The following is a 72,089-nucleotide window of genomic DNA, read 5'->3' on the forward strand; positions in this document are numbered from 1 at the left end:
GAGGGCCCTGCTTTATGGTGTTTCGTTAATACAGACATTTCAAATTACGTCTACCTATAAATTCGTTTATACGGCTCCTGATTCGCTGTTATGGTGTCTGCGCACCACTCTTTCTCTCAGTTTGTTTACATGCTCCGTGAGCTCTAAATCTCTCGATTCTGTCTGGAAGCTTTTCAAAGTTTCAAGTGTTTTAACCCTTTGAGAGTCCAAGCCATAGTTCTATGCCTTGTCCACAGGGTCCAAGCTGTAGTTTTACTGTATGAGCTCAGCTCACTCAGATACGAGAGAATGGATCTATGTGGTAAGTGTGCACCATGTAAAACAAATACTGCAGCACACAGTGCATAATGAGGAAAAAAAACTGCGACTATGTTTTTTGATTAAAACAGTGACCTTGCGGTGTACTTTTGTATGGTTTTACAGTTGTATTCTCGGTTTCTTTGTCTCATTTGATAGAATACAAGACATATAATAGGAATAGAGATGATTTTGATTAGTTTTAACCCTTTGACTGTTGCAAGCCCCTTTCTGAAACTGTCATTCTGTCGCAAAAGTTTTTGAAAAAAACAAATTTCTTATGAAATGATAGAGAATCTTTTCCCAATGGTAATGACACTAAAAGTAAGAAATTTGGTCGAAAACTCACGGAATTACGGTCTCGTGAAGTTAGTGGTCTCGGCGACACATACACATCGGCAATTTCCCCGACTTTGAGCCCTGTTTTTGGCCAATTCCCTTGTTCCAGTTGACCAAACTCATAGCTATTTCTTTAGAACTCCATTTTTTCTATCAGTTGAGTACAAGAAACCACTCATTTACCAATTTGAACTACCCAATTAAATAGTCAGAAATTGGCAATTTGGCCAACTTCACGCAAATTAAAAAAGATGCCAATTTCAAAATAATGTCCAGAATAAACAATGTAGACATTCTTGGCACTAAAATAACATATCCTCTGTTCATTAGTCACGTCTCTAGGCCCCTCTTATATTACTATTGCTTTGTATTTTGATTTTTTTATTCATACAAAAAAATACAAAATTTTCTGTTATGTAGACTAATGCTTTATTGTAAAAATGATATAAATGATATCAGTGCACTAGTGAAAGAATATTAGACTCCCCAGTTGATGTGTATTGGACATGTGGTGTGATTTGCTTACTCCTGAACATTGGTAAAAATCGAACATTTCCGCTATTTTGAGCTCAATTTCAAGGTCGTTTTCATCGTGAAAGTAATGAAAATCATCTCTATTTCTGTAATATGTTTTCCATTTTATCACCTGAGACCATGAAAACGAAAATACAACGATAAATGCTATATGAAAATACATCTCAAAGTCGGCATTTTAATCCAAAAAAAACGGTCAGTTTTTTTTTCTCATTACGCACTGCGTGCTGCAGGATTTTTTTGTGGTGCACACTGACCACACAGACCCATTCTCTCACATTTGGGCCTACCAGCTTTCTCCTGCTTGATTTGAAGCCCCTAGAATTTAAGCGTATTAATACATCAGAAACAGTGGCACGTAAGACGTACATATACGACGTAAACAGTCAAAGGGTTAATAATGAAAGTAGCTTGAAATTGAGCTCAAAGTAGCGGAAATGTTCGATTTTTGTCGATGTTCAAGAGTAAACAAATGATGTCACACGTCTAACACACATCAACGGTGGGTCTAATATATGTTCACAAATGCACTGATATTATTTATACAGTTATTACAATATTGCATAACAGCAAATTTTCTATTTTTTGGTGTGAATAAAGATTCTCTGTGTGAACAAAAAAACATTATGGAATTCATTTGTAAAGCCTGGAAAATTAACTAATAAATAGAGGAAATGTACTGTAGTGTCAGGAATGCCTGCATTGTTTATTCTGAACCCTACATTGAAATTGGAATATTTTGAACTTTATGTGAAATTGGCCAAATTACTAATTTCCGATCACTTTATTGGATAGTTGAAATAGTTAATGGGGCAGTTTCTTGTGCTTAGTTGATAAAATGGAAGTAATACTAGCAAAATAGCTAAGAATTTGGTTAACTGGAATAATGTTATTGCCTAAAATAGTTGTTAAAGTGGGCAAAATTGCTGATGCGTAAATATATTGCTGACACAGTAAAATTAGTGATAGTGTAATTTCATCAGTTTTCTATCAAATCTTGTACTTTTTGTTTTATTACCTTCAGAAAAAGAAAAAGGTTACTATTTCGTAAGAAAAAAAAAATTTTTTTTTTTAAATTCTTGGACGCTGTGGACATGGCATAAAACTTTGGCTTGGACCCTCAAAGGGTTAAATTTATTATGTATATTATACTATTTTTGTGTTACAATGGCATCTAAGGTTAGTTGTAATAAAAAGAGGAGTTGCAGTTGCCAAGTTTCAAAGTAGGAGTTAAGCCAGGCAAGGGAGTAACTAAGAGAGTGTCTCACTTGTGTTGAAGATGCAATAACACAGGAAGAATGTCTCTCTAGGGCACTTAAAATGTCATATATTTATGCTGTCATAGACATTTTCAATAATATTTTTGCAGATTATGTAAAAAACACACACTACACATCATGTAATAGACGGTCAGACGGACACACAGTAAATGGCCAGTTGGACATGTATTAGACCATTTAGATGATCGACTGGGAGTGATTGGGTGTTTTGCTGTGAGCCAGGGTGTGTTGCCGTGAGCCAGGGTGTGTTGCCATCGGCCAGGGTGTGTTGCCAGGAGCCAGGATGTGTTGCCATGAGATTGGGTGTGTTGCTGTCAGCCAGGGTGTGTTGCCATGAGACTGGGTGTGTTGCTGTGAGCCTGGGTGCATTGCCTGGATGTTTTGCTGTTATGCAGGCTACTGCATTAATGCGAAGAGAATTTGTTTAGTGTCACTAGTCACCCCAAGTTGGACATCTGATACGTGTCCTTCTCACTCTTTAACCCGTAAACAGTCCAAATGTATATATACACTCACTACCGTACTGCCCCAACTTTTTTGAGAAAAAAAACATTGTTGTTTTTAATAGGAAAAAAGAGCATATGGTACTCAGGCATCCCCAATTATTTTAATATGGTGCACAGTGAGTGCGCACACCCATTCTCTCATGTCTAGGTGACTCAGGCTTATGGTGGCAATGATAAATGTATGACACATAAAACGTATATATACGTTTGGGGCACTAGCAGTAAAAACGTATATATACGTTTGGACCGTTTATGGGTTAATACGTGTCTATCTGACCATCATCTGACTGTCTATTATGTGTCCACCCAAAACTTTGACATTATATATACGTATGTGGAGCATTATTCCGACAATACACCTTACATTATATGCAAATTATCTTCACATTGATGCAGTAACCTGCATAACAGTTGCCGTGAGCGATGGTGTGTTGTCATTGATTGTGTGTTTACAGAATTTGTGTGCTCTGTCTCTGTGTTCTGGCAATTTTTCAAAGTTTCAAATTCAACACTCACTACAACTTACAAAATCGTAATGAAACGATTGCAAACAAACCATACCACAGGTGGGGTTTGAACCCGTGATCAGAGAGTCTCAAAACTCCAGACCGTCGCGTTAGCCACTGGACACAGTGGTGCCTATGCTAACTTTCCTATGGTGTAGAAATATGCCTAGTTGGACGAATCTTATTGAAGCTAGCTGGTCTAGTGGCTAACGTGACGATCTGGAGTATTGAGACTCTCTGACTGCAGGTTCAAACCCCATCCGTGGTATGGTTTGTTTGCAATCATGTCATTACGATTTTGTGAGTCATGTTGACGGCTTTGAGGGGACTTGAGCTAGAGTTCGTCATGGCAATCCTAGTGGGAGATTCGTCTGTAAAACTTGCATTTGTGGACACAGTGGTGTCTATGCTAACCTTCCTATGGTGTACAAATATACCTAGTTGGATGAATCTTATTGAAGCTAGCTGCTCCAGTGCCTAACGCGACGGTCTGGAGTTTTGAGACTCTGAGCACGGATTCAAACCCCACCCGTTGTATGGTTTGTTTCACCACTTACTATGTATAAGCTAAGGATGAAAATATTTTAAGGTAAGTAATGTGTATACTGTGCAGTTATTTTACTTTCATATAATTTTTATAGGCCTAGCTCTATTGCACACTTAATATATGATAGTGTAAACATGATGTCAGGCCTTATATGTATTAAAAAGTGAAAAAAAAGGTGATTCACTTTATGGTAATTGTCACCTTATGGTGGTAAAATGGAACCTAACCTGCCATATAATTGGGGTCCTCCTGTATATGAATAAGCAGTTGCCTAATATTTTGGTGTTTATGCATTTTTTTTCTTTAATACATCAGCCGTCTCCCACTGAGGCAGGGTGACCCAAACAAGAAAGAAACACTTTCACCATCTTTCAATATTTTCACCATCATTCACACAATATCACTGTCTTTTCAGAGGCACCCAGATACGACAGTTTAGTTGTCACTCCAAACAGCCAATATCTCATACCACTCCTTTAAAGTGCAGGCATTGTACTTCCCACCTTCAGGACTCAAGTCCAGCTAAGCAGTTTCCCTGAATCCCTTCTCAAAATATTACCCTTCTCACACTCCAGCAGCTAGTCAGGTCCCAAAAACCATTCGTCTCCATTTACTCCTATCTAACATGCCACACATACCTGCTGCATGTCCATGCCCCTTGCATACAAAACTTCTTTTACCCCCTCCCTCCATCCTTTCCTAGGACGATCCCTACTCCTCCTCCCTTCCACTACAGATTTATACACCCTCCATGTCATCCTATTTTGCTCTGCCCTCTCTAAATGACCGAACCACCTCAACAATCCCTCTTCAGCCCTCTGAATAATACTTTTAGTAACTCCAAACCTCCTAATTTCCACACTGCGAATTCTCTGCATAATATTTATTCCACACTTTGCCCTTAGACACGATATCTCCACTGCCTCCAGCCAGCAGCCTCCTCCTTGCTGCAGCATTTACAACCCATGCTTCACACCCATACCACTATACTCTCATATATTCCCTTCTTTGCCTCCATGGATAATATTTTTTTTTTTTGTCTCCACAGATACCTCAATGCACCACTCACCTTTTTTCTTTCATTAATTCTGTGGTTAATCTCGTCCTGCATGAACCGTTCTGCTGACAAGTCTACTCCCAAATATCTGAACACATTCACTTCTTCCATACTCACTCCTTCCAATGTGATATCCAATTTTTCATTACCTAACTTGTTTGATACCCTCATCACCTTAATCTTATCTATGTTCACTTTCAACTTTCCTTCTTTGCATACCCTCCCAAACTTGTCCACTAACTTTTGCAACTTCTCTTTAGAATCTCCCAAAAGCACAGTATCATCAGCAAAAAGTAACTGTGTCAAGTCCCATTTTGTATCTGATTCCAAATAATTTAATTCCACCGCTCTCCCAAATACCCTAGCATTTACTTTTGTTTAACCCTTTCAGGGTCGGTGCCATACTTGTATGGCTTGAGAGTCAGGGCCGGTGCCATACTTGTGCGTGTAAATTTTAGCATGGAAATTCTTTGAGCGGAAGAAAGCTGGTAGGCCTACATGAAAGAATGGGTCTGTGTGGTCGGTGTATGCAGTATAAAAAATCCTACAGCACGCAGTGCATTATGAGAAAAAAAATACTCGATCCATGTTTTTGGGTTAAAAACAGCGACTTTACAGTGTATTTTTGTATGGTATTTATTGTTTTATACTCGTTTTCTTGGTCTCATTTGATAGAATGGAAGATATATTACAGAAATAGAGATTTTTTGATTGGTTTCACAATGAAAAGTACCTTTAAATTGAGCTCAAAGTAGTGGAAATGTTCAATTTTTGCCGATGTTCAAGAGTAAACAAATCACGCCACACGTCCAGTACACGTCAACATGTGAATCTAATATTCTTCTAATTTTTTGTGAGAATAAAAATTCAAAATGGAAAGCAAGAGTAATATAAGAGGGGCCTGGAGACATGGCTAATGAACAGAGAAAATGTTATTTTAGTGCCAGGAATGTCTGTCTTGTTTATTCTGGACCCTATTTTGAAATTGGCATCTTTTGAAATTTGTGTGACATTGGCCAAATTGCCAATTTTTGACCTCTTCATTGGGTAGTTGAAATGGGTAAATGGGCATTTTTTGTACTCATTTGATAGAATAAATGGAGTTGTAGCGAAATAGCTATGATTTTAGTTGACTGTAACATTGGAATTGGCCGAAAATAGGTCTCAGAGTGGGTGAAATCGCCAGTGCGTAAATATCGTCGAGACCGCTAACTTCGCAAGAGCATAATTCCACAAGTTTTCCATCAAATTCCATACTTTTGGTATCATTACCATCGGGAAAGGATTCTCTATCATTTCATAAGAAAAAATATTTTTTTTTAATATTTTCGACCAGGGTGTACACGTTTATAGATTGGCAACTGACATATCGGATCATTATTTATTTGTAGCTACAGTTAGGGTAAGAGGTAGATGGGAAAAGAGGAAAATGGCAACAAGAAGTAAGAGGGAGGTGAGAGTGTATAAACTAAGGCAGGAGGAAATTCAGGTGAGATATAAGCAACTATTGGCAGAAAGGTGGACTGGTGCAAGTATGAGCAGTGGGGGGTTGAAGAGGGTTGGAATAGTTTTAAAAATGCAGTATTAGAATGTGGGGCAGAAGTTTGTGGAGGGTGGGTGCAGGAGGAAAGAGGAGTGATAGGTGGAATGATGAAGTAAAGGTTGTGATAAAAGAGAAAAAGTTAGCTTATGAGAGGTTTTTACAAAGCAGCAGTGTTATAAGAAGAGTAGAGTATATGGAGATTAAAAGAAATGTGAAGAGAGTGGTGAGAGAGTGCAAAAGGAGAGCAGATGATAGAGTGGGAGAGGCACTATCAAGAAATTTTAATGCAAATAAGAAAAAAATTTGGAGTGAGTTAAACAAGTTAAGAAAGCCCAGGGAACAAATGGATTTGTCAGTTAAAAACAGAGTAGGGGAGTTAGTAGATGGGGAGAGGGAGGTTTTGGGTAGATGGCGAGAATATTTTGAGGAAATTTTAAATGTCGACAAAGAAAGGGAGGCGGTAATTTCATGCACTGGACAGGAGGTATAGAATCTTTTAGGAGTGAAGAAGAACAGGATGTGAGTGTGGGGGAGGTGCATGAGGCATTACGTAGAATGAAAGGGATAAAGCAGCTGGAACTGACGGGGTCATGACAGAAATGCTAAAAGCAGGGGGGGATATAGTGTTGGAGTTGTTGGTATTTTTGTTTAATAAATATATGAAAGAGGGGAAGGTACCTAAGGATTGGCAGAGAGCATGTATAGTCCCTTTATATAAAGGGAAGGGGGACAAAAGAGATTGTAAAAATTATAGAGGAATAAGTTTATTGAGTATACCAGGAAAAGTGTAGGGTAGGGTTATAATTGAAAGAATTAGAGGTAAGACAGAATGTAGGATTGAGGATGAGCAAGGAGGTTTTAGAGTAGGTAGGGGATGTGTAGATCAAGTGTTTACATTGAAGCAAATATGTGAACAGTATTTAGATAAAGGTAGGGAAGATTTTATTGCATTTATGGATTTAGAAAAGGCATATGATAGAGTGGATTGGGGAGCAATGTGGCAGATGTTGCAAGTGTATATGGAATAGGTGGTAAGTTACTAAATGCTGTAAAGAGTTTTTATGAGGATAGTGAGGCTCAGGTTAGGGTGTGTAGAAGAGAGGGAGACTACTTCCTGGTAAAAGTAGGTCTTAGACAGGGATGTGTAATGTCACCATGGTTGTTTAATATATTTATAGATAGGGTTCAATTGAAAGTTTATTCTCTATAAGGATTACAATGCTGAGTTTACAGAATTTGGTTATTGTGTGGTTTACATGTAGTAAAATAATAATTAGAGAGTGTACCACTAGAACACCTAGCATGGCTAGGCATTTCGGGCAGACTTAGATTAAATCTTAAGTTTAAAATATTACTAAATTATGAGGTAAGTTGGTATTATGGCTAAGTGACTAAATACTAGTTTGTGAGTTTAGCAATGTGAATGCTTTTGTTTTGGCACTATACATAGTTTCAGTATTGGAGTATCACAGGCCAACTTATGACTGGTTAAGATTCATTATTTTGAGATTGAGAATGATATTTCTGTTTATGGTCAGATGGGTGAGTGAGTGTAAGTGTGAACCACCAGGTGGTATTCGTATAATTAGTTGACAGGGTGTATCAGGGAGATAAGATGTTTTCTGATGGTAGTTTTGAAGGTGATGAATGTGTCTGCAGTTCTAGAATTTTCAGGTAGGGTGTTCCAGATTTTAGGGCCTTTGACATACATTGAATTTTTGTAAAGGTTTAGTCGGACACGGGGAATGTCAGAGATGTTTGTGTCTGGTGTTGTGCCTGTGGGTTCTGTCACAACTATCAAGAAAGCATTTTAGGTCAAGGTTAATATTGGAATTTAAGGTCCTGTAGATGTAGATTGCACAGTAGTAAGTGTGGATGTACTGAACAGGGAGTAAGTTTAGATCTATGAAGAGTGGGGGGGTGTGTTGCCAGGGATGTGATTTAGTGATTATTCTTACTGTGGCTTTTTGTTGGGTTATTATTGGCTTTAGGTGTGTTGCTGCAGTTGAACCCCAAGCACAGATAGCATAGGTGAGGTATGGATATATAAGTGAATGGTATAGTGTGAGAAGGGCAGTTTGCGGCACGTAGTATCGTATCTTGGAGAGGATCCTAACCGTTTTTGATACTTTTTTGGTTATGTGTTGGATATGGGTGCTGAAGTTCAGGTTGTTGTCGAGGTATAGGCCAATTAATTTGCCCTCATTATGCCTGGCAATTAGGGTGTTGTCGATCTTAATGTTAATTTGCACATCTCCTGCTCTGCTACCAAACATAATGTAGTAGGTTTTGTCAGCTTTAAGCGTAAGTTTGTTGGCTGTCATCCAAGTCGATATTTTGATCAGCTCCTCATTAACAATGGTGTTGAGGGTGGCAAGATTAGGGTGAGAGATGACACAAGTCGTGTCGTCAGCAAAGAGAATGGGGTTCAGGTGTTGAGATATGTTTGGAAGATCATTGATGTATATGAGGAAGAGCAGGGGACCAAGGACACTTCCCTGCGGAACTCCAGTATCAAGTGGCTGTGTTGTTGATGCTGTGCCTTTAATGGTGACATACTGATACCTATTAGTAAGGTAAGATTTGAAATATACAAGCGCATGGCCTCTTATACCATAATGGTCAAGTTTGTGGAGTAGGATGCTGTGGTCTACTGTGTCAAAAGCTTTTCTTAGGTCAATAAAAATTCCTAGTGGATATTCCTTATTTTCCAATGCTGTGTAAAGCAGATCTGGCATTTTTATGATTGCATCGTTAGTGCTTTTATTTTTCCTGAATCCAAATTGGCAGGGGTTGAGTATGTTTTGTGCCATTTTAAATGAATATAGTCTCCTGTGCACGAGTTTCTCAAAGATTTTGGATAGCAACGGTAAGTTTGATATTGGCCTATAGTTGTTTAAATCTGTAGGGTCACCACCTTTATGTATTGGTGTAACCCTTGCCGTCTTGAGTAGTTTCGGGAAGGTACTAGTTTCTAGTGACTTGTTAAAAGTAATGAGATAGTATGTAAATGCTAGGGCGTTCGGGAGAGGGGTGGGATTAAATTATGGGGAATCAAATACAAAATGGGAATTGACACAGTTGCTTTTTGCTGATGATACTGTGCTTATTGGAGATTTTAAAGAAAAATTGCAAAGTTTAATGGACGAGTGTGGGAGTGTGTTTAAAGGTAGAAAGCTGAAAGTGAACATAGAAAAGAGTAAGGTGATGAGGGTACCAAATGATTTAGATAAAGAAAAATTGGATGTCAAATTGGGGAGGAGAGTATGGAAGAAGTGAATGTTTTCAGATACTTGGGAGTTGATGTGTTGGCGGATGGATTTATGAAGGATGATGTTAATCATAGAATTGATGAGGGAAAAATGGTGAGTGGTGCATTGAGGTATATGTGGAGACAAAAAACATTATTTATGGAGGCAAAGAAGGGAATGTATGAAAGTATAGTAGTACCAACACTCTTATATGGGTGTGAAGATTGGGTTGTGAATGCAGCAGTGAGGAGGCGGTTGGAGGCAGTGGAGATGTCCTGTCTAAGGGCAATGTGTGGTGTAAATATTATGCAGAAAATTCGGAGTGTGGAAATTAGGAAAAGGTGTGGGGTTAATAAAAGTATTAGTCAGAGGATTGTTGAGGTGGTTTGGTCATTTAGAGAGAATGGATCAAAGTAGAATGACATGGAGAGCATTTAAATCTGTAGGAGAAGGAAGGCGGGGTAGGGGTCGCCCTCGAAAAGGTTGGAAGGAAGGGGTAAGGAAGGTTTTGTGGGCGAGGGGCTTGGACTTCCAGCAGGCGTCCGTGAGCATGTTCGATAGGAGTGAATGGAGACGAATGGTATTTGGGACCTGACGATCTGTTGGAATGTGAGCAGGGTAATATTTAGTGAAGGGATTCAGGGAAACCGGTTATCTTTATATAGCCGGACTTGAATCCTGGAAATGGGAAATACAATGCCTGTACTCTAAAGGAGGGGTTTGGAATATTGGCAGTTTGGAGGGATATGTTGTGTATCTTTATATGTATATGCTTCTAAGCTGTTGTGTTCTGAGCACCTCTGCAAAAACAGTGATTGTGTGAGTGAGGTGACAGTGTTGAATGATGATGAAAGTATTTTCTTTTTGGGGATTTTCTTTTTGGGTCACCCTGCCTCAGTGGGAGACGGCCGACTTGTTAAAAAAAAAAAATTCAACCCTGTGAGCGAGTTCAGATCAAGGTTCTCGACCCTGATAGGGTCAATACTTATATCATGTACCTGTTTATGCTCAATGTCAATTGCAAAACTAACACATTTATAAATCTCTTCTTTCAATGCACTGACTGTATCCTACTAAGGGAGGGTTGCTCAAAAAGAAAGACTGAAGTTTCTCTATTAATTTTGTAATGTATACAAGAGAGGGGGTTACTGTCTCCTTGCTCCTGGCATTTTAGTTGCCTCTTATGACATTCATGGCTTATGAAGAAAAAAATCTGTTCCACTTCCCCATGGAGAACATTTATAAATATACTTTTAAAATCTTTATTATGAAATTTCTTGAGTCACCAGTTTCCAGTAGTTCCATTGTGCATTTTGTTGAAGCAACACTTTATATTTATATATGCAAAATAACACTTGCATATTTTTTTTTTTTTTAAATAGATCACCATTTCTTTATTTTTCCATGCCATAGCTGTTGTGTTTCATAAACTTCTACAACTTTCTCTTTCCTTTAATCTGTTGTTCCTTTTTCAAAAGGTGTCTGTCGAGATGTCTCTTGAATACTATCTGATATTTTTGCATCTTAGTGCACAGTGAGTGGCCCGGTGGCCTGGTGGGCTCCCTCCTGTGCTTTTCGACACGATGTGTCCTGTTCACCTTAGGTACCTGGGTGTTAGTCGACTGGTGTGAGTCGCATCCTGGGGGACAAGATTAAGGACCCCAATGGAAATAAGTTAGACAGTCCTCGATGACGCACTGTGGCTAACCCTCCGGGGTTAAAAATCCGAATGAAATCTTATCTTATCCTGTGCTTTTGATGTGGCTTTAAGTTACAAACAAAAATGCTAAAGCAGTAGAAGACCATTATTACAAATACAGCAATTGATATATTCTTGGATATCCACTATTGCACCAGTGATTGTTGGTGCCTGTATTACTGTAAAATCACCTCTGTTAATTTGTCTCTGAATTCTATATAATTCCTCTAATAGTAGAAGAAACTAGAGAGAAGGCTAAATACAGTATCCTCTTAACCCTTAAAAGGTCCAAACAAATCGACGTTCAAATTCGTAGTGCTACAAAAGTAGATCTACTTTTTTTACATATTTTCAAATATAAAAAAAAAAATGTAGATAAATTTTTTTTTTACACATTTTCACATGTAAAACAAAAAAAAAAATTACATTTTTTTACATACTTTCAGATGTTGAAAAAACGTATATATACGTTTGGACCATTTAAGGGTTAAACAACTTCCAGAATCTTTCTCTCTTGTCTGTATCCTCTCCTTGGGCAAACATTCCATTTCACATATCCTAATTTTATTCTAAACCATCATATTTTTTGAACTGAGTCCTGGTGGTGGGAAGTACAGTGCTTGCATTTTAGAGGAGGGGTCTGGGATATTGGCTGTTTGGAGTTGCATCTAAACTGTCATATCTGAGTGCTTCTGCAAAGACAGTGATTATGTGTGAAAGATAGTGAGAGTGTTGAATGATGGTGAAAGTGATTCTTTTTTGGGTCACCCTGCACCGGTGGGAGACAGCTGATTTGTTAAAAAAATAGTAATAATAATATAATCAAATTAAGCACCAAATTAGAAAAGGCCAGGTATTTTTTCCAGAATTGTTCATAAACATTACTATTACACTTTGAGCTCTCATTCTCTCAAATGTATTGAACTTGATCCTCTTTTCTTCTCCCCATTAAAACTCTTCTTTCCCATTTAAGTTTTTTTGTTGCTAGTATAGATAATGATTATTTTTTTTTTATTACAGAATAAGCCAGCACGTGCAGCAGTGTCTGCTGAAGCATTAAAAGAGGCTCAGTCAGCATGGCTACATCCTTCCCAAAACACTATTCACACAGCTCATCCTGTCCCTGTACTTCCTGTTGAAGGAGAATCAAATGTTCTTATTACTTCAGCTCTTCCATATGTCAATAATGTACCACACCTTGGAAATATTATTGGATGTGTTCTTTCAGCTGATTGTTTTGCTAGATTTTGTCGCTTGCGAGGTGACAATGTTTTGTACATTTGTGGGACAGATGAATATGGCACAGCAACAGAAACAAAAGCGCTTGCTGAGGGACTCACACCACAACAGATATGTGATGAATATCATGCCATACATTCTAACGTTTATAAATGGTTTAATATCAGCTTTGATCATTTTGGGCGTACAACAACAGAACACCAAACAAAGATTGCTCAAGATATTTTCTTTAAACTTGATGAAAATGGCAAAATCTTTAAAGAGTCTGTGGAGCAGCTTTATTGCAAGAAATGTGAACGTTTTTTAGCTGACAGATTTGTAGAGGGTACATGTCCTCATCTTGGTTGTGGGTATGAGGATGCTAGAGGTGACCAGTGTGATGGTTGCGGGAAGTTGATTAATGCCATGGAGTTAGTGAAACCTCGTTGTAAACTTTGTTCTAGTTCACCTGAGGTAAGATCCTCGAACCATCTTTTCTTGGACTTGCCATCAATTGAGCCTGACTTAAATTTATGGTTAGCAGCATGTTCCAAACAGTGGTCTAGCAATGCTAGAATTATTTGTGAATCATGGATAAGGGATGGTCTCAAAACTCGTTGCATCACTCGTGACTTGAAATGGGGTACTCCAGTTCCCAAAGATGGCTTTACTGATAAAGTATTCTATGTCTGGTTTGATGCTCCCATTGGCTATATTAGTATTACTGCCTGCTATACAAACCAGTGGGAAAAGTGGTGGAAGAACCCCAGTCTAGTGCAGTACTATGAGTTTATGGCTAAGGACAATGTTCCATTCCATGGTGTTGTGTTTCCTTCAACCCTTTTGGGTACTAGTGATAACTGGACTAAAGTCAATTATTTGATAGCCACTGAATATCTCAATTATGAGGATGGCAAGTTCTCAAAGAGTCGAGGTGTAGGTGTGTTTGGTGACCATGCCATTGAGACTGGAATTCCTAGTGATGTTTGGAGGTTTTACCTTCTATATCTTAGACCAGAGGTTCATGATACAGCCTTCTCTTGGGTTGATCTACAGACTAAAAACAACAGTGAACTTCTCAATAATTTGGGAAACTTTGTTCATCGTGCACTGTCCTTTGTGTTCAAATTCTTTGGGTCTTCTGTTCCAGCAGCCAAACCTATTGAATCTGATTTTGGAGTTATGGCTGCAATAAACCAGGAACTCCAGCTTTACACCTCAGCTTTGGCCAACAATCATCAAAGAGATGGCCTGCGGCATATTTTATCAATAACAAGGATTGGGAACCAGTACATCCAAGAGCACGAACCATACAAACTTATTAAGCCAGACCGGTCTGAAGAAGACAAGGAACGTGGAGCTACAGTGACTGCTGTTGCAGTCAACATTGTAGCTCTTGTTTCTGTCATTTTGGATCCTTATATGCCAAACACTGCAGAACACATCAAAATCTTCTTGAATAAGCCCCCACATTTACAAGGACTTCCCAGCTTATTTATGCAGTTCCTTCCTGCTGGTCATATCATTCAAGAACCTAAACCCCTTATTACTCCCATTGATGATGACATGATTAAAAAACTAAGTAAGCAATTTGCTGGTCAGGCTGCACCAGAAAAGAAACCCGCTAATCCAGCTGAAGTAGCACAACTTGAGAGCCTTATTATGGAGCAGGTAGATAAACTTCTAATTCTGGTATGTTTTTTAATACTGAGATCCTCCTCAATTTTTCTTTTTAATTTTTGTCACACTAAAAAGTAGCACTACTAGCAAGCTAATACAGTACCTGAATATGTATTGTATAAAACCACGACACCCCAGCCACTTAATTACACTAAACTAAACAAAATCAAATGCATCCAATTTATTGCTTGCATTTAAGCACTGAATAACCATGCATTTATAACACTACATTTATGTACATTCACATATATATATGCCTGCAGTTGTACAGTACATCTTCATAAATTCAAACATTAAAAGAAAGTGTACATATATGCATGCATATACAGACATGCACTCCCAAATCATGAACATCATATGTTGCTCATTTAAACTTTTAGTATGACTAGTAAAAAAATTAATTTAGATAAAATATGGTAACTGCAAAATTTTTCACAGTTAACTTGAGTTAGTACATATTCTTGTGTGATTGTTTAGTGTTATTAAAATGTGATTTTTATGTATTTCAGGGAAATAAGGTAAGAAAGCTAAAGGAAAGTGGTAATGCTGGCAAGGATGTTGTAGCTGCAGAAGTAGCAACTTTAATAAGTTTGAAGGGCCGGCTAGCAGCTGCACAGGGACTTAACACTGCTACTCCTGCTAAGGACAAAAAGAAGAAAGCAGGAGTAAATGCTGCAAAAGTGGAACACATTCCCCTTAGCACTCATGCTGGCCTCAATGGTGCACTAGATGAAAAAGATGTGAATCATCTCCAGGTTTTAGTTGCACAACAGGTAAAGTCTTCCTAATAGTGTATTATTTTCTATGTAAGTAGGGAGGAAGCATACATCAATCGTTGCTTCACAGCTAGTGAGATGGCAGTTTGATCTAAGCTTCCCTCTTCTTTATGTTAGTCACAATAGTGCAAAGATTTTGTTTGTTTGTTTGTTTGTGTGTGTGTGTGTGTGTGTGTGTGTGTGTGTGTGTGTGTGTGTGTGTGTGTATTGTAGGGGTTCTTAAATGGAGATATGGAGGGTTGAAGGTAGACACACTTGTTGGATGGTAACATATATTGTCAGACTGTGATGATGAACGTGGAGCCCAGCCTCTGCCTGTCTTAGCCTGGATGTCTACGCCGACTGAGAGGGAGGCAGAGGTACGACCGTACACATGCGCATCCCGTGACATCACACAAAGTCACAGGCCTAAAAGGGATCTCCTATCTAAAGCACATGGATGATACTAATATGCTATACAACACAGGGATCAGCAGCTATGCTGACAGCTCGGTCATGTTACGTATGTCGTCTCGACATACACTACTATCAATAGGCTGAACAGGCAGGCGGTTCTGTGCTGATTCTATACAATAACAAATTCATGTATATAACTTAGAATTAGTGGATGGTATCATAATGGGTGTTAACAAAATGAGTTTTACGTAGTGGATGTTAACGTAATCACTTTTAACATAATGAGTTTTAACGTAATGCATTACAAACTATAAGAACAAATCATTGTACAATATGGATGGAATTGATCGATCGATCTGTATTCATGCACTCTACGGATTCTGAGGAAGAATAAATATATATATACAAGGTGAAAGTAACAGCAAAGGCATCTGGTGCACTCAGACGATTACTGTCAATTCTCAGAATACGGAGGGAACGTGAATACGAAAAAAAAAAAAAATTCTGAAAAAACTAATCAGTTAATAACAAACAGTTGACAATTTACTTCATCTCGGACATCTAGTTATACAGACTATGTACATTTAAACCCAATTCTGCGAGGGTGAGGTTTACATATGCAGAATGGTTATCATCTCTGGGAGGATCGAATTCCTCTGCAATGGCTAACACATGCCTTGACTGAGGGAGATCTGAATGAGTATCTACAAAAGATACTTGTGGGTTTCTCATTACTTGTCGAGTACGCAAGGAGTAACGACATTAAGGTTGATTATGTGACTGAGTATTTGAGGTTGAGGGTACAGAGTCAAGAGGATTTTCAGCATCTGTCACATTAGTCTGGGTAGCAATATCATCAACATCGCATACTAATTTCATATGATCTAAATGCGATTCTTTGTACTTGCCAGTACTAATTTCTCTAACCTTATACTTATTACCAGAGATATGTTCTACAACTCGATAAGGTCCGACAAACTTTTTGATCGAGCTTAGGCATTGCGGATGTTTTGTTGAAATTTGTCAGCATTACTCTTGAACCTACTTTTTTACTTTTGATGGCTTAGCACGGCTATTAGTTACTCTAGTAAATTTTGCTGTTGATTTGTGAAGTGTTTCACGGTTTCTTCTAAAAACACTTTGAGCCATGCTGGTACGAGTTGCTACGAAATCATCAGGGTTGTAATTAGGTTTCGGAGTGGAATATAACAACTCATAGGGTAAACGCTTGTCTACACCATACAATACATAATGTGGAGTATCACCTATGGAAGCATTGTAAGCAGAATTTATGGCACATTGGACATCTGGTATGACTTCATCCCAAGTTTCACTATTGGGGTTGATAGTGGCTCTCAGGACATCAAGTACTTTCTTATTGGTTCTTTCGGCTAACCCATTGCTGGCAGGATGATGAGGAACAATGGTGGATTTAGAGATCTTGTATAAAGTACACAAATTTTCAAGAATCTCATTACAGAATTCACCTCCATTATCTGTTACTAAGGACTTTGGGGTGGTATGCCTGCAGATAATGCGTTCTTTAAACGCTTTAGCTACTGTCTCTGCAGTCTTATCTGCAATAGGAACTAACTCACAATATCTGGTGAAATGGTCTACCATAACACACAGATGTTTGTTGCCTTGGAGGGAACATTTAAAATTGGTTAACAAGTCAAGGGCAACTCTTTCCCACGGTTCGCTAGTGGTTGGGTACACTTGGATAGGATTAGGACCATTGACATTTCCTTTATGTTGCATACAGACACTACATTTCTTAACATACTCGGAAATGTCAGTTGCCATACGTGGCCAAAAGTATTTCATTCTGGCTTGTTTCACAGAACGATCCATACCAGGGTGTGCAACACCTGGTGCATCATGAACTAGCTGCAGAGCTACGTTCACTAGTGACTGTGGAATTACTAACTGGTACACTCTTCTACTTGGAGTACCCAACTCGGCTGTTCGATACAGTAATTCTTGGCTCATTACAAAGTCACTAATGGGTGCTGGTGGCTTCACAGTAAGAATAAGATCTTCCTGGAGCAGGAATCGAATCACACCAGACCACATGGGATCTGTTCTTTGGGCATTTTTGACATCCTCGACAGTAAATGGAGGATCTGCAGTAACTACACTAACGTGTCGCGATAAAGCATCTGTGACTACATTCGACTTGCCAGGTAAATGTTCAAAAGTGGGATTGAACTCTTGGATAGTCAAGGTCCGTCTGGCTAACCTTCCAGTAGGCTGTTTGTTCTGGAATAAACGTATCAGTGGCGCATGGTCTGTCAAGACATGAACAGGGTACTGGTAAATAATGTCTCGGAAGTGCTTTAAAGACCATACTATTGCTAAAGCTTCTTGCTCCGTTACTGTATAATTACGTTCAGCCTTCGTAAGGACTCGGCTAGCAAATGCAACTGCGTTGTACTTGCCATCAGTCTTCTGAGCTAGTACGGCACCTATGCCAATTGAACTAGCATCAGTTGTCAGATAGAAGGGCTTAGAAAAATCTGGGAATTTCAAAATTGGAGCAGCTGTTAACTTTTCTTTTAGAGTTTGGAATGCTCTTTCTTGATGGAAGGTCCAAACAAAAGGAGCATCTTTCTTAAGCAATTCAGTTAGCGGAGCAGCTATGGAAGAAAAATTGGCAATGAAAGATCTATAAAAACCTGCTAAGCCCACAAAGGATCTTATGGCATCAGCAGTTTTGGGAGTTGGAAAATTTAGTACTGCAGTTACTTTACTTTGATCAGTCGTAACCCCTCTAGGAGTGACTACGTGACCAAGAAACTTAATTTCTGATCTGAAAAATTGACATTTGGACAGTTTGATCTTTAAATTGGCTTCTTCAAGCTTGCCAAGTACTGTATCAAGTCTTTTCAGGTGTGTGTCCACGTCTTCGGACATGACGATTACGTCGTCTAAGTACACCATAAGTGCTTTACCTATAAGACCTCTAAAGATGTTGGTCATGAGTCTAGAGACCGTGATAGGAGACGATCGTAATCCAAACGCCATATGGAGGAAGTGATAATGACCTGTGGGAGTGGAGAATGCAGTTAACTCTTGGTTGTCCTCGTGAAGAGGGACTTGCCAAAACCCTTGTAACAAGTCCAGGGTTGAGAAGACTTTGTTATCCGATATTGCGTAAAAGGTCACCTAGTACAGGAAGTGGGAAGCGATCTGGAATGGTTTTCGCATTTAACTTCCTCAAGTCAATCACCGGGCGCCAAATGCTGTCCTTCTTAGGCACTAGGATCAAGGGCACATTCCAGGGTGAATTGCTATGTGCAGTAACTCCATCATTGAGCATTTGATTGATCAGTTCCTCTGCGACAGCAACTTGGGAATGGGGCATTCTGTACGCAGGTATATAAATAGGTCTAGTACCAGGTTCAAGTGGAATACGATGGGACAATAAGTTCGTTATACCCATCTTCTCACCTGGTAAGGCAATGGCTTTACGACGTTTGTTCAACAGCATCAACAAGCGCTGGACTTCGTCTGGAAAATCAGTGGGAGATAAGTCTTTCTCCTCAACTGGTGGGATAGATTGACCCAGCGGAGTGGATGAGGTCTCCACTGTTGAAATAGCACCGACCCACTGGTCAGGTGGCACGTCATCCTGTACTTGAACAGGGTAAGGATAGTGAACTAGGTCAACAAGGTTGGTATTTGCTCTGAGACGAGCACCGTGACCCGAAGTGTTAGCAAGGAGTAAATGGATCTTACTGTCTCTTACAACATGTAAGGAAGGTTCAACAAATAAACCCTTGACCTTGCAGGAATCACTGTCAACTAGGACGTTATCACCATCTGGAACATTAGGAACAACAACAGACACACTAGTGAGAACACTAGCCGCAACAGAGACGTCTTTCTGCAGACGGCATGTGACATCAACAAGAGATGGCATTACTAGTTTCGAGTAATCGTTTTCTGACAAGGCATCCCCTGTGGAGAAACTACTACTCGAACTAGCAGTCATTGCAGGGATAGGCTGTGCACTCAAGGCAGTCTGAGTGTCCTCGGACACTTGAGGCAATGGAACACTATCTTGCAAGTCTGAAGGTGTAGGCGGAACACAGATGGGAGTGACAGAGTTACTAGTGCCTGACCGCTTGGGTACGCTACTGGAGAATGCATTGGCTTGTAAGGACTTAATACGTACATCATACTCTGCAGCAGTATGACAGATTTCTGATCCAAGCTGGTAACCCCAGAATGGAACGATCAAGTCGTCAATTTGGGCATGCCATCGGTACGGGTCAAGCACAATGCGTAAGTCTCGCATGGAAGCAAATCCCAGTAGAAGGTCACCAGGGAAAGTAATCTGGTCTACAACAAGAAAAGCAGCAGTAAAGTCTCTGCCTTGGATAGTAAAGGTGAGCGAAGTCTGACCTCGGTCTCGCAGAAGGGAACCAGCTACTCCACTAAGGGAGGTTACAGTAGTTGGTTCAACGAGGAGGACACGTCGTAACTGCTTCTCTTTAAACAAGCTAGACCTAATGATATTAACTTGCGCACCAGAGTCCATGAACACATGAACGGGCGCATTATGGACAGAAGCTTGTACTAAAGGACCAATCGTTTCGTTAGGAGTTATATGCAAACAGAAAGGTGGGTTGTCATCGGAGAAGGCATTTTCTACTTCATCCCCAAATTCCTCTACGTCAGAGACGTGTGAAGCAGCATCAACAGCAGGGCTGTCAATCTCAAGGCTGGCTAAGGCTTCATAGGAATTTTGGACTGGGATGGTGTACTCGTTATCACCTACTTCTGTCACGACTGGACGAGTAGACTTGGGCGCTCGGATTCCCCCGAATTGGAAGAATGAGCCTGGTTCTGGTTAGTTTGTGAACCACGACGTATGTTTCCTCTCCTGGCTCTGCGGTTAGAACGGCCACGGAAGGATCTAAAGTACTGCATGTTGTAAAGAGCATTGCACTCAGATGTGTCATGTCCATGAATTCTATGATAAGTACAGTAGGGAAGATCTGACTGGTACTCATCATCAGTACGATGCTTCTTAGGGTGACTGTCATGACAATTAATAGCAATATGGCCATGGTAACCACAATTGTAGCAAGTTCTTTGACTGTGGGTACTGTACATACTACGGGTGCTACAGGAATGATGGCTCTTAACACTTGCTTTGGATGATGAACGCGAGTGATTAAGGTTGGGAGTTTTGGTAGTAGCACAAACTAGAGGAAGTACAGGAGTGGACAAGGTTTTTGGCATAGACTTACGATAAGGGAAGGTTCCCTCAGGACACAAATTTCGTACATGGATTAGAGCTGCAAGCGGTCTTGAATTGTATACATACATAGATGTCGGTGGCATTAGTTGTTTAATAACTCCAAATGCAGCTAATTTGGCAAACCCATCAAGGGCTGGTTTATCGTTATCTTTAAGGTACTTGGAATTTTGACCTGCTTTAACGAATGAGGACATTAGGTTATTAAGACGAAGAGCAAACTCATCTAATGACTCTTCTGGTCTCGGAGCTGTGCAAACTAATTCTTTGAGAACAACGAACGGATCGGTTTCTCGCACCAGTTCAAGATAATTGCGAATTAACTGTTCATAATCTTGCCACCTGGTTAGATCTTGAAAGTCCTTCATACAAATTAAGTTAAATACATGTGAGGCTGCTGGAGAACGGGCTAGACTCTCCTTTCCGATACTGATCAAACAACTCTCAGATGGAAGACCATCAACTGAAGCATCAGCTCTGGCTCTAACTGCGGTAAACCAACCTTCAAGGTTGTCTGGATTACCATTGAACAATGGCATAGCATCATACGAATCACGACTGAAATTACGCAGGCTAGAAGTCTGAGTATATCTATTGTTTGATAAGGAGTTACTCGAATTTTGGGCTGACACATTAATGGTTGTACTAGCAGCATGTGCTAAGGCATCGCTTGAGAAAACTTGAGACATATTTGCAAAAATGTAAAACAAGAATTTAGAGAAACAAAAGAAAATGTAGCTGAGGAACACACAACACAATGAACTTAAATGGGAAAAAAAAATGCTTAACTATTCTGCATAAGTAATTAAAAATTGACAGGTCACACAGTAAGCATAGAACTCACACAAGAAAAATATGCAACTGAACAAATAACACTTTGAAAATCAAGAGAACTTGTACTTTACTCAAATCTAATTTGCTCAACTTATACTTTAAATTGAATGAATGGCACAGTGAGTTGTCTTTACTTTCAATGCAATAGGGAAACACACAATAAAATGATAAAATGGACTCAATAAAACTTGTGCAAAAATAAAACTGAGACACAAATCAGTGAAATAAAATAAAATGGCACACAAAGAATAAAATATTATGCACAGAACAGAGCATAATAAACTGCACTGAAATAAACTGTAGCAATGTTGCAAAATAACAATGGCTAATCAACAAGTACTGCATAAAATTTCTGCAAGAAAACTTTAATGGCAACACAGTATTTGCACAAGAATTATTGCAAAATGAGTCAATGTGCAATCATAAAAAAATTATTACACACACAAGAAAAGAAATATATCAAGGAATGAACTTAGGGAACACTTTAACTCTTAACTGCACTCAAGCAACACTTAACAAGCAAAAGAACAATTTACTCTAAAAGAAGAACTTAAAAATTGCACTAAGAGTGAATTTGTTCAATGAAACATGAAAAATAATAGGTGCTAAAACACACAACAAAAAGGTTTGAACACTTACAGTGATGCAGAACACAACACATCAACATAAACACAATACTAGAATTTTCTTGCAATGAAACTTGGTGTGTGAAAAATTTTGTAAAAATGATTTCTTGCTTGCACAAAATAATGGCACTATTGTCTGTGGAAATAAGACAAATTAGACACTGGCTAAATGAAAGAATATGAACACAAGAATGTTCAACACACAGGGAACAAAACAAGAATACACAAATGCTGGGAAGAAAAAAAAAATATAACAGACAACACTAAGTTGTGATGCAGAATATATATAACTGAGACAACACTGAGTTGTGATGCAGAATAAAGCTGATAAATTACTGAAATACTTCACTGGAATACTGAGAACACAAGGTGATTCTGAAGTGGAAACAAATTCTATATTGCTCATATGTTGCACACACAACAAAGGAAAAACACTAAGGTACTTACTTCAAGTGTATAAAAAGACACACAACACAACAGACATAAGATAATGCACGAAAATTAACACTGAATTAAAGAGATAAAAAAAAAAATATTGCAAACAAACACTGAGTCTGATCGAGAGTCACTGAGTGTCACTAAGAAAAAAAAATCACTGGAAACAAAAGAAATGTCTCAACACTCGCAAATGTCTCTATGAAAAAAAAAATATTAACGCTGTAACGACTTGGTGTAGAATGAGGTAGATGGTAGTGGAGAGTAGAGGATTGTTTATGTCGTCTTGCTGCTGTCCTCTGCACACGTGATCGTAGAATTGCGCTTACATCGACGATGAACTCACACAGGAGACTTTTAACGGTGGCGCCACTGTTGAAGACACACTCTAGCTCTTGACCCCCTATGTGGTCCTTAAAATATGGTGCTATAACCCTTAGTAGTGCACCAAAACACTGGTAGAGGTTGGGTGAGTACCACAACACAGTGAGAGTGGTTGGGTTTGTGGGTTATGGCTTAGTGAGGCATCTGAGACCGCGTGGTGAGACACACGTGGTCGTGGGTGGTTGGGCCTATGGGTTGAATGGCGTAAGCCTCACTGAGAACAGCCACACTGCCGCAAAGATATTCTAAGCTGGCTACCTTAAAATACACCCATGAAATACCACAACACCACAAGGATGAAAAAGAGCACTCAGAATGGCTTGGAGCTTGAATCACAAGCGATGAAGACTACTCACGTGGCTTGCTTGAGTACTGGGGTAAGACACCTGGGTTAGTTGCTAGCTGGCTTATCTTAACCCTTCACACAGAATAGCTTGATAACTTCACACGATGAGCACAGCAGGGATGGAAGCTGGCTTGGCAGGCAACAGAACTGGATGAAGTAGACTAGGCTTGACTGGGCTCCCTCACCACAGACTGGAAGCTGGCTTATTTTGCAAACTCGGGTCAACCCCTCGGGAGTGATGCAAATAAGCAGATAAACACTAATACAAAGAGACTGACCAGTGAATGGTGTAGAAGCTGGTAGGAGCTTGGGAGAGTAGCTGACTTGAGGTAGCAGGCTGGCTAGGTCGGCCTACTGGTGACACGAAATGGCCGTCTTGCTGGTCGAAAGAAATCTCCGTACATCAGCGTAATTATCAATTTTACGCCCACACCGCTGGCACCATTTATCGTAGGGGTTCTTAAATGGAGATATCGAGGGTTGAAGGTAGACACACTTGTTGGATGGTAAGATGTATTGTCAGACTGTGATGATGAACGTGGAGCCCAGCCTCTACCTGTCTTAGCCTGGATGTCTACGCCGACTGAGAGAGAGGCAGAGGTACGACCGTACACATGCGCATCCCGTGATGTCACACAAAGTCACAGGCCTAAAAGGGATCTCCTGTCTAAAGCACATGGATGATACTAATATGCTATACAACACAGGGATCAGCAACTATGCTGACGTGTGTGTGTGTGTGTGTATTTTTTTTTTATTATCACACTGGCCGATTCCCACCAAGGCAGGGTGGCCCGAGAAAGAAAAACTTTCACAATCATTCACTCCATCACTGTCTTGCCAGAAGGGTGGTTTACACTACAGTTTTTAAACTGCAACATTAACACCCCTCCTTCAGAGTGCAGGCACTGTACTTCCCATCTCCAGGACTCAAGTCCGGCCTGCCGGTTTCCCTGAACACCTTCATAAATGTTACTTTGCTCACACTCCAACAGCACGTCAAGTATTAAAAACCATTTGTCTCCATTCACTCCTATCAAACAAGCTCACGCATGCCTGCTGGAAGTCCAAGCCCCTCGCACACAAAACCACCTTTACCCCCTCCCTCCAACCTTTCCTAGGCTGACCCCTACCCCATGGTTGGTATTTTTGTTTAATGTATGAAAGAGGGGAAGGTACCTAGGGATCGGCAGAGCATGTATAGTAACTTTATATAAAGGGAAGGGGGACAAAAGAGATTGTAAAAATTATAGAGGAATAAGTTTACTGAGTATACAAGGAAAAGTGTACGGTAGGGTTATTATTGAAAGAATTAGAGGTAAGACAGAATGTAGGATTGCGGATGAGCAAGGAGGTTTTAGAGTGGGTAGGGGATGTTTAGATCAAGTGTTTACATTGAAGCATATATGTGAACAGTATTTAGATAAAGGTAGGTAAGTTTTTGTTACATTTATGGATTTAGAATAGGCATGTGATAGAGTGGGTAGGGGAGCAATGGCACATGTTGCAAGTACAGCAGGGCCCCGCTTTACGGCGTTTCACTTTACGGCATTCTGCTAATACGGTCATTTCAAATTATGACCAAAACTCGCTATACGGCTCCCCCCACCTGACTTTCTAATACGGTCACCGTGCCCCACCCTGTTTGTTTACATTCTTCGTGAGCTCAGTAAGCACTAAGTCTCTCCATTTTGTCTGGAAACTCCAAAATTTCAAATGTTTTTAAAAGTTATTTCATATTTTATATATACTCTGATAATTATACTTATGTATACCTGTACTTAAATAAACTTACATACTGTGCTGGCGTGCAGGTACACATTAAAATCAGTAAGAGTGTCTTATGTCTCCAGATGTCATATTAGTAATGATAATAATAATCATCGAGTCTCATTTAAATGTCGTATATTACGTTAAATACACATTTTCATTAATCCATCTATGATATTTTTTCAAAATTATATAATAAACACGATACGTAACATAAAAAGATGATAAATACACTCCACAATAGAATAAATAAACATAAATATGAGATGTGGTAGCAGACGACTTGCACAAGTGACGCCATATTAGAAATGCTAATAATAATAATAATAATCACCGAGTCTCATTAAATGTTGTATATTACGTTAATATACACATTTTCATTAATCCATCCATGATATTTTTTTCAAAATTATATAATAAACACGATACATAACATAAAAAGATGATAAATACACCCTACAATAGAATAAATAAACATAAATATGAGATGTGGTAGCCAGATAACTTGTACAAGTGATGCCAAGAATAACATTTTCTCTAATCTAACATAAGAGAAAATGTGTTACTGGGGGTAACTGTAGAAAATTATTCCTTTCGTATGTATGTAAGTAAGTTTATTCAGGTATACACAAATACAGTTACATAGATTATCATACATAACAACATATGTGTAGAGAACCTAGGATAACCCAAAAAAGTCAGAGTGACTTATTTCCATTGCCTTCACTCAGAGCATCATTTCTTCTCAAAATGATGTTACATGAGAATGGGAGTGTTCTTCTTTATTTATTCTACCGTATCAATGTAGAGACAACCTGTACACAATGTAACTTGTACACAAACCAGACGTGTACACTTCGTTTACAAAACTTACCTTCGCCTGGTTTGTTTACATAACTCTGCGCCTGTCCTCTCTCATGCACTCATTCTTTCTCTCTCTCATTTATTCGTTTTATCTCATTTACTTACTCCTGACCCTACATTAAGACTACAAATATTTTAAGGTAAGTAATGAGTGAACTGTATATACATTTTATCGCTCTGGGATGCTTAAATGTAATAGAATATTATGTGTAGGTGGGTTGGCCTGGTATGGTAGCCCGGCTGACTACCATACATACCACACTTGATTTTTTACAATAAATACTACTCATCTCACCCTATATTTTAAGGTAAGTAATGAGTGAACTGTATATACATTTTATCGCTCTGGGATGCTTAAATATCATAGAATTGTATGTGTGGGTGGGGTGGTCTGGTATGGTAGCCTGGCTGACTACCATACATACCACACTTGATTTCTTACAATAAATACTACTTGTCTCACCCTAGATTAAGACTATAAATATTTTAAGGTAAGTAATGAGTGCACTATGTGTGTATTGTACTTTTTTAGTGTTTTTTGATGCCTGGTTCTATTGCTAACTTAATATATGTTAGTGTAAACTTGTTATCTAGTGTTTGTATGCATTTGTAAGTGGAAAAAAAGGGTGTTCCACTTTACGGCGGTTTCCGCTTTACGGCGGTAGCCTGGAACCTAACCAGCCATATAAGTGGGGCCTTCCTGTATATGGAATAGGTGGTAAGTTACTAAATGCTGTAAAGAGTTTTTATGAGAATAGTGAGGCTCAGGTTAGGGTGTGTAGAAGAGAGGGAGAGTACTTCCCTGTAAAAGTAGGTCTTAGACAGGGATGTGTACTGTCACCATGGTTGTTTAATATATTTATAGATGGGGTTGTAAAAGAAGTAAATGCTAGGGTGTTCGGGAGAAGGGTGGGATTAAGTTATGGGTAATCAAATTCAAAATGGGAATTGACACAGTTGCTTTTTGCTGATGATACTGTGCTTATGGGAGATTCTAAAGAAAAATTGCAAAGTTTAGTGGACGAGTTTGGGAGTGTGTGTAAAGGTAGAAAGTTGAAAGTGAACATAGAAGAGAGTAAGGTGATGAGGGTATCAAATGATTTAGATAAAGAGAAATTGGATATCAAATTGGGGAGGAGGAGTAGGTTGGTAGACAGCAACCGCCCAGGGAGGTACTACCGTCCTGCCAAGTGAGTGTAAAACGAAAACCTGTAATTGTTTTACATTATGGTAGGATTGCTGGTGTCTTTTTATTCTGTCTCATACACATGCAAGATTTCAGGTACATCTTGCTACTTCTATTTGCACTTAGGTCACACTTTACATACATGTACAAGCATATATACATGCACCCCTCTGGGTTTTCTTCTATTTTCTTTCTAGTTCTTGTTCTTGTTTATTTCCTCTTACCTCCATGGGGAAGTGGAACAGAATTCTTCCTCCGTAAGCCATGCGTGTTGTAAGAGGCAACTAAAATGCCAGGAGCAAGGGGCTAGTAACCCCTTCTCCTGTATATATTACTAAATGTAAAAGGAGAAACTTTTGTTTTTCCTTTTGGGCCACCCCGCTTTGGTGGGATACGGCCGGTGTGTTGAAAGAATGAAAAGAAAGACTATGGAAGAGGTGAATGTTTTCAGATACTTGGGAATTGACGTGTTGGCGGATGGATTTATGAAGGATGAGGTTAATCATAGAATTGATGAGGAGAAAAAGGTGAATACAGGAAAGAGTAAGGTTATGAGGATAACAAAAAGATTAGGTGATGAAAGATTGGATATCAGATTGGAGGGAGAGAGTATGGAGGAGGTGAACGTATTCAGATATTTGGGAGTGGACGTGTCAGCGGATGGGTCTATGAAAGATGAAGTGAATCATAGAATTGATGAGGGAAAAAGAGTGAGTGGTGCACTTAGGAGTCTGTGGAGACAAAGAACTTTGTCCTTGGAGGCAAAGAGGGGAATGTATGTGAGTATAGTTTCACCAATGCTCTTATATGGGTGTGAAGCGTGGGTGATGAATTATGCAGCGAGGAGAAGGCTGGAGGCAGTGGAGATGTCATGTCTGAGGACAATGTGTGGTGTGAATATAATGCAGAGAATTCGTAGTTTGGAAGTTAGGAGGAGGTGCGGGATTACCAAAACTGTTGTCCAGAGGGCTGAGGAAGGGTTGTTGAGGTGGTTCGGACATGTAGAGAGAATGGAGCGAAACAGAATGACTTCAAGAGTGTATCAGTCTGTAGTGGAAGGAAGGCGGGGTAGGGGTCGGCCTAGGAAAAGTTGGAGGGAGGGGGTAAAGGAGGTTTTGTGTGCGAGGGGCTTGGACTTCCAGCAGGCATGCGTGAGCGTGTTTGATAGGAGTGAATGGAGACAAATGGTTTTTAATACTTGATGTGCTGTTGGAGTGTGAGCAAAGTAACATTTATGAAGGGATTCAGGGAAACCGGCAGGCCGGACTTGAGTCCTGGAGATGGGAAGTACAGTGCCTGCACTCTGAAGGAGGGGTGTTAATGTTGCAGTTTAAAAACTGTAGTGTAAAGCACCCTTCTGGCAAGACAGTGATGGAGTGAATGATGGTGAAAGTTTTTCTTTTTCGGGCCACCCTGCCTTGGTGGGAATCGGACAGTGTGATAATAATAATAAAAAAAAGGTGAGTGGTGCATTGAGGTATATGTGGAGACAAAAAACGTTATCTGTCGAGGCAAAGAAGGGAATGTTTGAAAGTATAGTAGTACCAACACACTTATATGGGTGTGAAGCTTGGGTTGTGAATGCAGCAGCGAGGAGGTGGTTGGAGGCAGTGGTGATGTCCTGTCTAAGGGCAATGTGTGGTGTAAATATTATGCAGAAAATTCGGAGTGTGGAAATTAAGAGAAGGTGTTGAGTTAATAAAAGTATTAGTCAGAGGGCTGAAGAGGGGTTGTTGAGGTGGTTTGGTCATTTAGAGAGAATGGATCAAAGTAGAAGGACATGGAGAGCATTTAAATCTGTAGGGGAAAGAAAGCGGGGTAGGGGTCATCCTCGAAAAGGTTGGAAGGAAGGGGTAAGGGAGATTTTGTGGGCGAGGGGCTTGGACTTCCAGCAGGCGTGCATGAGCATGTTAGAGAGGAGTGAATGGAGACGAATGATATTTGGGACCTGACGATCTGTTGGAGTGTGAGCAGGGTAATATTTAGTGAAGGGATTCAGGAAAACCAGTTATTTTTATATAGCCGGACTTGAGTCCTGGAAATGGGAAGTACAATGCCTGCACTCTAAAGGAGGGGTTTCGGGATATTGGCAGTTTGGAGGGATGTGTTGTGTATCTTTGTACGTATATGCTTCTAAGCTTTTGTGCTCTGAGCACCTCTGCAAAAACAGTGATTATGTGTGAGTGAGGTGAAAGAGTTGAATGATGATGAAAGTATTTTCTTTTTGGGGATTTTCTTTCTTTTTGGGTCACCCTGCCTCGGTGGGAGATGGCCGACTTGTTAAAAAAAAAAGCAGTAGGGATGGGGAGATATTAAAATTTTGCCACTATTGATACATGTACTATCAAAATTAGCTGATACCCCATAGTTACCATCAGAATTCGTTGATACCCACCAATACCAACATCAGTGCTGATACTTTAGCACATCCCTAATTTTTTTTTTTTTTTAACAAGTCGGCCATCTCCCACCGAGGCAGGGTGACCCAAAAAGAAAGAAAATCCCCAAAAAGAAAATACTTTCATCATCATTCAACACTTTCACCTCACTCACACATAATCACTGTTTTTGCAGATTTGCTCGGAACACAACAGTTTAGAAGCATATACGTATGAAGATACACAACATATCCCTCCAAACTGCTAATATCCCAAAACCCCTCCTTCAGAGTGCGGGCATTGTACTACTTCCCATTTCCAGGACTCAAGTCCGGCTATATAAAAATAACCGGTTTCCCTGAATCCCTTCACTAAATATTACCCTATTCACACTCCAACAGATAGTCAGGTCCCAAATACCATTCATCTCCATTCACTCCTATCGAACACACTCATGCACGCCTGCTGGAAGTCCAAGCCCCTCGCCCACAAAACCTCCGTTACCCCTTCCTTCCAACCTTTTCGAGGACGACCCCTACCGTGCCTTCCTTCTCCTACAGATTTAAATGCTTTCCATGTCATTCTACTTTGATCCATTCTCTTTAAATGACCAAACCACCTCAACAACCCCTCTTCAGCCCTCTGACTAATACTTTTATTAACTCCACACCTTCTCCTAATTTCCACACTCCGAATTTTCTGCATAATATATACACCACACATTGCCCTTAGACAGGACATCTCCACTGCCTCCAACCGCCTCCTCATTGCTGCATTCGCAACCCAAGCTTCACACCTATATAAGAGTGTTGGTACTACTATACTTTCATACATTCCCTTCTTTGCCTCCATAGATAACGTTTTTTGACTCCACATATACCTCAATGCACCACTCACCTTTTTTCCCTCATCAATTCTATGATTAACCACATCCTTCATAAATCCATCCACCGACACGTCAACTCCCAAGTATCTGAAAACATTCACTTCTTCCATACTCCTCCTCCCCAATTTGATATCCAATTTTTCTTTATCTAAATCATTTGATGCCCTCATCACTTTACTCTTTTCTATGTTCACTTTCAACTTTCTACCTTTACACACACTCCCAAACTCATCCACTAACCTTTGTAGTTTTTCTTTAGAATCTCCCATAAGCACAGTATCATCAGCAAAAAGTAACTGTGTCAATTCCCATTTTGTATTTGATTCCCCATAATTTAATCCCACCCCTCTCCCGAACACCCTAGCATTTACTTCTTTTACAACCCCATCTATAAATATATTAAACAACCATGGTGACATTACACATCCCTGTCTAAGACCTACTTTTACTGGGAAGTAGTCTCCCTCTCTTCTACACACCCTAACCTGAGCCTCACTATCCTCATATAAACTCTTTACAGCATTTAGTAACTTACCACCTATTCCATATAGTACTTGCAACATCTGCCACATTGCTCCCCTATCCACTCTATCATATGCCATTTCTAAATCCATAAATGCAGTAAAAACTTCCCTACTTTTATCTAAATACTGTTCACATATATGCTTCAATGTAAACACTTGATCTACACATCCCCTACCCACTCTGAAACCTCCTTGCTCATCTGCAGTCCTACATTCTGTCTTACCTCTAATTCTTTCAATAATAACCCTACCGTACACTTTTCCTTGTATACTCAGTAAACTTATTCCTCTATAATTTTTACAATCTCTTTTGTCCCCCTTCCCTTTATATAAAGGGACTATACATGCTCTCTGCCAATCCCTAGGTACCTTCCCCTCTTTTGTACATTTATTAAACAAAAGTACCAACCACTCCAACACTGTATCCCCCCCTGCTTTTAACATTTCTGTCATGATCCCATCAGTTCCAGCTGCTTTACCCCCTTTCATTCTACGTAATGCCTCACGTACCTCCCCCACACTTACATTCTGCTCTTCTTCACTCCTAAAAGATGGTATACTTCCTTGGCCAGTGCATGAAATTACCGCCTCCCTTTCTTCCTCAACATTTAAAAGTTCCTCAAAATATTCTCGCCATCTACCTAATACCTCCCTCTCCCCATCTACTAACTCCCCTACTCTGTTTTTAACTGACAAATAGATTCATTCCCTAGGCTTTCTTAACTTGTTTAACTCACTCCAAAAATTTTTCTTAATTTCACTAAAATTTCTTAACAGTGCCTCTCCCACTCTATCATCTGCTCTCCTTTTGCACTCTCTCATCACTCTCTTCACCTTTCTTTTACTTTCCATATACAGTGGAACCTCAAATTTCGAACTTAATCCGTTCCAGGAGCTAGTTCTAAATTCGAAAAGTCTGAAATTCGAAGCAATATTTCCCATAAGAAATAATGGAAATACAATTAATCCGTTCCAGAAATCCAAAAATATTCACAAAAAAATACATTTTATAGAGATTAATTACAGTTTTACATACACACAACAAATGCTATAGTCTTTAATTATGTATAGTAATATAAAATAACATTTTTACTTACCTTTATTGAAGATTGGTTATGGCATCTGGAAGATAGGGAGGAGGAGAGAGGGAGTTGGGGTTATTGTTTGGAAGGAGAATCCCCCTCCATGAGGACTTCTGGTATCAAAGCCTTCTCTGGGGTTGCTTCCCTTCTCTGCATTTTAATGCCACTAGGACCAGCTTGAGAGTCATTGGACCCCAGTCTCACAAAATAACTGTCTACAGTCCTCTGTTTCTGTCTCACAAAATAACGATCCACAGTCGTCTGTTTCTGTCTCACAAAATAACTGTCCACAATCACCTGTTTGTCTCACAAAATAACTCCATGGTCGTCTGTTTCTGTCTCACAAAATAACTGTCCACAGTTTTCTGTTTCTGTCTCACAAAATAACTGTCCACAATCGTCTGTTTGTCTCGCAAAATAACTCCACAGTCGTCTGTTTCTGTCTCACAAAATAACTGTCCACAGTCGTCTGTTTCTGTCTCACAAAATAACTGACCACAGTCGTCTGTTTCTGTCTCACAAAATAACTGTCCACAGTCGTCTGTTTCTGCCTCACAAAATAACTGTCCACAGTCCTCTGTACATCCTGGCAAGCTCAACAAGTCTCATTCCAATGTCATACTTCTGTATTATTTCCATCTTCACATCTATGGTGTTTCTCACTTTCTTTACCACAGGGGTACCGCTAGCAAGTTTCTTTGGGCCCATGGCAGCTTATTTCACAGCCCCACAAGCACTAAACACAATTAAATAATCGTAAAATGTGTGAATGAGAGCGCAGGTTAGTGTTCACTCAAGCATAAACAAAGCTAGACTGCTCACGGCGCCTGTGCGGGGACGCGGACAGAGCAGGACCAGCGGACAGGTCCCGTACCCGGCGGTCCGAAAATAGGGGCGCGTTCGATAATAGGGACACAGTTTGTCCGATAAAATGGTCTTATTTTTGAAACGTTCGATATGTGATACGTTCGATTTTTGAGGTTCCACTGTACTCTGCTCTTCTTATAACATTTCTGCTTTGTAAAAACCTCTCATAAGCTAACTTTTTCTCTTTTATCACACCCTTTACTTCATCATTCCACCAATCACTCCTCTTTCCTCCTGCCCCCACCCTCCTATAACCACAAACTTCTGCCCCACATTCTAATACTGAATTTTTAGAACTCATCCAACCCCCCACTACTCATCTTTGCACTAGCCCACCTTTCTGCCAATAGTTGATTATATCTCACCCGAACTTCCTCCTCCCTTAGTTTATACACTTTCACTTTCCTCCTACTTGTTGTTGCCACCTTCCTCTTGTCCATCTACCTCTTACTCTAACTGTAGCTACAACTAAATAATGATCCGATATATCAGTTGCCCCTCTATAAACATGTACATCCTGGAGCGTACCCATTAACCTTTTATCCACCAATACATAATCTAACAAACTACATTCATTACGTGCTACATCATACCTTGTATATTTATTTATCCTCTTTTTCATAAAATATGTATTACTTATTACCAAATCTCTTTCTACACATAGCTTAATTAAAGGCTCCTCATTTACATTTACCCCTGGCACCCCAAATTTACCTACTACTCCCTCTACAACATTTTTACCCACTTTAGCATTGAAATCCCCAACCACAAGTACTCTCACACTTAGTTCAAAACTCCCCACACATTCACTCAACATTTCCCAAAATCCCTCTCTCTCCTCTACACTTCTCTCTTCTCCAGGTGCATATACACCTACTATAACCCACTTTTCACATCCAACCTTTATTTTACTCCACATAATCCTTGAATTAATACATTTATAGTCCCTCTTTTCCTGCCGTATCTTATCCTTCAACATTATTGCAACTCTTTCTTTAGCTCTAACTCTATTTGAAACCCCTGACCTAATCCCATTTATTCCTCTCCACTGAAACTCTCCCACCCTCTTCAGCTTTGTTTCACTTAAAGCCAGGACATCCAGCTTCTTCTCATTCATAACATCCACAATCATCTCTTTCTTATCATTTGCACAACATCCACACACATTCAGACTTCCCACTTTGACAATTTTCTTCTTATTCTTTTTAGTAATCTTTACAGGAAAAGGGGTTACTAGCCCATTGTTCCCGGCATTTTAGTTGACTTTTACAACACACATGGCTTACGGAGGAAAGATTCTTATTCCACTTCCCCATGGATATAAAAGGAAAAGTAATAAGACCAAGAACTATTAAGATAAAATCAAAGAAAACTCAGATGAGTGTGTATAAATAAACGTGTACATGTATGTGTAGTGTGACCTAAGTGTAAGTAGAAGTAGCAAGACATACCTGTAATAATCCTGTAATTATGTCAGCCAAATGGTGCAAAAAAGGCAGATGTGGTGGTGCAACTGCTCACATTCATAGGAAAACTTAGTGTTCACATAACCTAAGATTGAGGCTTATAAAAAGTTTGATAAAATCTTTAATATCTCCGGGTTTTTCATAAAGTTTCAGGTTCTAAAGTCAGTGACATCACTGTATGTGTAGGCATACATGTTCTCAGCACACTTCTGGCAAGACAGCACTTGAGTAAATGATGGTGGATATGTTTCCAGTTATTTTGGGACCCTGCCTCGGTGGGAGATGACGTGTGTACATTCTTGCTACTGGTGCAACTAATAAGTAATATTGCAAGGAAAATTGATTTGTGTGTTTGAAGAATTAAGGGTAGTAAGAGCAAAATAATTTTCTTTTCAATGTACTGACTGTATCCAAATGAAGCAGGATGACCTAAAAAGAAAGTAAACCCCAAAAGAAAGAAAAAACTTTGATCATCATTCAACACTCACCATCACTCATACATAATCACTGTCTTTGCAGAGGTGCTCAGATACAACAGCTTAGACGTCCCTCCAAACTGCCAATATCCCAAACCCCTTCTTTAAAGTGCAGACATGGTACTTCCCATTTCCAAGACTCAAGTCTGGCTAACCAGTTGTCCTGAATTCCCTCACAAAATATTACCCTGCTCACGCTCGAACAGCTTGTCAGGTCCCAAAAACCATTCATCTCCATTCACTCCTATCTAACACGCTCACACATGCTTGCTGGAAGTCCAGGCCCTTTGCCCACAAAACCTCCTTTATGCCCATCCTCCAACCTTTTTGGGGACGAAGCCCTACCCTGCCTTCCTTCCTCAACAGATTTATATGCTCTTCAAGTCTTTCTCTCTAAACAGTCAAACCACCTCAACAGCCCTCTTCAGCCCTCTGACTAATACTTTTAGTAACTCCACACCTGCTCCTAATTTCCACACTACGAATTCTCTGCATAATATTTACACCCCACATTGCTCTTAGACACATCTCCACTGCCTCCAGCTGCCTCCTCGCTGCAGCATTTACAACCGATACTTGACACCCATATAAGAGTGTCGGTACCACTATACTCTCGTACATATCCTTCTTTGCCTTCATGGATAACATTCTTTGTCTCCACAGATACCTCAATGCACCACTCACCTTTTTTCCTTCATCAATTCTACAGTTAACCTCATCCTTCATAAGCCTAGCTGCTGACAAGTCAACTCCCAAATATCTGAAAACATTCACTTCTTCCATACTCCCTTACCCCAGTGTAATATCCAATTTTTCTTTATCTAAATTGTTTGATATCCTCATCACCTTACTCTTATCTATGTTCAATTTCAATTATCTACCTTTACACACCCTTTTTATACTTAGTGATTTATACAGGAGAAAGGGTTACTAGCCCTTTGCTCCTGGCATTTTAGTTGCCTCATATGACACGTTTGGCTTAGGGAGGAAAGATTCTTTTCCACTTCCCCATGGAGTATAATAAACTTGTTACATAAATAGAATTTATAAATATACATGTAAATAAATGTTTCATGTTTTTTTGCAATGTGTAATTCGTAATTATGCCCTTCTCTTCTGTTAATCTTAGACCTCTCATCACATTTATCAGGTTCTGTAATATTGTATATCACTTTAAGGCTTGTTTCATCCTGCATACTAACTTTGCACTTTCTCCTCTTTGGGCATGAATGGTGTGACAACTTTTATCTGGTTTGACGCCCTCTTAAAGAATATTTTTTTTTTTGTTTATGGGTTAATGTAGGAGATATTGAATAAGACCTCATTTTGCATAATACCATAAAAGTTTTAATTTTAATTTCAGGGTGATAGAGTACGCACCATTAAAGCCAAAGGCAGTGTGTCTAAGGATGAAATTGGAGTTGAGGTTGCTAAACTCCTGGACCTTAAGAAACAACTAGCCATTGCTCAGGGAATTGATCCTTCTACTCTCAATTCCAAAGACAAGAAAAAGAAAAAGTAAGTATGGAAAGATACCAGGTGAAAAATTGCCATCTTTATAAAATGCAAAAATTATATTTCTTGTATAGCTTACAGTTGCGAAAAATATGAATGAATTTGGAGAAAAATGTGATGCTTTTGCTAAATTTCATTGTAAAGTTTAATAAAGTTAATTTGTATTAAAAATGTATTAATATACAGCAGGGCCCCACTTTACGGCGTTTCACTTTACGGCGTTCCGCTAATACGGTCATTTCAAATTATGACCAAAACTCGCTATACGGCTCCCCCACCTGACTTTCTAATACGGTCACCACGCCCCACCCTGTTTGTTTACATTCTTCGTGAGCTCAATAAGCACTAAGTCTCTCCATTTTGTCTGGAAACTCCAAAATTTCAAATGTTTTTAAAAGTTATTTCATATTTTATTTGTACTCGGATAATTATACTTATGTATATCTGTACTTAAATAAACTTACATACTGTGCTGGCATGCAGGTACACATTAAAATCAGTAACAGTGTCTTATGTCTCCAGACGTCATATTAGTAATAATAATAATCATCATCGAGTCTCATTTAAATGTCGTATATTACGTTAAATACACATTTTCATTAATCCATCTATGATATTTTTTCAAAATTATATAATAAACACGATACATAACATAAAAAGATGATAAATACACCCCACAATAGAATAAACATAAATATGAGATGTGGTAGCAGACGACTTGCACAAGTGACGCCATATTAGAAATGATAATAATAATCACCGAGTCTCATTAAATGTTGTATATTACGTTAATATACACATTTTCATTAATCCATCCATGATATTTTTTTCAAAATTATATAATAAACACGATACATAACATAAAAAGATGATAAATACACCCCACAATAGAATAAATAAACATAAATATGAGATGTGGTAGCCAGATAACTTGTACAAGTGATGCCAAGAATAACATTTTCTCTAATCTAACATAAGAGAAAATGTGTTACTGGGGGTAACTGTAGAAAATTATTCCTTTCGTATGTATGTAAGTTTATTCAGGTATACACAAATACAGTTACATAGATTATCATACATAACAACATATGTGTAGAGAACCTAGGATAACCCAAAAAAGTCAGAGTGACTTATTTCCATTGCCTTCACTCAGAGCATCATTTCTTCTCAAAATGATGTTACATGAGAATGGGAGTGTTCTTATTTATTCTACCGTATCAATGTAGAGACAACCTGTACACAATGTAACTTGTACACAAACCAGACGTGTACACTTTGTTTACAAAACTTACCTTCGCCTGGTTTGTTTACATAACTCTGCACCTGTACTCTCTCATGCACTCATTTTTTCTCTCTCTCATTTATTCATTTTATCTCATTTACTTACTCCTGACCCTACATTAAGACTACAAATATTTTAAGGTAAGTAATGAGTGAACTGTATATACATTTTATCGCTCCGGGATGCTTAAATGTAATAGAATATTATGTGTAGGTGGGTTGGCTTGGTATGGTAGCCCGGCTGACTACCATACATACCACATTTGATTTTTTACAATAAATACTACTCATCTCACCCTATATTTTAAGGTAAGTAATGAGTGAACTGTATATACATTTTATCACTCTGGGATGCTTAACCCTTTGAGGGTTTTCGTCGTACTAGTACGTTTTACGCGTAGGGGTTTTTGACGTACTAGTACGCATAAATTCTAGCGGCCTCAAATCTAGTGGGAGAAAGCTGGTAGGCCTTCATATGAAAGAATGGGTCTATGTGGTCAGTGTGCACAGTCTAAAAAAAATCCTGCAGCAAACAGTGCATAATGAGAAAAAAAAAACTTTGACCATTTTTTTGGAATAAATCAGCGACTTTGCAGTGTATTTTCGTATGGTATTTATTGTTGTATTCTAGTTTTCTTGGTCTCATTTTATAGAATGGAAGACATATTACAGAAATTGAGATGATTTTGGCTGGTTTTACAAAGAAAGGTGCCTTGAAATTGAGCTCAAAGTAGCAGAAATGTTCGATTTTTACCAAACTTCAAAAGTAAACAAATCGTGCCAAGCGTGCAATACACGTCAACTGGTGAGTCTAATATTCTTTCACAAGTGCACCAATAATATTTATACCATTTTTTACACTAATGCAGTAGTCTGCATAACAGTAAATCTTATATTTTTTGTGAGAATAAAAATTCAAAATGGAAAGCAAAAGAATATAAGAGGGGCCTTGAGACGTGACTAATAACTAGAGGAAATGTCATTTTAGTGCCAGGAATGTCTTTCTTGTTTATTCTGGACCCTATTCGGAAATTGGCATCTTTTGAAATTTGTATGAAATTGGCAAAATTGCTAAATTCTGACCACTGTACTGGATAGTTGAATTTCATAAATGGGTAGTTTCTTGCACCATTCGATAGAAAAAATGGAGTTCTAGCGAAATATTCATGTTTTTTGTCGACTAGTACAGCGAAATTGGCCGAAAATGGGGCTCAAAGTGGGCAAAATCGCCGATGCGTAAACATCGCCGAGACCGCTAACTTTGCGAGAGCATAATCTCGTAAGTTTTCTATCAAATTTCAAACTTTTGGTGTCTTTATGATCGGGAAAAGATTCTTTATCTTTTCATAAGAGAAAATAATTTTTTTTTTTTAAATTTGGCCGACCCTGAGAACGACCCTGAGACCCTCAAAGGGTTAAATATCATAGAATTGTATGTGTGGGTGGGGTGGCCTGGTATGGTAGCCTGGCTGACTACCATACATACCACACTTGATTTCTTACAATAAATACTACTTGTCTCACCCTAGATTAAGACTATAAATATTTTAAGGTAAGTAATGATTGCACTATGTGTGTATTGTACTTTTTTATTGTTTTTTGATGCCTGGTTCTATTGCTAACTTAATATATGTTAGTGTAAACTTGTTATCTAGTGTTTGTATGCATTTGTAAGTGGAAAAAAAGGGTGTTCCACTTTACGGCGGTTTCCGCTTTACAGCGGTAGCCTGGAACCTAACCAGCCGTATAAGTGGGGCCCTACTGTATTTGTAAAATAATAATAGTCCTATTTTTAAAGAAAATGTTGCCTTTTTTTAAGTTAAAATTTGTATCAGAACTACATTGGTGGACATGATTACTGGAAACTTCTAGAAAGGTGTCTTTACTAAAGGTTACCCTTGGTGGGGGTACTCTTGATGTTGGTGAAGGGCTCTTAATCTAAGGAAATGGAGCTACCCTCCTCTTCTTTGGATCAACCTTATTATCTGCTGTTCCTCAGATGCTGTTTGATCCATGTGGATGTAGCTCTCCCCCACTCATGTGATAATAATAATAATAATAATAATATTAAAGGTTGTAACAGTATCGCCCTAATTTTTATCTTACAGGAAAAGCTTGTATATTTGTCCTGTAATAAGCTTAATATATATCATAACTTTATGACAACAGTTCACTAGATATCACCTTGTTACTTTAATTTTCTGTAGTAATTTTTGTACCTTCTTTTGTTTGAGTATAGAAAGTGTGTTTAGCACACTTCTGATGGATGCATGATAATGAAGTTAAACATGTAATAACTAAGCAGAGACCAAAAGCCTAGGCAAACATAACACATTTCCTGGTTATTCTTCCCACTTAGACAATTAGAAAAGTTATTTTTGAAAAAAAAATAGAAACCTAAGAAATGTGGATTTCAAAGAAATAAGATGGGGGAACATGCATCTCAAAACCACATCACCTTTCAAGGTACCTTGATGTAGGTGAAAGACTCTTGATCTAAGGAATTGGAGCTACCCTCTGCTTTCTTTGATCAGATATCATTGTCTCCCATTCCCAAGACGTTATATGACACTCACACGAGTAACGTTTCCCTGAGAATATAATAATAGTCAAAACCATATTAATCATTTTCATCCAGAAAACCTCCATCCATGCCTTTTCATTGTAAGCCACACTCACTGCCATAACTTTGTAATCACATTCTATCAATATCCCTGTTTGGATACCAGTTCTGTCCTCCTAACATTTCTCACCTTTTCTATGTAATACTTAATAACCCTTACAAGTTTAGTGCTTTCTGTGAATGTAATAATGTATTTACATTCCACCAGTAGCAAACCCCCTTCACTAAATTCATCACTAAGCCCCACTTGCTCACACACCCCTACATCTTTACCTCCCTCTCATTCTTCCTCTCTTGTCAGGTCTTGCATAATTCTTTCACCCACTGGCCTGTTTCCTTCCATAAACACTCCCACTACCCATTCCCTTCTCCATACCTTCACTAAAGATGGCTATTGTAACTTCAGATAGGTAATCATAAATAGGCAATCCTTGATGGGAAAGTGGAGAAGAATCCTTCCTCTATAAGTCATGCGTGTCATGAGAGTTGACTAAAATACTGGGAGCAAGGGGCTAGTATCCCTTTCTCTATAAATTACTAAATGTAACCAGAAGAGACCTATGAACTCATTTCTTCTTTTTCGGGTCACCCTGCCTTGATGGAAGACAACCGGTGTGTTAAGAAAAAAAAAAAAATAGGCACTCACAAATAAGTACTGTATATCACACTTAAATGCACTCGCTCTTAATAACTGAGTTTAGTCCTACATTTATGCAGGCTGAATTAATTCCCACTGTAGCTTATTTCTGTGCCTAATCCTAATATTTTGTTCCTGGTACATGCTCCATCACTGTATATGCAGGTCTACAATTACTGCAGAATTAGTCAGTGGATGAAGTAAAGGCACTTTTATAATCAAGTCCACCTTGTCCATGATTAGGGTTCAAAACCTCTTACTAAGCAAGTGTGCTGTCATGTGCACACCAAATAACTTTAACAAAATTATTTACTTAGTGGCTTACATCATCACTTTATACCATCAGTTTAAATTATGCAACCATTAATTTTCAACTGTATTTTAAAGATTGTTAAAGGTGTATGGCATGCTAATTTCTAATTCTAAATCAAAATTATATGCAGCTGCAATGTAGTAATTTTTTCAGGTTATATGCTATGTATTTCTGTATTGAAATGGAGTCATAATTTGTACTTAATAGACTACAGTGTATTTGAAATAGTTTATTTATTATATTTATTTTATTGAATAATAATAGGATTTATAGAAAGTGCTTTAGCATTAATAAATACTGACATTTCCAGTGCAAAGACTACTGTTGACAACTTGAAATTGATGATTTCTCCTCCAGTGAAAAATTGTTACTTGAATCTGTATAAAAAGCAGGTGGCTTCTGTTATATATAAATTATTGTATATTTTGGCTATTGCATTCTGATCATATGCCATTAATTTTTTGTTTCCCAGAAAGTGTTCTTTGCTCTTCCATTCTATAAAGTGAAGCTAAAACAACCAATTTGTAGTCACCTATTCTTAACTGGAGGGGGGGATGGCTGTGATCCAAGGATCTGTAGCTATTTTTACCTTCCTCGTGTGAAATCTGATCTCTTTTTTCCCCAGGCAGTGTGATCATTATGCATGTAGCACTTCCCACATGAATATAATAGCAATATTATTACATTCATGGGAGCACCAAATCCATAAGGGTCATACAGTGCCTGGGGTATTCAGGCTTGATTCAAAGAATTGGAGCACAGGTCCAATTCCTTAGATCAGGAGCCTCTCACCTTGAGGGAAGAGAGCAGTAATAATTCTCTTATCACTAGTTGTTTTTTATTTAATCCCATCCTAACCTCTCACTGCAATATTGGTGCACTACATCACTGAAAATTTTCTCTTCCGTGACTTTCTGTGTGTTTTCTTCTGACAATCTCTTTAAGACAGACACACACTGATTTCTTTACTGTCATTGATTTAGTACATCGGCTGTTAGTTCCCTTCCTTCCTTTGTATCGATGTTTTATCCTCAATGCCACCCTGCCTTGGTGGGAAACGGCCAATGTGTTAATAAAATAAATAGCCACTACTAACTCTCTCTCAAATGTCTTTTTCACATCTGCTATATAACACAAAATAATTTTTATGCTTTCAGCACTTTCTATGAATAAATAATAATTTGGGTTCACTCCCTTCATGGTATGTGTTTGGATACTGTTGAAGGGCTCTTGTTACAAGGAATTGGAGCTGTTCTTTTTCCTTGGATTAAGTTTGATTTTCTCCCATTTCCCAGGCACTCTATGCTCCCCTCAGGTTTAGCCCTTTTCCATGTTAATACTGTAATAATAATTAAGATTCTCTACCTCTTGTATGTCTATTTCCTTACCCTGCCTGTTTTTTCCAAAATTTTAATGGCTGTAGTTACCTGTGTAGCACTTTTGGTTTTCTTTTGACAATCATGGAAAGTTCAGGCTCCCCCCACCTTTCTTTTTCCTGCCTTAATTCCAGAGGCATCGCTAGGGTTGATGTCACCCAGGGTGGCATCTTTGGTGTCACCCCCATGAAATCCAAGGGTGGGGAGATAGGGGTAGTAAACTCCAGTTAAATCACTGCTGTATGCCCAGTGACTAATGTTTAGCAATGAGAATGTTTAAAGGCCATAAACTGAACTTTATTAATGATAAAATAAATAATCATAGTCTTATTGAGGAAACAAACTCAAATACCACTTTGAGCATAGGCAACAGATCCTACATTTATTCATCTTCAACAATGAAAAAAAAACTTGAAAGATAAAGAAAAACACTAGTTCCGATTTCACCTTGAGTACAGGTAACATCTCAAAGAATCTGATGTTTTATTTCCTTGCCTTCAATCCTGCAAAATCATCTATCACATCATCAAAATCAATGATTTTCTCTATATCGGCCTACATGTATTTGTACTCTGTAATCTTATAATAGGTTATATAGAAATGAAGGATTTTTCTTAGGTTGCTGCAGCATGGTTTTAGTTATTAGTGCTACCTTCTTTACAGGCTCTATGGTGTCGCCCCCTAAATGGTGTCACCCGGGGTGGCCTACCCCCCTCCTTACGACGCCACTGCTTAATTCCTTTATGTGATTCAAGAATTTGAGTGCATTGGAAAGGCATGTTTTCCTTTCTCTGAGCCTTCAGTGTGGGAAGGGGATGTTAATGTAGTTCAGTGTGGTCTTGTATCCATAACCAATGCTGAAGTACTGTTGAGGCGCTTTGATGTTAGCAAAGAGCTCTTAATATTAGACATTACGGCTACCATTCATTTCTTAATGTAATACCTGATTTTCTCTCATTCTCCAGATGCTGTTTGACCTTTACAGGTTTAGTGCTTTGACATAGAAATAATAATCACACTAATCCATTCTCTGAAAGTGTGCTCTTAATTCAAGGTAAAGCCTATGCTTACCAGGTGGTCTATCATATGCTGTCATTGGAGTTTTTTCCTCCACTTTAGAGGCTGTGCATACTAGGACTACAGGTCTTTAGGGCTTCTTGCCTAGTCCTTTTCTTGAATGTTTTTGCTACTATAGTAGTCTTCCAGTTTTCATTATTTCTACTTTTTCAGTATAGATTTGTAGTTTTGCTTTATTTGCTTGTTCATGGTAGCTACCCCTATTTTGGTATGCATAAGATTTTATGAAGTCATTCCTTTTCCTGTATCCTCTTCTCTCTATGGGTCTGTCTCATTCCCTGTTCTGTGCAGCATTTATTCATAGCTTCTTTCTCAGTTCCAGTTTGATGGGTGGAAAACCTTGCCATTAAGTTTTCTTTTAGGTTTAGCAAGCTTAGTGCTCTGTGCTGGTGCTAAATATTCAGAGAGAGGTTTTATGTATGTGGTCAGTAGGACTGAATAATTCCTTATTCAGGCTTCTTAAAGCTGTTTTTAAATTTGCCCGTCCGATGTACACTGCTGATGCTATTATGTATTTGTATGTAGAATGTGTGTATATTATGAAAAATTTCCAGTCTCATTACTTTGAAGAATGGGAGCTAGAGAATTCTATGTAAATTCACCAAAATCTCACACCTTATGAGGATGTTTCACTCTGTTCTGGACCACTGTCAAGTCACAACTGAGTGAATTGTTAGTCATGGCATTGTGACTATTGTTAGTTCTGTGTAAAGATAATTGAAATACTAAAATTTCTTGTAGCCATAATATAGTAGTTACAATGCATGTCCTGAGCTAATTTTATTATGAAATGTCTCCTCAGGGATTCTACCAAATATTTTCCTCTCAAGGGAGGAGTTTTGATGCTAATGAGGGTTCTTGATCCAAGGAATTGGGCATATTCTTTCCTTGAATCAAATCTGACTGCCTCCCATTTCCCCCATGTGCTGTATGACTCCTGTGGGTTTATCATCTCATCATCATCATAATAATAATGATAATAATAATAATAATAATAAACAAATCCTTTACAGTTATGGGATTTAGTTTTTCTGAAACCTAATATTGTATAAAAGTGGTATTCAACTTTTAACTGCCATTAATATTTTTGGTAAGATTGAAGAATTTGAGAAATGCATCCATGGCCTGAGTATGTTTTAATTTATACATACTGTGATTTTTCAAGTATTGACAAAAAAAAAAATTTACTGCTGTAATGTTTAACAGCTACAACTTTGAAGCAACCATATTTTCCTAAAAACTGCTTCTTTTCTGATCTCTTCTAATTCTGGACCAAAATTAGCCTTGTAACCAAACCTAACCTTGCTAAAATTTATATAAATTGGTATAGCTTAATTTCACCCAGCATATGTAAGCTGCCTAAATTTAGTCATATTGTTAGTAACAGTGAAATATAATTTAATTTGTTAATATGTGATAATCGCACTGATGTTCACAGTAATCTTCACTTTGTATGACAGGTCTTCAAATTCTGGCAAAAATGCATGAAATTACTATTATTGTACACAAAATTTGTAGACAGACCTTTATTAAACAATGATTATTGTACATGCTATTGATATATTCATTTTCAATATTATAATTGTTCCTGTTCTGTGTCATGACTTTCCACTAAAATTCACATTTTAGCTTAGTGCTTAGTTTTGATTGTAATAATAATAATAATAATAATAATAATAATCATATTTTATTATTTTTGTTAACACAAAGTATATTTTCTCTTTCAATTAATGATTTTTTCTCTTTCAATTAATTTTTTATTTTTCTCTTTCAATTAATTATTGATTTTCTAAATTTAAAAAAATTCAGTCAAGTCATCCTGGTTACTATATCAAATTTTCTTTTTCTATATTGTCTGGCTTGCACTCTAGTTTCAGTGTGAGATACAAGGTTAGTTAGCTTTAACAAAACGTGTTGTGGACATCACCACTACTATCTGTTCAGTGCGATAGTACAAGTAAATAAAAGCATTTGCATACTTCAAAATGATGTTTATTCACCTTTTTGTATGTTCTAAGTTATTAAGTGCTATAGTATCATTATTTTGAATCTCCTTCCAGTTTGTTTAGAGAATGAATTATTACAACTACAGCTTTGAAAAGTGCTTGAGGATGTAGGCTCACAGGATGTTCTTGGAGTGAGTATTACCAGTTAATGGGTCATCTTATTGAGGTGACAGGGCTTGAGTAGTCAAGAGCCTGACTAAAACAACAGAAAACTATTGTTTGTTCTCAATAATATAGTTTTTACCCCTGTTGTGTCAACGTTTGATGTGGCATATTGTCCGTGACTTAGAAGTTTTTTGGGGTATGCTTTGGTCTACACCAAATAAATCTAGAATAACTGATTCTGCTGTCAGTGTTGTCATCATTACTGATGCTGGAGCCATTGATAATACCACTGCAGTTGGTGCCAGTGTCATTAATGTTGCTGCTAATTCCATTGTTCCTATTGCTGTTGTTCTGGTGTCCCATAGCTCGATTGCCAGCTCACTCTGCTCACACACTGAAGTCCATGGTTCAATCCCTGGTATGGGTGGAAACATTAAGATGAGTTTCCTTAAGTCACTTGCTGCCCCTGTTCACCTATCAGTAAAATAGATACCTGGGTGTTTGTTGACTGGTGTGGGTCATCCTGGGAACAAAATTCACCTAATTTGCTGGAAATGCTCTACATAACAAGGGGCTTTCTATATAATAGTATGTCATTGATGTCAGCTAGGCCTGTATACATTGTACATGTACTTGTAGAAATAAAGATGATTATTATTTTTTTCAACATGTTGGCTGTCTTCTACTGAGGCAGGGTGACCCAAAAAAGTAAGAAACACTTTCACCATCATTTACACATAATCACTGTCTTTGCAGAGGTGCCCAGATATGGCAGTTTAGATGTCACTCCAAACAGCCAGTATGTAACTCAAACTCCACCTCCAGGACTCGAGTCTGGCTAACCGGTTTCCCTGCATCCCTTCACAAAATATTACCCTGCTCACACTCCAACAGCTCGTCAGGTCCCAAAAACCATTTGTCTCCATTCACATGCCTGTTGCATGTAGATACCCCTTGCACACTAAACCTCTTTTACCCACTCCATCCTTTTCTAGGATGACTCCTACCCCCTCTTCCCCTCCACTACAGATTTATACCTCTTCAAGGGGGGCTCCTTGGCGTGGTGAAGAGGCTCTTGGTCTGAGGAATTAGACCTATCGGTCTTCTTCCTCAGACCGAACCTAATTACCCCCCAATCTCCCCTCCCCTATCCCATCCTCCCCATCCTCCCCTTTTTCCTTTCCTCCTCCTCCTCCCCACTCCTCCCTTTTGCCCTTCCTCTTTTTGTCCTTTGGGATTTCTCCCACAGGCGCGCTAGTTCCTGGGTAGGAGAAAGGATACCGGGGTCCATCCCATTCCGTTGAGGTTCTTAGCGGTGGCGAAGTTTGCCGTGGAATCTGGATCGCCTGGGGATGTCCCGATCCCTCTCCGGTATCCCGGAGTAGCTTTGGGTGTCTTTCGGGCGACGAGTGTATCTCTGGAAGCCACCTTTCGGATTCCGGGGGTGGTGGCCGAAGGAGGTATGCTTTGTGGCGGATATCCGGCCGCCCTCTCTTTTGTCCACCGAGGTAGCTCGGCAGATGTGAGGTTGCTATCCCGGATTGTTAGTTTACTAGCATGATGGGTAGGGTATGGCACGGGTTCCATGCTGCATCTGGGCTACTTGCGGTGCTGAGGTCCTCTTGGGCGCGGAGGGAGATTTCTGGCCCTTTCATTCCTCCTAGGAACTATCCCTCCCCGGTCCCCCCTTTTTTTTTCTTTTTTTTATTTTTATTTTCTTTTCTTCTTTCTTTTTTTTTCTTAAAAACAAAAAGAAAGAAGTAACCTAACCATGGCAGCCCTAGTCCATGAACCTGGTACCCCCGGGCCCCTTCTTGATACCGCACCCCGTTCTGACCCCGCCTCGTCTTTGGACCACTCTTCAGACATTCCTCATGCCTCTGTACCTATTGCCGGTGCTGTTTCCTCACCCGCTTCAGGTACTGAGGCCTCGACTGACTCCTTCGATTTATCAGACCTTCGCTCTCCTCTGACTATGCTTCCGGCCTCTCCCTCTACGGTGCGGCAATTTTCAAATCGCCGACCCGTTCCACGTCGGACCAACTCTGGTCCCACGCCTAAACGTCAACGACAATTACCTGCTGATGATACTTTTCCACCTTCACCTTCTCGTTCTTCTCAGAAACGATCGACACGTCCTTCACTACCTTTCCACGCTCAGTTTCAGACTGAACAGTGGACTAAATTCTTCACTTTACGACCAACTTCCTCTACTGCCTATCTTTCTGACCATAGTATTGGCAAGGCACTTCTACGCCATGTTGGTAAAGATATTTCTTTTCATGCTCTTAAGAGCGGTACGCGCATCATTACCGTACAGAATGCTACCCAGGCTCGTGAGCTCTCTCGTCTTTCCCATATAGATACTGTTCCTGTCACCCTTGAAAAACATCATTCCCTCAATTCTTGTAGTGGTACCGTCATTCTGCCCCATACCATAGTTCAACAAAATTTCCAGACATGTGGCACCGACATTCTAGAACAGCTGGAACTCCAAGATCTCCCAATCCTCAAGGTAGACACTTACGTTCTTCCTGCCCGTGGGCGGAGACGATACCCTAGCAATGTGGCTCGTTTAACTTTTGACAGCCGAGAACTCCCATCCTCAGTTTATATAGCAGGACATCGGTTACAAGTTCGAAAGGTGATCCCTACACCACAACAGTGTAGAAATTGCTGGCGATTTGGCCATCCAGCGAAATATTGCAGATCTATCGCCGAATGCCCAGTCTGTGGTGCCGATGACCATTCTAATACGTCTTGCAATCAATCTCCCTCTTGCCTTAACTGTCATGAGGCTCACCCTTCGTACTCTCGCCGTTGTCAGGTCTATTTAAACGAGCGGGAAATCCGTTACCTCAAAGAGACAGAAGGTCTCCCTTATGCCATGGCAGTTTCTCATCTCCGCCTCCAAGGGAGACTCCCACGTGTTTCTTATTCCCGTGTTTCAAAACGTCCCCCCACTTCTGGTATCCCATCTTCTACACCCACCTCTGTGGTTACCTCTCCCATAATCACTCCTGTATCTAATCCTTTTGCTGTCCTCGGCTCAGACGTCCCTACTTCAACGCCTCAGTCTAATCTCGCTTCTTCGAGTTCTCTCTTACAAGCCTCAGTGTCGACGAGACCTCGTACGACACCTCTTCCCAATCGTCCCTCTACTTCTCAAAAGTCAATAAAAGGTCCGGTAACACCTCCTACCCATCTTCCACCTCCTCATTTTACCCTCCCTGTCTCTGTCCCTAGTTCTTCCCCTCTCACTGGCTCAGTTACAAGTGCAGAGGTTCACCCTCCTCCTCGTAATGTACCTTCCTCCCCTGTTCCCTCCCAAGTTTCTTCCTCTTCTGCCACCTCCCAGGTTCCTGTCTCTTCTGTCCCCTGCCACGCTTCTCCAGTTCCCTCCACCCTTTCGCCCCCCCCTACCTTGGTACAGTCCAATACAGTTCCAATCTTTACTCATCCTCCCCCTACCATTCCCAATATTGTCTCCCATACGACATCTCTGAATTCCGAAACACTTGAAGCAATCTCTGAATATATTGCAGAGACCAAACCATCAATGGACACTGATCCACCTTCCGCTCTTTCTCTCTCCTCTGCTCCATCTGCGCAACTCCTTTCTTCACAGCGCACCGTTCCTTCGCTGCTTGAACATTTTCCACTGCCTCCGCATGTGGACTTTTCTAACCCTTCTAGTCCGTAGGAACCCTTACCTGCGGATTTCAAGTATCTTTATCATTGCCAATCATGGCCTTTTTACAGTGGAATATACGCGGCCTCAGGGGTAATCGGGGTGAGCTTCAGATGTTACTCTCCCAGTTTGCCCCTGTTGGTGTTTGCTTACAGGAACCAAAATTACACTCTGCTGTTATTTCTCACATCTCAGGCTATAATTTATTGTATTCTTCAGATCCTTTTCCTGATGGGACCTTTAATGAAAGTGCCCTTCTTCTCCGCACTGATATTCCGTACCATCAGCTATTTGTTCATACTTCGCTGCATTACACAGCAGCCCGTATCCACTTACATAGGTGGTATACGCTCTGTTCTTTATATCTCTCTCCTTCTCGGGCATTATCTATTCCGGATTTTGCCTTCCTTGTTTCGTCATTACCGCCACCGATTCTGTTACTTGGTGATTTTAATGCCCACCATTTCCTCTGGGGGGGTCTCACTGTGATTCCCGTGGAATTCAGTTAGAGGCTTTTCTTGCCACCCACCCCCTCCATGTTTTAAATACAGGTACTCACACCCATTTTGATCCTCGGACTCATACTCTCTCTTGCATCGATCTCTCAGTTTGCTCTTCCTCCGCCGCATTAGACTTCACTTGGTCTGTTCTCCCGGACTTACATGACAGTGATCATTTCCCAATCATTCTTACTTCCCCTTCATATTCGCCACCTCTTCGCACCCCACGCTGGCAATTTAATCGGGCAAATTGGAACCTTTACTCACACCTGACTGTTTTTAAAGAGGTTCCTTCTTCGTCCTCCATCGATGAGCTTTTACACCTCTTCTCGTCCTCCGTTTTCACCGCAGCTTCTCATTCTATACCCCAAACTTCGGGCAGGCATTCTCAGAAATGCGTGCCTTGGTGGTCTCCTGCTTGTGCTCGTGCAGTACGTTTGAAATGCGCTGCATGGGGCAGGTACCGGTACAATAGAACCACAGAGCGACTCCTTGATTTTAAACAGAAGCGTGCGATCGCTCGCCGTGTCATCCGTGACGCTAAACGCACTTGCTGGCGAGATTATGTCTCCACCATCACCTCTGCTTCCTCTATGAGTGCAGTCTGGAAAAAAGTACGAAAACTGAGTGGTAAATATTCTCCGGACCCGGCTCCTGTTCTGCGGGTTGCCGGTGTTGATATAGCAAACCCACTAGATGTTGCCAATGAAATTGGCAATCATCTGGTCCGTATTTCTCAGGGACTCCATCTATGCCCCTCATTTCTTTCCTCAAAGTCTGCCAGAGAGTTAGCACCCTTGGACTTTTCTTCTCTCAGAGAAGAACAGTATAATGTGCCTTTTACACTTCAAGAACTGGAGGCAACACTCTCAGCTTGTCGATCATCGGCAGCTGGGCCCGACGACATTCATATTCGTATGCTACAACATTTACATCAGTCAGCCCTTGCAGTCCTATTACGCCTTTACAATCTTATTTGGTCACAAGGAGTTCTTCCACAGCTGTGGAAATCCGCCATTGTTCTCCCTTTCCGCAAACCAGGCACTACGGGACATGAAACCTCCCACTATCGTCCCATTGCTCTTACCAGTGCAGTTTGCAAAGTAATGGAACGTCTAGTAAATAGACGTTTAGTGTGGTATTTAGAGACACACAACAGTCTCTCCACTCGTCAATATGGCTTTTGTAAGGGACGTTCTACCATAGACCCCTTACTGCGCTTGGATACGTATGTTCGTAATGCCTTTGCGAATAACCACTCAGTTATTGCCATATTTTTTGACCTTGAGAAGGCATATGACACAACTTGGAGGTATAATATTTTAGCCCAAGCCCACTCCTTAGGCCTTCGAGGCAATCTACCATCCTTCCTTAAGAACTTTTTAACTGACAGGCATTTCCGTGTTCGGGTTAATAATGTGCTCTCCCCGGACTTTATCCAAGCTGAAGGTGTCCCCCAGGGATGTGTTCTGAGCACAACACTTTTTCTCCTTGCTATTAATGATTTGGCCTCTAGTCTTCCATCAAATATTTGGTCATCACTCTATGTTGATGACTTCGCTATTGCCTGTGCAGGCGCTGACTGTCACCTCCTTACAGTTTCTCTCCAGCATGCAGTCGACCGTGTTTCCAATTGGGCCACCACACATGGGTTTAAATTTTCCAGCACTAAAACCCACCAAATCACTTTCACTAGACGCTCTGTCATCTCCGATCATCCTTTGTACCTCTATGGCTCCCGTATCCCTGAACGTGATACAGTCAAGTTTCTGGGCCTCCTCTTTGATCGTAGGTTATCCTGGAAACCTCACATTACCTCTCTGAAGGCAACTTGTCACAGCCGGCTGAACCTTCTTAAAACCCTTGCTCATCTTTCGTGGGGAGCTGATCGTCGAACCCTCCTTCACCTACATTCCACCCTTATTTTATCGAAACTTGATTATGGTGACCAGATCTATTCAGCGGCATCTCCTGCTACTCTCTCTAGCCTTAACCCCATTCATCACCAAGGATTACGTTTATGCCTTGGTGCTTTTCGCTCTTCCCCTGTCGAAAGCCTCTATGCAGAAGCGAACGTTCCATCCTTATCCGATCGCCGTGATGCCCATTGCCTGCGCTACTATGTACGCTCTCATGATCTCCGCAATCCTCCCATTTATAGAATGGTCACTGATATTAGTAGACATTCTTTATTTGTTCGCCGCCCCTGCTTACTCCGTCCCTTCTCTCTTCGCCTTCATTCGCTCTTGTCTTCTCTTCAACTACCACCTTTCTATGTACATGTAGCATCTCACTTTTCCCTACCCCCCTGGGAAGTTCCAGCTCTTCGAGTCTGTTCTTTCTCCCTCCCTTGCTCGAAAGCCCAACTGTCTACGGTCGCTTCCCGCTCTCTTTTTCTTGACCACTTTCACTCTCATTCTCATGCCATTGCTGTGTACACAGATGGCTCTAAGTCTTCTGACGGCGTAGGATTCGCAGCAGTGTTTCCGGACAGCGTCGTACAAGGGCATTTACTATCTTCAGCTAGTATTTTTACTGCTGAATTATATGCCATCCTTACAGCACTTATCCGTATTGCATCTATGCCTGTGTCATCATTTGTGGTTGTCTCAGACTCCCTTAGTGCTTTACAGGCTATACAAAAATTTGATACACCTCACCCGTTAGTCCTCCGTATCCAACTTTGGCTACGCCGCATCTTTACTAAGCATAAAGATATTGTTTTTTGTTGGGTCCCTGGTCATGTTGACGTACAGGGCAATGAACAGGCAGACACTGCTGCGCGGTCAGCAGTACATGACCTACCAGTTTCTTATAGAGGTATTCCATGTACGGACTATTTTGCTGTAATATCTTCCCACCTTCACACCCGTTGGCAACAACGTTGGTCTACTATGCTTGGCAACAAACTTCAGTCTATTAAACCGAGTATAGGTTACTGGCCGTCTTCTTATCACCAGTGTCGAGGTTGGGAGACTACTCTCTCCCGTCTTCGCATTGGCCATACTCGTCTTACTCATGGATATCTCATGGAGAGGCGTCTTGCTCCTCTCTGTGAGAATTGCCAAGCTCCATTATCAGTCAGCCACATTCTGTTGGACTGCCCACTTTATCAACGAGCACGCAGAATTTACCTCTGTCGTCGTCTTCGCCCCGCTGCTCTCTCTTTACCTTCCCTTCTCGCTGATGGACCCACCTTTCATCCGGACTCTCTCATTGACTTTTTGACAACGACTGACTTACTTCACAAATTCTGATTCTTTCAGCCCTTTCTACTTGAATCTCTTGCTACCCTCTACCCCCGTACTATCCCCTGCCCCGCTGTTTTCTGTAACCTGCTGATCATCCCCCCTCCCTTCTGCCATCCAATTCCCTTGCTTCCTTCCCTACCCTGCAGCGCTGTATAGCCCTTGTGGCTTAGCGCTTCTTTTTGATTATAATAATAATACAGATTTATACACCCTCCAAATCATTCTATTTTGCTCCATCCTCTGTAAATGACCAAACCACCTCGATAACCTCTCTTTAGCCCTCTGAATAATACTTTTTGTAACTCCACCACCTAATTTCCACAATACAAATTCTCTGCATAATATTTACACTACACATTGCCCTTAGACTTGACATCTCCATTGCCTCCAACCTCCTCTTCACTGCAGCATTCACAACCCATGCTTCACACCCATATAAGAATGTTGGTACCATTATACTCTTGTACATTCCCTTCTTTGCTTACATGGATAATGTTTTATGTCTCCACAGATAACTCAGTGCACCACTCACTTTTTTTCCTTCATCAGTTCTATGGTTAACCTCGTTCTTCATAAACCTATCTGCTGGCAAATCTACTCCCAAATATCTGAACACATTCACTTCTTCCATACTCTCTCCCTCTAATGTGATATCCAATTTTTCTTTACCTTCCTTACTTGATACCCTCATCACCTTACTGTTATCTATGTTCACTTTTAACTTTCTTTCTTTGCACACCCTCCCAAACTCGTCCACTAACCTTTGCATCTTCTCTAGAATCTACCAACAGCACAGTATCATCCTTGTTCATATGCAGTTCTGCTCTCTGTATTACCTCTAATTCTTTCCATAATACCCTACCATAACTCATAAATCATAACTACACAGTTCAGTCCTAGCCATGTTTTTACAAGACAAGTATTTTCCAATGTTTCCATCATTGGTGCAGACACACACTGATTTCTTAACCACTTCTGATTTACTATGCTAACTATGACCTTTCTGCCGATATCCACCCACAACACTGCCATGAAGTACTATATACCATAATTAGTGTGACATTTTTCACATTTTGTTACAGTAGAGAATCCTTTATCCAAAATTCCAAACTCCAAAAACCTCTAAAATCTGAAATTTTTCGAGTGTTGACATTACATGCCACAAATGGATCATTCAGTTTATTGTCATCAGCAGTTACTCACTGATTACAGCATGTTTTGTGTGGAGATATTGCCGAAAATGTCAAAAAGGTCTATGGGTATTAGTGAAAAGAAATAGAAGAAGCATTTATGTTCATGTATATCACAGAAAGTCAGGCTGTTGAAAAAACTTGACAGTGGCATAAGTGTGAAACATCTGACTGAGGAGTCTGGTGCTGGAACAACCACTATCTACCACTTAAAGAAACAGAAGGACAAATTGTTGAAGTTCTGTGCTGAAAGTGATGAACAGAAGTAAATGAAATATAGAAAAATATTGCATAGAAGGGAAAATGAGGATCTTGATCATGTATTGATGAACTGGATTGGTCAGCATCGGAGTGAGCATATGCTGCTTAGTTGTAGTGTCTGGACCTACATTTATCTTCTTTTTGTAAGAAGTGATCATAGTTTTTTTTTTTTGGGTACAGTATGTGTACAGTACAGTACAGTGTTTAGATTTAGGTCCCATCACCAAGCTGTCCCATTTTATGCATGCAAATATACAAATATTTGAAAATCTGAAAAAATCTGAAATCCAAAAAACTTCCAGTCCCAAGCATTTCAAATAAAGGATACCCAATTGTTGTGGACACGGGGTACATCAAAAACTGATGTTATTATTATTATTATTAACACACTGGCCGATTCCCACCAAGGCAGGGTGGCCCGAAAAAGAAAAACTTTCACCATCATTCACTCCATCTCTGTCTTGCCAGAAGGGTGCTTTACACTACAGTTTTTAAACTGCAACATTAACACCCCTCCTTCAGAGTGCAGGCACTGTACTTCCCATCTCCAGGACTCAAGTCCGGCCTGCCGGTTTTCCCGAATCCCTTCATAAATGTCACTTTGCTCACACTCCAACAGCACATCAAGTATTAAAAACCATTTGTCTCCATTCACTCCTATCAAACACGCTCACGCATGCCCGCTGGAAGTCCAAGCCCCTCGCACACAAAACCACCTTTACCCCCTCCCTCCAACCTTTCCTAGGCCGACCCCTACCCCGCCTTCCTTCCACTACAGACTGATACACTCTTGAAGTCATTCTGTTTCGCTCCATTCTCTCTACATGTCCGAACCACCTCAACAACCCTTCCTCAGCCCTCTGGACAACAGTTTTGGCAATCCCGCACCTCCTCCTAACTTCCAAACTACGAATTCTCTGCATTATATTCACACCACACATTGCCCTCAGACATGACATCTCCACTGCCTCCAACCTTCTCCTTGCTGCAACATTCATCACCCATGCTTCACACCCATACAGGAGCATTGGTAAAACTATACTCTCATAGATTCCCCTCTTTGCTTCCAAGGACAAAGTTCTTTGTCTCCACAGACTCCTAGGTGCACCGCTTACTTAGGAGTCTGTGATGTGTCTTGTGTTATAGTCATGCATTCTGTTAGGGTTGGTGTGAAGTTTGAGTGAAGGGTTTATGTTTGAGTGTAGTGTTCTATGTATGTAGTAGGCACAAGAATAAGTATGGATGTTCTTTACGGTGAGTAGTTTTAGACTTTTGAATATTGGTGGAGTATGCTCTCTTGAGTGGGAATTTGTTATCATTCTGACTGCAGCCTTTTACTGGGTTATTAGTGGTCTTAGGTTATTTAATGTTGTTGCTCCCCATGCACAAATTCCATAGGTGAGATAAGGGTAGATAAGTGAGTGATACAGTGCAAGGAGAGCTGATTGTGGAACATAGTACCGTATCTTTGATAGTATGCCTACTGTCTTAGAGATTTTCTTGGAAATTTGTTGTATATGGGTCTGGAATTTAAGGCTGTTGTCAAGGTGGATTCCTAGGAATTTTCCCTCTGTGCATCTTGTGATGTGTGATCCGTTTAGCGTTATGTTAAGTGGAACATTTGTGGCTCTGTTTCCAAACTGAATGAAATAGGTTTTTTCAGTATTCAGTGTAAGCTTGTTAGTCATCATCCAAGTAGATATTTTCTGCAATTCAGCATTAACAGTGTTGGCCAGTATGACTGGGTTTGGGTGAGAGAAGATGTATGTTGTGTCATCTGCAAATAATATGGGTTTGAGTAGTGATGCATTCGGTAGGTCACTGATGTAAATGAGAAAGAGGAGAGGGCCAAGGACACTTCCTTGTGGGACCCCAACTGTAATTAGTTGTGTGGAAGAGTTAGCTCCATTTGTGTACACATATTGGCTTCTGTTACTAAGGTATGACTTTAGGTAGTTGAAGGAGTGCCCTCCTATACCCTAGTGTGTTAATTTTATATGCACCAAATCATGGTCGACTGTATAAAAAGCTTTACGCAAATCAATGAAGATACCCAGCAGGACTTTTTTTTTCTCAAGAGCGGTGTAAAGTGGACCCCTGAGTTTCGTGATTAATCCATTCCAGAGAGCCTGCCGAAGGTCGAAATTCACGAAACTCGAAACCATTTTCCCCATAAGAAATAATGGAAATAAAATTAATCCGTCCAGACACCCAAAAATATTAAAATAAAATATTTTTTCAAATTAAATAAAGATTTACATAATGAAAACAATCAGAAATCAAATACATGCATTTAAAATAATAATAACATTATACTTACCTTTACTGAAGACTTCTGGGTGGATGGAAGATGGGAGGAGGTGATAGGAGGAAGGTGTACACTACTGTTTGGAAGGAGAATCTCCTTCCATTAGGACATTAGGTAGCAAGTCCTTATCTGGGGTTACTTCTCTTCTTCTTTTAATGCCACTGGGAACAAGTGGAGAGTCACTGGACCTCTGGCGCACAAAATATCTATCCAGAGAGGTCTTTTTCTGGCGTTTCTTTAAGATTTCCCTGAAGTGGGACACAACACTGTTATTGTACATGTTGCAGATACAGCTTGTTTCAGCTTGGTCAGGGTGATACTTTTCAACAAAACTTTGCAACTCATTCCACATTCCACACATGTCCTTAATCACTGAAGAAGGCACCTCATCCACTACCTCTTCCTCCTCCTCTGAAGCAAGTTCCTCGGCTGTGGTCTGATGCTGTTCCAGTTGAAGCTCTTGCAGTTCGTCAGTGGTTAGCTCTTCCCTGTGGTCCTCCTCCAACTCGCCGAAGGTCGAATTTCGCGAAAGTCGAGGGGTCCACTGTATATTAGTTTTAGCATGTGTATAATTGCAACATTAGTGCTTTTATTAGTCCTGAATCCAAACTGAGAGGGGTTGAGTATGTCTTGAGAGTCAAGGTAGGAATAGATCTGCCTATGAATTTATTTTTCAAAGATTTTAGAGAGCAGAGGTAAGTTAGATATTGGTCTATAGTTATTCAAGTCTGTTTAATCTCCTCCTTTGTGGATTGGGGTGACCCCTCACTATTTTGAGAATTGATGGGAAGGTGGAGGATTTGATGGATTTGTTAAAGAGTGTTGCAATAATTGGTAACAGTACTTGAGAAGCTTTTTTGTACATAAGTGGTAAATTATTTATATCTCCTGCCTTCTTTTTAAGGGTGTTGATGAGTGAGACTTCTGTTGGGTTGGTTGGAGCTAGGAATAGTGTATTCGGGTAGGTGCCCATGAGGTAGTCTGATGGACGGGTGTTTGAGCTTGGGATTGTGCTCGCTAGATTCTTTCCTGTGGTGGAGAAGAAAACATTAAGTCTGTTTGCTGTTTCAGTTGGTGGGAGTAGGGGTTCATCTGATTTTGATGCTGAGACGCTCACTGCCTGTTTCATTTATTTATTTATTTATTTATTATTAATTTGGACATGATACATAGATGTACAAAGAAATACAGTGGTTAAGTGTAACATGCCAAAAGCCTCTTGTATGCAGACCATTATGGGCAGGCTTAAAATTAACTCAAGATTAACTAAGCAATGATGTATTATAGTAAACAAATAACAATTAAGCACAAATGAGTATTTCAAAGACAGGTTGTATGGTCATTTGCTGAGTTGCTGTGCATTCAGTAGAATGGAGTATTCTGTTAGGTAATGTAATTAAAAAAAAAAACAAAGTTTGATAGGGTCACAGGTTAAACATTTATGAGATACAATTATTCAGTATTTATTTAGTTGTGGGTGAGTAAGTGATTTTTAAGAAGAGACTTGAATTTATAAACAGACAGTGTTTCTTTTATATTCACAGGTAATGAATTCCAGATTTTTGGGCCTTTTATGTGCATTGAGTTTTTGCATAGTGTGAGATGGACACGAGGAACATCAAAGAGTGATCTGTGAATTGTGTTGTGGTCATGTGTTCTGTTGAAGTTGGTAAGGAGACGTTTGAGGGGAGGGTTTATATCCGAGTTAAGTGTTCTTTGTATGTAGTAGGTACAATAATAAGTATGGATGTTTTGTATAGTGAGTAGGTTTAGAATTTTGAATATTGGTGGAGTGTGCTGCCTGTAGTGGGAATTTGTTATCATTCTGACTGCAGCCTTTTGTTGGGTAATTAATGGTCTGAGATGGTTTATTGTTGTTGAGCCCAATGTACAAATTCCATAGGTGAGATAGGGGTAAATAAGTGAGTGACATAGGGCCAGGAGGGCTGACTGTGGAACATAGTACCGTATCTTTGATAGTATGCCTACGGTCTTGGAAATTTTCTTGGAAATTTGTTGTACATGTGTTTGAAATTTGAGTCTATTATCAAGGTGGATTCCTAAGAATTTTCCCTCTGTGAGCTTTGTGATAGGTGATCCCTTTATCATTATGTTAAGAGGGACATCTGTAGTTCTGTTTCCAAACTGAATGAAGTAAGTTTTGTCAGTGTTGAGAGTAAGTTTGTTAGTCATCATCCAGGAAGATATTTTCTGTAATTCGGTATTCACAGTATTGGCTAGCATGACTGGGCTTGGGTGAGAGAAGACGTATGTAGTGTCATCTGCAAATAGTGTGGGTTTGAGTAGTTGCGATGCATTTGGTAGGTCATTTGTGTAAACGAGAAAGAGAAGAGGGCCAAGGACACTTCCCTGTGGGACACCAACTGTAATTGGCTGTGCGGAAGAGTTTGCTCCATTTGTGTACACATATTGGCTTATGTTGCTGAGGTATGACTTAAGGTAGTTGAGGGAGTGCCCCCTTATACCATAGTGCGACAATTTTATGTGGAGCAAATCATGGTCAACTGTATCAAACGCTTTATGTAAATCAATGAAGATCCCAGTGGGACTTCTTTTTTCTCTAGTGCAGTGTATATTTGTTCTAGCATGTGTATAATAGCATCATTCATATTTTTATTAGGCCTGAACCCAAACTGACAGGGGTTGAGTATGCTGTGGGAGATGAGGTAGGAATAGATTCGCTTATGAATTAATTTTTCGAAGATTTTAGAGAGAGGGTGTAAGTTGAATATTGGCCTATAGTTATTCAAGTCTGTTTGGTCTCCTCCTTTATGGATCGGGGTGACCCTTGCTATTTTGAGAACTGTAGGGAAGGTAGAGGATTAGATGGATTTGTTGAAGTGTTGCAATGATTGGTGACAGCACTTGCGACACTTTTTTATAAATAAAGGGTGGTAAGTTATTTAATTCTCCTGTCTTGTTTTTTAGTGTGTTGATAATAAGGGAGACTTCTGTTGGGTTGGTCGGAGCTAGGAACAGTGTGTTTGAGTAGTTGCCAGTGAGGTAGTCATTGGGTGGGGTATTTGAGCTTGGGATTTTATTGGCAAGGTTTTTTCCAATGGTGGAGAAGAAATCATTGAGTCTGTTTGCTGTTTCAGTTGGTGGGAGTTGGGGCTCATCTGGTTTTGTTAGTTCAGTTGGGCTATTTCCTGATATCTTTTTTGTTCCTAGAATTTCTGATAGGGTTTTTCAGGTTTTTTTAAATCACCTTTTAAGTTGGATAATCTGTTTTCATAATACAATTTTTTAGCCCCTCTTACCAGGCTGGTTAGGACTGACGAGTAACGTTTTGTTTGGTCTCTGGTTATGTGACCCATTCTGTACTGTTTTTCGTATAGGTGCTTTGTATTTATGGATTTCAGGATGCTGGGTGTTAGCCAGGGACTGTTCAGTCTCTTAGCTGTCATCTGTTTAGTTTTTTTAGGGCAGTGCTTGTTATAGAGGTGTTGGGTCTTTTTTAGAAAATTATTAATACATTCGTCAATATCTGTATAGATTTTTAGCTCAAGTGTGCCAGTCAATGTTTGTCATTGCTGTTGTGAAGTTATTAGTGGCTGCCTCATTATGAAGTCTGAAAGTGACTTTAGTAGTGTCTTGGGGTAATTTGCCTAGATTAGTTATGAGGAAAGTAGGGTAGTGGTCTGTGGTATTATCTATGATTATGCCTGATTATAAAAGGAGGTATGGTGTAGGTCCAGATGTGGTCTAGTAGGGAAACACTAGTCTCTGTAATTCTTGTAGGTTTTGTTACTGTTGGTAGCAACAAGCAGTTACTCACAGTGTTTGTGAATTCAGTAACTGTGGAAAATACCGTATATATTTTCCAGAAATACAGTAGTTATATGTAAATAGATGGCCATACTGTATTTAATAATATTTATTTCATAAAAATGGGAAATTTTCTGCACCTGCGCAGAAGGACACTCGCCATTGTTTGTTTTGAATTGAACAGAACATTAGTGTAATGGGAAGAATTTTTCGTGCTCTAGAGGTAAAATTGGGTTGACACCTCTCAAATAGGAGGCGAAATTGTTGGATGTGCATTCCTGCATAACTTGAGATATCAGGCGACTGGACAAGACAGCTCCAGGAACCTCAGATAAGTCTTATGTAGTAACCTGGCCAGTATTATTTTCATAGATAGATAGTGAGGTTTTCTGAGTATGATACACATTAATCTCCAGTCAAATTGGTGAGTGATATTAAGATATTCTCCTTCTGTTATGTATATGTGTATATATATAATCCTTTTTTAATTTTAATATACAGTCCACAAATTTATATATTTACCAGTATTCCTGGTGTATGTATACAGTGGACCCCCGGTTAACGATTTTAATCCGTGCAAGAGGGCTCATCGTTATGCGAAATAATCGTTATGCGAATGAATTTTCCCCATAAGAAATAATGGAAATAAAATTAATCCGTGCAAGACGCCCAAAAGTATGAAAAAAATTTTTTTTTACCACATGAAATGTTAATTTTAATACACACAAACTGAAAAAGGCATGCACAATTACATGACACTTACTTTTATTGAAGATCTGGTGATGATTGATGGGATGGGAGGAGGGGAGAGCATTATCTTCTTACTGTTTAGAAGGGGAATCCCCTTCCATTAGGACTTGAGGTAGCAAGTCCTTTTCTGGGGTTACTTCCCTTCTTCTTTTAATGCCACTAGGACCAGCTTGAGAGTCACTGGACCTCTGTCGCACAACAAATCTGTCCATAGAGCTCTGTACCTCCCGTTCCTTCAAGACTTTCCTAAAATGGGCCATAACATTGTCATTGAAATAGTCACAAGCACGGCTTGCAACAGCTGTGTCAGGGTGATTTTCATCTATAAAGGTTTGCAGTTCAACCCACTCTGCACACATTTCCTTAATCTTTGAAGTAGGCACAATGGATTCCACAACTGGCATAGGCTTCTCAGGGTTAGCCCCAAACCCTTCAAAATCTTTCTTAATTTCCATACTAATTCTCACCCTTTTTACCACAGGGTTGGCACTAGAAGCTTTCTTGGGGCCCATGGTCACTTATTTTCCAGAAACAGCACCGAAAATACTGTAATAATACGAAATATTCCGAGTGTATGCTTGGATGTTACCGCGGAGGCTGGCTGGTAAACAATGGGACGGAGCGGCACATGTGAGGCTGGCTGAGGGCACATTGGACGCGTCTCGGACGAAAATCGGTATGCGGGTTTTTAATCGGTATGCGCGGCAAAAATTTTGCGATAAAAGTAATCGTTATGCGGAAAAATCGCTATGCGATGCCATCGTTATGCGGGGGTCCACTGTATTTCATTTGTAATTAATAGGTCCAGAGCAACTTGTGGATATGACAGTGGTAGGTATCGAAGGGGGACATTTTTTGCGACCCAGGTGCCCCAAATTCCTACTTGTCTAACTGATAAATAATAATTATCTTTGTTCATTTACTGTTATGTATATAATGATACATTCAGATAAATGTAATTTTCCACAATTAATTTGCCCGTTGGTCCTTCTTGAACCGGAGGTAATTAGTAAAGTCATTAATTAGTTAATTGCTTAATAATTATTTGTGAAATGACAGAAGGAGGTGGATGTTATGTTCACAAATTTACTTAATGTGTAGTGGATTATAATTATTACAATATTAATTTTGATAAGCTAAGCTCAAGGGTGGCTAAAGATTATATTAATGTGTATAATATTAATTTTGCTATGCCAAATTCTGGCAAGGATTTATATTAATTGTATAATATTAATTTTGATTAGTCAAGTCTGGCTAAGTTTATATTAATTTGTATAATACTAATTTGATAAGACAATTCTGGCCAAGATTTATATCAGTGTATGTGTAATTGATAAGCCAAGTGTTGCTAATTATATTAATGTGTATAATATTAATTTTGCTATGCCAAATTTTGGCAAGGATTTATATTAATTTGTATAATAATTTTGATAAGCCAAGGCTGGCTAAAGGTTTGTATTAATGTATATTTAAAATTTATATAATTTTCTTACATGTAATTGCTAAGCTCAAGTAGCTAGGATTTATTCAAAGGTAAGTTGTACTATTTACCTTTATAAAGTGCATAATTTAGTACATAATCAGTATTATTAAGTTGAATTTAATACAATGCATCATGGCTGAAAATGAGGAAATTAGTATAGAAGACAAACATATGGAATATAGAGCAAAGAAAGCATCACTGCAAGCTAGAAAGGGTCATGTAACCAAGGCATATAATAAATGTTTGGAATTAATGAATCAAGAAACTGTGAATACTGATGATTTAAAATTGTATTTAGATGCTTTGGGGAATAGATATGATTCATACAAATTATATTACAACAAATGTGAAGGAGATTTGTTAGTAAACTGTGTAGATGAGACTGAAGTAGATCTTATGATTAATCAGTATTATGAATTAGAGGAAAAGATTCTTTCTTGTAAAAGTCAGGCCTTGAATAAATTAAAATGTGTAAACCAGGCAGTTAATCAGTCTGCTCCAACAAATAATATGTCTTTGCCAAAACTCCCAGAATTATGTTTACCTGTGTTTAATCCTGGAGAAAATTGGGAGGAATTTTGGTCAATTTTTAAAGGAGCTGTGCATGACAGGAGTGACCTAGCCTGTGTAGCTAAATTATTTTACCTCAAAGGACAGGTAAGAGGAGATGCTCACATACTCATACAAGCCTTTCCCAATGTAGATGATTCTTACAAGGAAGCAGTTGATTTATTGAAAATCACTTATGGTAATATAGAACAAAGTAGGTTGGATCTAGTGAATATCATTGTTAATTTAAAATCTCCAGATCACACTTACAAAGGTTTACAGCAGTTTAGAGTTAAACTGGAGGGCACTCTCAAAACTTTAAGTAATAAATATAATCTGAAGGAATCAGACTGGTTATTGAGTGCCATTGTACAGAATAAATTAAACTATAAAACACTTGAATGGCTCTTGAACAAATATCACAAGGGTTATTTTGGTCTGGAGGAAATAAGACTAGGTCTACAAGAATTAATTGTGCAGTTGCAGACCAGCCAACTAACTCATTTTAAAGATGCAACACATAATAACTCTGAAGTATCTGTCAAGTTTCACAAAGGGAAAAATTATCCCAATGTTAATAATCAAAATTCATTTCCTAAAAAGAGTTGCATAGGTTCATATCAAGTAGCAGGAATCAGAAATAATGATTCTCCACAAGGTAAGAAGAATAAGTACCCTCCTAAGGGTAGCCCAGTTAATAAAAAACCAGTCAAAGAAAAGAGAGATTGTCTTTTCTGCATACAATTCATGGAATGATAAAGTTGAAAGATTGGAGGAACTTGACAGATGTATCAGGTGTTTAGGTAATCACAATGTAAAGGATTGTCATGCCAAATTAAACAACTGTTATCAATATCACAAAGGAAGACACCATATAGTCATGTGTAAGAGTCTATATGATAATGTTGATAGTAATGATAATGTTGACAATCCTGACACAACAGTAGCTAATGTAAAAATTGCTGCTAATGTTAATAATGATGGTTTTGCTGAAGTAGCCTTACCTGTGTTACAGGTAAAAACTGATGATAAAAGGCATAAATCAAAAAATGTAAATGCATTATTGGACCAGGGATCCCAGCGTACTTTCATAAAACGTAAATATCTTGATGGTATGAAAGTACAGATGGGAGATCCCACAACTTTAAAATTATCTGGTTTTCTCTCAGATAAAAGAGCTCAATTGTATGACACTGTTTATGTAACTGTCAGGTTGGGCAATGAGAAAAAATGTGTTAATGCAGTAATTGTAGATAGACTTCCAGAGAAAATATCTACAGTAGGGCTTAGTAAAGCTACAGAAAGACTTTCACATAATGTAAATTTAGCACCTTCTGGTGTAAGTGATGATTCTGTAGGCCCAATAAATATTTTGATAGGTAGTGACTATTATGCCTCCTTTGTAAAGGGTATGGTAAAGAAATGTGGTGTTACCCTTTTGAAGAATGCAGGAGGCCATGTAATGTATGGTAGGATTCCTCGTAATAATAATTCATGACTAGAGGAAACTACAAATACCATAACTGTGTGTTTTACTCATGAAATCGTACCCCAGTAAGAACATAAGAACATAAGAAATGAGGAACACTGCAGGAGGCCTGCTGGCCCATACTAGGCAGGTCCTTTACAATTCATCCCACTAACAAAACATTTGCCCAACCCAATTTTCAATGCCACCCAAGAAATAAGCTCTGATGTGAAATTCCCACTCAAATCCAACCCTTCCCACTCATGTACTTATCCAACCTAGATTTGAAACTACCCAAAATCCCAGCCTCAATAACCCAACTAGGTAGACTGTTCCACTCATCAACTACCCTATTTCCAAACCAATACTTTCCTATGTCCTTTCTAAATCTAAACTTATCTAATTTAAATCCATTACTGCGGGTTCTCTCTTGGAGAGACATCCTCAAGACCCTATTAATATCCCCTTTATTAATACCTATCTTCCACTTATACACTTCGATCAGGTCTCCCCTCATTCTTCGTCTAACAAGTGAATGTAACTTAAGAGTCTTCAATCTTTCTTCATAAGGAAGATTTCTAATGCTATGTATTAATTTAGTCATCCTACGCTGAATGTTTTCTAACGAATTTATGTCCATTTTGTAATACGGAGACCAGAACTGAGCTGCATAATCTAGGTGAGGCCTTACTAATGATGTATAAAGCTGCAGTATCACCTCTGGACTTCTGTTGCTTACACTTCTTGATATAAATCCCAGTAATCTATTTGCCTTATTACGTACGCTTAGGCATTGCTGTCTTGGTTTAAGGTTGCTGCACACCATAACCCCCAAGTCCTTTTCGCAATCTGTATGGCTAAGTTCTACATCATTTAACTTATAAGTACTAGGGTTATGGGCACTCCCAAGCTTCAGAACCTTGCATTTATCTACATTGAACTGCATCTGCCACTTTTCCGACCAAGAATAGAGTTTGTTTAAATCCTCCTGAAGTTCCATAACATCTACGTTTGAATCAATTATCGAATTTGCTCATATCACTAGTAATTCCCTCATCAAGATCATTGATATATATTAAAAACAACAACGGGCCCAAGACTGATCCCTGTGGAATGCCACTTGTTACAGATCCCCACTCGGATTTAACCCCATTTATGGACACTCTCTGCTTCCTGTCAGTGAGCCATGACTCGATCCACGAGAGCACTTTTCCCCCAATGCCATGAGCTGCCACTTTCTTTAACAGTCTATGGTGCGGAACTCTATCAAAAGCCTTACTAAAATCTAAGTAAATAATATCAAATTCTTTATTGTGGTCAACAGCCTCAAAAGCTTTACTGAAGAAAGTTAATAAATTAGACAAGACCGGCCTCTTGTGAATCCATGCTGAGTATCATTAATCAAGCTATGCTTATCGAGATGGCTTCTTATAATCTCAGCTATAATTGACTCTAGTAATTTGCCTACAATTGAGGTCAGGCTTATTGGGCGGTAATTTGACGGTAATGACTTGTCCCCTGTTTTAAAAATAGGAGTTACATTAGCCATCTTCCACATATCAGACACTACACCTGTTTGAAGAGATAAATTAAAAATATTAGTTAATGGTTCACAGAGTTCCATTTTGCATTCCTTAAGAACCCTTGAAAAAACCTCATCAGGACCCGGCGACTTATTTTGCTTCAGTCTGTCTATCTGCTTCACAACCATCTCACTAGTGACTGTGATGTTACATAATTTATCTTCTTCTAGCCCACTGTAAAAATTAATTACTGGAATATTGTTAGTGTCTTCCTGTGTAAAAACTGAGAGAAAATAATTATTTAAAATCAAGCACATTTCATTCTCTTTGTCAGTAAGGTGCCCATAGTTATTTTTAAGGGGACCTATCTTATCTCTAACTTTTGTTCTATAGACCTGGAAAAAACTTTTTGGGTTTTAGAATCCCTAGCAACTTTAATTTCATAGTCCCTTTTAGCTTTTCTTATCCCCTTTTTAATGTCTCTCTTAATGTCAATATACTGATTCATAAGATGACCCTCACCTCTTTTGATACGCCTATAAATTCCTTTCTTATGCCCTAGTAGATATTTGAGCCTATTATTCATCCATTTTGGGTCATTTCTATTTGATCTAATTTCTTTATATGGGATAAACGCTCTTTGAGCAGCATGTATAGTGTTCAGAAAACTGTCATATTGATAGCTCTCTTCGTTACCCCAGTCAACAGATGATAAGTGTTCTCTAAGCCCATCGTAATCTGCTAAGCGAAAATCTGGGACTGTTACTGAGTTATCGCTACTATCGTACTTCCATTCAATGCTAAATGTAATTGATTTGTGGTCGCTAGCACCCAGTTCCTCTGAAATTTCTAAATTATTAACAAGGGATTCATTGTTTGCCATAACTAAGTCAAGTAGGTTATTTCCCCTTGTAGGTTCTGTCACAAACTGCTTCAAAAAACAATCCTGAAATACTTCTAAGAAGTCGTATGATTCTAAATTCCCAGTCAAGAAATTCCAATCAACATGACTAAAGTTAAAGTCTCCTAGAATTACTACATTATCGTGCCTTGTGGCCTTAACAACTTCCTCCCATAGTAGTTTCCCTTGGTCCCTATCTAAGTTTGGGGGACGGTATATCACTCCTAAAATCAGTTTTTCATGCCCCTCTGAAAATTCTATCCAAACAGACTCTGTATGTGTTACTTCAGACTTAATACCCGTTTTTATGCAACAGTTCAAGCGATCTCGGACATACAATGCCACCCCACCTCCCCTCCCAATACTTCTATCTTCTTAGAACAATTTAAAACCCTGAATATGACATTCCGCAGGCATGTCCCGACTTTTTGAATTAAACCACGTCTCAGTTAAGGCAAATACATCAATGTTACCTACACTAACAACTAATCTCAACTCGTCCATCTTATTCCTAGCACTACGGCAATTAGCATAATAAACATTGAAAGACTCTCCTTTCTCTTTACCCTTCCTGCTCATTTCTATTTTTCTACTAAACCTATTACTGTCCTTATCACCCAAGGTCCCTGGCTTTTCAATATCTATCTCGTTCTTATTATTACTAGTTCCCCTAGAACTCATAATATTACTACACTGGGACTTCACTGTTTTCCTGCCAAAACCCATACCACTAACTATTCCTAGTTTAAAGTCCTAACTGCTCCCTCCACTGCAGTTGCCAGTGCTCCCACCCCACACCTAGATAAGTGAACCCCATCCCTAGCATACATGTCATTTCTGCCATAGAAGAGGTCCCAGTTGTCGATGAATGTTACCGCATTTTCCTTACAGTATTTGTCCAGCCAGCAATTGACACCAATTGCCCTGGACAACCATTCATTTCCAACTCCCCTCCTTGGCAAAACACCACATATGAGAGGGTTCCCACCCTTCTAATTATTTCTATTGCTGACCTATACCTGCTAATCAGGTCCTCACTCCTACGTCTGCCAACATCGTTGCCTCCATAGAGGATGGTGTTGAGCCAGTGCATAAATTGTGGGAATTAGACAGCATTGGAATAAATGTAAATGAAGAAAGTCCAGACAATTCTTTTACTCAGGAGCAATAACTGAGAGATGTAAAATTTGAATCTGGACAATACTGGGTGCGACTTCCGTGGAGACTGAACCATCCAGAATTGCCCACTAATTACAGAATTGCATATGGACAATTAAAGGCTCAGCTCTGCAAACTGAGTAAGACACCAGAATTGTTAACTGCATATAATATAATTGCTGAGCAGTTAATTAATAAATTTATAGAAGAGGTACCTCCTGAGCAAGCCAAAATTTATGGTCACTATTTGCCACATCACGGAGTGAAGAAAGATTCTAAGACCACTCCTCTGAGAAATGTGTTTAATTGTAGTGCCAGGAGTAACAAAAATGTACCTAGTTTAAATGACTGTTTGATGACAGGTCCGTCGTTGACGGAAAAATTAGGAGATATCTTATTAAATTTCAGAGTGAAGCATTATGCCTTTACGGCTGACATAAGTAAAGCTTTCCTAAGAGTGGGTTTACAAGAGGCTGACCGGGATTGTACCCGCTTCTTATGGCCTGAGAATCCTAGTGACCCACTTAGCCCTCTGAAAACTTTTCGCTTTAGGAGCGTATTATTTGGTGCTACATCCAGTCCGTTCCTACTTCAAGCGACGATAAATGCACACCTTAAACTTATGGAAAGTCCATTGAGTAAAGTAATGAGCAAACAATTTTATGTGGACAATTTCCTGGGTGTGACGTCAACTGAAGAGGAACTGTTAATGACTTATGGAGAGGCTAATAAAATAATGCAAAGTGCAAATGTGCCTCTGAGGGAATGGAATAGTAATTCGTCCAAATTAAAGAACAAAATAAGTAAAGATTACCCTGGAGATGAAGTGCCAAAATGTAGTAATGTATTGGGATTAACTTGGGATACTGAGAGAGATTTGTTAATGTTAAAACCTAATAATTACAGTATGCCCAATAAATTAACTAAGAGAGTTTTGCTTGCTGAAGTTTCCAAATGTTTTGATCCACTAGGGTTAGTGTCACCCCTTACTATAAGAGGGAAATTATTAATACAGGAAGCATGGAAACTTAAATGTGCTTGGGATGAAATTCTACCTGAGGAATTCGTTAACAGGTGGGATGAATTAATTGGTGATTATGAGAAAATTCCAATGTTGGAGTTCCCACGCCAGGTGGCCAATCCAAATGGGAAAAATGTACTCCACATTTTTTGTGATGCTTCAAAATTGGCATATGGATCAGTTGCTTACCTTCAATGTAATAGTGTTATTTCTCTTGTTATGTCTAAGGCTAAAGTGTCTCCAATTAAATCACATACCTTACCTCAGTTGGAATTAACAGCCATTTATGTAGGTGTCAAATTAGCTAATTATATAAGGAATAAGTTGCAGGAGATAAATATTAGTGACACTGTAATTTGGTCTGATAATGAGGTATCCTTACAATGGATTCGTAATGGAAACAGTAAAATTGTATACGTACAAAACAGAGTTGCTGAAATTAATCAGATGCAAGAGAAGTATAATAGTTTGGGTCAGCATATGTTAACATTTAATCACATACCTGGTGAGAAGAATCCAGCTGATTTCTTGTCTCGAGGTTTACCTTATGCTAAATTTGTAAATGCTGTATCATGGTTTAAAGGACCGAGCTGGTTGGTAAATAAAGCTAATTGGCCTGTACAAAAGGCGTATATTGCTCCTGTTGAAATTACTGTGACCACCGCTCCAATAGTTTGTCCTCCCTTAGCCATTGATATAAATAGGTATTCTTCTTTACCCAAACTAATCAATGTAACTAAGTTGGTGTTTAAATTTCTAAACAAGATGAATATCTCATATAAGTTTTCACATCCTCTTGAATATTGGATAAAGAGGGTACCAGAAGAAATCTATGGAAATGAGATTAAATTGATGATGGAAAGAAAAATTGTGAAAGGTTCCATAATAGAGAAATTGGGGCTGTATTTAGAGAACAATATAATTAGGTGTAGAGGTAGGTTATAAAATGCTGAACTGGGTGATTATGCTAAACACCCTATCTTACTGCCCAAAACTCATCATCTAACAAATTTAATTGTGCTAAATGCCCATAAAAATGTAATGCATGGTGGGGTACAAGATACCTTAAATTGTATTAGGGAAACTTTCTGGATTCCACAAGGACAGCAAAGTGTAAAAAGGGCGATTAAATCGTGTAATATGTCGCCGTGTGGATGCCAGATCCTATATGTACCCAGGTCCTCCACCATTGCCAAAGGAGCGTGTACAGTTAGTGAAACCATTTGATGTAACAGGTGTAGACTATAGTGGTCCAATAATTTTAACAGGTACTTCAGATGGTGTTCCACTGAAAGTGTATGTTTGTTTGTTCACCTGTACTGCTACTAGGGCAGTTCATTTAGAAGTGGCACAGGACTTGTCTGTAGAACAGTTTATATAGCTGTTTTGAAAATCTGCAGCTAGGAGATCCTGTCTGAGGTTGATGATTTCGGATAATGCCACAAATTTTGTTGCAGGTGCTCAACACTTGATAGAATTAAATAATAGTAATGATGTTCAATCTCTGTTAACCCAGCGAGGGTGTACCTGGAAATTTATTACTCCTAGAGCCCCTTGGCAGGGGGGCTGTACGAAAGACTTATAGGCACAGTGAGGCAGTGTCTCTGTAAAGTACTACACCGGAAGAAAATTAATTTGGAAGAATTCCGTGCAGTGTTAGTGGAGGCGGAGACTCGTATAAATAATAGGCCTCTCTCGTACATGAGTGATACACCTGATGCAGATGTATTAACACCTTCTCACCTAATATGTGGAAGGAAATTGGAAGCTGCCCCTGTCTATAGAGATAATTCGGAAGAAAGTGATGAAGATTACAATGATGCGGCAGTGTTGTGTAATAAATTTAAAATGTTAAATAAAGTAATTGATCATTGGTCTAATGTGTGGCGTAAGGAATATCTTCTTACACTACGTGAACACTTTTATGGTGCGACAGAGGCAGTAAATCGACAGACCATTCAACCAGGTGACATTGTGTTAATTGACACTGAACAACATCGAACATTGTGGCCTCTGGGCAAAGTATTGACATTGTACCCAGATGCACAAAGTGCTGTCAGGAATGTCAAAGTGTTGTGTCATGGCCAGGAAAGTTTACACAATTAATAAATTGATTCCCTTGGAATTAGGTGTTCAATCAAACGTAAATGAAAATCTGAGGGAAAGTGACACGAGTGATATGGAAGATAACGCAGACCAAGTGATGCCGGAAGATGAAATCGTAGTAAGACCTACTAGGAGAACAGCCACTCAAGCCAGAACTGGCTGGAATCGTCTCCTAAAGGAAGGAG

General features: G+C 39.3%; 1 protein-coding gene across 2 annotated transcripts; it reads left to right on the forward strand.

Annotated features, from left to right (window-relative positions):
* The first annotated feature begins 12,540 nt into the window (after window positions 1-12,540).
* MetRS (methionyl-tRNA synthetase 1) lies at window positions 12,541-45,830 on the forward strand. 2 transcript variants are annotated; one of them, XM_070087352.1, is made up of 4 exons: window positions 12,541-14,448; window positions 14,967-15,230; window positions 36,386-36,540; window positions 41,702-45,830. In XM_070087352.1, the coding sequence occupies exons 1-4, from the start codon at window positions 12,556-12,558 to the stop codon at window positions 41,832-41,834; spliced, it is 2,445 nt and encodes an 814-aa protein (XP_069943453.1). In that variant the 5' UTR covers window positions 12,541-12,555; the 3' UTR covers window positions 41,835-45,830. The 2 variants fall into 2 exon arrangements, with proteins under 2 accessions (XP_069943453.1, XP_069943454.1); XM_070087353.1 differs by having other exon boundaries at window positions 43,431-45,830.
* The last annotated feature ends 26,259 nt before the right edge of the window (window positions 45,831-72,089 follow it).

This window comes from Cherax quadricarinatus, chromosome 21 (assembly GCF_038502225.1).
Source record: "Cherax quadricarinatus isolate ZL_2023a chromosome 21, ASM3850222v1, whole genome shotgun sequence".
Lineage (NCBI taxonomy): Eukaryota > Metazoa > Arthropoda > Malacostraca > Decapoda > Parastacidae > Cherax > Cherax quadricarinatus.

Bases quoted from the DNA above. Each gene is read 5' to 3' on its own strand.
- MetRS (XM_070087352.1), top strand. From the start codon at position 12,556: ATGATTATTTTTTTTTTATTACAGAATAAGCCAGCACGTGCAGCAGTG. The intron at 14,449-14,966 runs GTAGATAAACTT...TATGTATTTCAG, and splicing joins AGAGCCTTATTATGGAGCAG to GGAAATAAGGTAAGAAAGCT. The intron at 15,231-36,385 runs GTAAAGTCTTCC...TTTTAATTTCAG, and splicing joins AGGTTTTAGTTGCACAACAG to GGTGATAGAGTACGCACCAT.